Source organism: Crocuta crocuta, unplaced genomic scaffold (assembly GCF_008692635.1).
Source record: "Crocuta crocuta isolate KB4526 unplaced genomic scaffold, BGI_CrCroc_1.0 scaffold20, whole genome shotgun sequence".
In the NCBI taxonomy this organism is placed as follows: domain Eukaryota; kingdom Metazoa; phylum Chordata; class Mammalia; order Carnivora; family Hyaenidae; genus Crocuta; species Crocuta crocuta.
In genome coordinates this window covers 1,340,226-1,412,314 of record NW_027527932.1, presented here as the reverse complement: position 1 = coordinate 1,412,314, position 72,089 = coordinate 1,340,226, and the positions used below count along the sequence as shown (strand labels likewise).

Sequence of the window (72,089 nt, the reverse complement as noted above, 5' to 3'; positions counted from 1 at the left end):
CATTTTTGTGTCCTTTGGATAAATACCCAATAATACAATTGTTGGGTCATAGGGCAGCTCTATTTTTAATTTTTTGAGAGGTTTTTCCTTTTTTCTAATGAAAGAAAGCATTGAGTGCTATAAATTTCCCTTTAAGTACTATTTTGCTGCACCTCACAAATTTTTCTTATGTTCCATCTTCATTTTCATCAATTTAATTTTTTTTTTTACTTCAATAAAATCTTTGACCCATGGATTACTTAGAATTGCACTGCTTAATTTCCAAATGCTTGAAAATTTTGCTGTCATTCCTCTGTTAAGGACTTCTAGATAATTCCACTGTGTGTACAAAGCACATACTTATGACTTCTAATCTCTTAAATTTTTTTGAAGTTTGTTTTATGGCCTAAAATATGCTCTATTTTGGTATATGTTCCATGGACACTTGGAAAGCATCTATATACTGCTGTGATTGGGCAAAGCTTTCTATAAATGTCAGTTCGATTTTATTGAATGATGATGTTGAATTCTATATTCTTGCTCATTTTTGTTTAGTTGTTCTATCAGTGTTGATAGAGGAGTCCTGAAATCTCCAACTATAATTGTGGATTTTACAATTTCTCCTTATAGTTATATCAATTTTTGCATCACATATTTTGTAGCTCTGCTGTCATACAGTGCATTCCCCCCTTAGGATTACTATCTTTTCTTGGTAAAATGACTTTCTATAATTATATAAGTTTCCCTTCTGACCCATATTTTCTCTTCTTTCTACTTTATGTGATATGAATATAGCCACTCCCGATTTATTTTGGTTAATGTTTACATAATACATATTTTTACTTTTAATCTTTCTATATTATTATATTTGAAGTGAATTTCTTACAGACATATGGTTGGGCTGTGTTTTTTAATACACTCTGTCAATCTCTGACTTACAGTTGGTATATTTAAACCACTTACATTTAATGTAATTATTGATATGCTGTGGCTTAAAGCTGCCATTATATCTTTTGTTTCTCTTTGTTTTTTTCCAGTTTTTCATTTGTTTTGTTTTGACTATCTTAACATATTTTACTGTTACTTGAACATGTTTTTGAAAATCCATTTAGATTTATGTATATTATTTTCTAATGTACCTCTTTTAAAGTTTCTTAGCAGTTGCTCGAGGTATTATGTTATATATAGGTAACTTACCTCCACTAACAAGTGGTCTCATTACCACTGAGAGTCCTAACTCTCCAGTAGGTCTCCTCTGACAGCATTCCAGCAGAGGGGTGTCCTTGTTAAAAGGTGAAGAAGGTGGGAGTCTTTTCCAATGTCGGTTAAGGTAGGGCCATAGTTTTCTGTGATGTTTGACTAGAGTAGAGCAATTATTATCTAAAAGTTTTCTTCTTAAATAAGTAAATAATAAAAGGGTTCCGTCTTCCTAAGCTGCCCCTTTCCCAGTCCTCTGGCTACAGAGAGCAGGCTTGTGCTGGAGATTTGTCTGCACTTGGTGTTTCCAGGTTTACTTATGGCTTATCAAGCTCCAAGTCTGAGATTTATGAGACAAAAAGAAGACCCAAGGAATTGACCATTATGTTGTCCTTGAGTCCTAAAGTTCCAAGCTGTTCTTCTTCTTTCCACCTTTCATAATCTTCTTATGTGTATTGTATATATACTGTCCAGGGTTTGGATTATATTTAACCAAAGAAATAGGGAAAAGTATGTCTATTCCATCTTCCCAGAAGTGCTAAGTCCTTCTTCCTTAGCTGTTTAACAAAGAGCAGTTAAAAGAACTGAAGGACTAAAACACAGATGTTTTGAGAAGACAAAGCACCAGCTGGCCATTACACTGTCCTATAAATATATTCATTATCAGATAAATATAGTTGTCAGATAAACATATACTAGTTATCATAAAGTTTAAATTGAACCTATATTTATTCTGATTATTATCAGAAAATGTGGTTTCTCTTTAAGAGTTTTCCTGTAATGTAAAATGATTCATTTTAATAATTCAAGATTGTTTAATTATAATCTTGATATTAGAAATGTTCTTCTATGAAAGTACTTTTGTATCAGCTTGTTAATAAATCCTTTAATTTTGGCAGGCCATGAATAAAGTAGTTTTCAGATTACATTCTGCTAAAAACACAAGCATCCGTTAGCAGATAGCAAGAAAGCAACCTGCGTTTTAGCCGATAAAGTCACAGGCTGTCTTCTTCAATGCTCTAACCATACCTAGTTTGTTTGGTTTTTTTTCAAGAAAAATATGAATTCTAGAGGAAAAACTGAGTTAATCTCTCAATCAGCCTCAAGTGACCAGAATTCTCTAAATTGTAGGAACACAAGAACTTATTGTATTCTGGTATCAGGTACCAACCCCATGTGAGGGAAGGCAGGCTTCCTATATCCTTATACCCTTTCTTGCAAGAGTGGGAGAGTGTCTCTTAAATTTTTTAATCAATCATTTCATGAAAAGACCCATTAGCATCCCCCTACACATCACAGAGAATTCAATCACTGAGAAGTAAAGGACGGGTGTAGAAAGAAGTAGCAGACAAAGCACTTTACAGTTCATCCATAAGCGGAGCAGCTGGTAACCACCATGTGTTATAGAGTCACTTCTTGCAAGTTTCTTCAAGTTTCTAAGCTTCTGAAAGTCACATTAGGGTGGGATAAACACAGCATTGTTTACAAAAGCTGTTTTCAGGCTTTAAAAAAAAACAAAAAACTTGTATCTTGGTAGAAAATAGGGAAGGTTTGTTAAGCCCACTCAACTGCCTACCACTACCTAGTCTTCTCCCCAGAAGGGTGGTTCTCAAAAATGTGGACCCCATACCAGACGTACTGCATCAGAATATCTAGAATTAAGGTCCAGGACTAGCATATTTAACAAACTTGTGGTAACCTGGGAGATCTCTGCCTTCATACTTTGTGGAACACAGTTTGAAAATCTCCGTGCTATGGTTAGATTAGTAGCATAAGACAGAGAGAAAATCAGATCTCTCTGAGGAACACTAAGTGGAAACAACCACAGGAATCTCCAGGCGTGGTAGACATGCAGGGCAGCCCCACAGGCGGTCCTGGGGTCCAGAGCAAGGATGTCTCTGGGTGCCAGAGACTAAGCCCAGGCCAGGTGACTCCAACCATCTCTGCTTCCCTAAGTCATAAGGTGAATGGTAACACAGTACAGGAAAAGGTTGGGGGCGGGGAGAGGGAAGGTCCTTTCAAATTCCCTTCTTTATGAAATAAACTTTTTTGAAAAGAGTAACTTATTGAAACATTTTATATCTTACTAATACATCTTACTATGGAAACATGACATTTAAAGAGAAATCTATTCGTCAACAAATGCCAGTTAATGAAAGGTGCTCTTTCTAAAGTTGACACCAATAATTTAATTGATCAGCACCATCCGCTGGCATCAATCACCAATGGGACATGGGCAGCATTCCAATCACAACAGAAGGAAGGGGTTTGGAGGAAGTGTGCTGCACAAAGGCAAATATATGTACAATAAACAAACACCTATGCTATCAACCAACACAATGTACCTGTAGAGCCCTCATAAGCCAAACCACTGGAAGCAGGCAATGTTAATGTGAGCACTGCTTTTACATGAACTGNGGCTCGAACCCACGAACCGTGAGATCATGACCTGAGCTGAAGTCAGACGCTTAACCAACTAAGCCACCCAGGCGCCCCATGAACTGTTTGTTTTTAATGTTTTCCAGCTTCTCATATCGCTTTTCCTATATATAGGGATTTCACAATTTTGGATGTAAAAGCATAACAATATTTGACTATCTGTTCAGTATCCTAAAAAGAAGCTAGAATGTCCAAGAAAGGAATAAATTAATTTTAAAATATTCATTTCCAAAGAATATATAGTGGCATAGGGGAAAGTTCTTTATACAATGCTATTATTTTTTAAACGGCAGAGACAGAGAACTATACTTCAGTATTTTACAAACATATGTGTACATATTTTTTATTTTTTTAAAACTTATATCCAAGTTAGTTAGCATATAGTGCAGTGGTGATTTTAGGAGTAGAAGCCAGTGATTCATCCCCTACATATAACACCCAGTGCTCATCCCAGCAAGTGCCTTCCTCAATGCCCCTTGTCCGTTTAGCCCATCCCTCTCCAAAACCCCTCCAGCAACCCTCAATTTGTTTTCTGTATTTAAGAGGATCTTATGTTTTGTCCTCTTCCCTGTTTTTATATTATTTTTCCTTCCCTTCCCTTATGTTCATCTATTTTGTATCATAAATTCCACATATGAGTGAAGTTATATGATACTTGTCTTTCTCTGACTAATTGAAAAAGACTGGAGTGAAATAAATGTATTGGCACATTTATTTCACCTTCGGGTATTAAGGCCATTATTATTTTCTTTTTTTAAAATATAGTTTATTGTCAAGTTGGTTTCCATATAACACCCAGTGCTCATCCCCACAAGTGCCCTCCTCCATGCCCATCACCCCTCTCCCTCACCACCCCCATCAACACTCTAGCTATATTATTTTCTATTTTATATATTTTTGTTTCAAAATTGTCTATAATAAATGTGTATTCATTCTATTAGGAAAAAAGGTTGTCTTTTTCTAAATGACTAAGCTTCCATTCTCTTGAAATAATTCTAGGATCTTGTCTACTTATTCATGTTCTTTTTAGCAATAAAACCATCCTTAACTACCACATATCCTTAAAGCACAAAGACATTGATCCCAAATTTGAACATAAATAATTGAACTTTAAAATTCTACTATCCTACATCTCTCCATATGCCATGTATTGGCACATTTATTTCATACATAAAGAAGATATGGGAGGTAGGGGGGTACCTGGGTGGCTCAGTCGATTAAGCTTCCAACTTCAGTTCAGGTCATGATCTCATGGTTGGTGAGTTGAGGCCCCATGTCAAGCTCTGTGCTGACAGCTCAGAGCCTGGAGCCTGCTTTGGATTCTGTGTCTCCCTCTTTCTCTGTCCCTCCCCAGTTCATGTTCTCTCTCTCTCAATAACCAATAAACATTAAAAACAAGAAAAAAGAAGAAGATACAGGATAATAAGAAATTTTACTAGAACCTGGTGTGTCTGCCATTTTACCATTCACATCCTGTTGTACTTACTTTAGGCTTTATAAAGAGTACGTCACATACTAACAACTGAAACTTCACATGTTGGAGAGGCATAGCTTGAGGACATAAATAATAAATACATCCTGTCCCTAATTAAGGAGGAAGATTGTCATATGTCATTGGAGACAACATAATAGCTGCTTCTGTGGTGCCATCTTTTGCATTAGTCAAAATATTGCTTAGGAAATGCTTGTCAGGGGCACCTGGGTGGCTTAGTCGGTTAAGCGTCCGACTTTCGCTTAGGTCATGATCTCGCGGTTCGTGGGTTCGAGCCCTGCGTCGGGCTATGTGCTGACTGCCAGCTCAGAGTCTGGAGCCTGTTTCAGTCTGTGACTCCCTCTCTCTCTGAGCCCACCCTGCTCATGCTGTCTCTCTCTCTCTCTCTCCTAGAAATAAATAAAACATTAAAAAAAATTAAAAAAAGGAAATGCTTGTCAGGGTAAGATAAGGTTATATATACTGTTACTCACGGGACTGAGGACAGTCACCAAACATGTGTGTACAAGACAAAAAAAAAATTACTATGTAAAATCTTCATTCTTGAGTTACTCTCCAGTAGCATATATAGCAAAGAGAGGGTCTGAGATTCAGGAGGAAAACAGAAAGGGAATTCAAGCTCCCGAGTTGCTCTATAGGAGAGATTAGTGGGTAGGAGTCTCATTGGTACAAGGAGAGGTACCTTGTGAAACTACAGATGAACAATCATGGGTTCAAATCCCAATTATCCCACTTATTACCTTTGTAAACACTGATGAATCACACAGTGTCTTTGCTTCTCATTTTCCTCATTTGTGAAAGAAGAATTAAAATATTCAAACGGGTAAGATGATTAAAAGAATTACATGAAGAAATATATGCAAATTATTTGGGTCATAAATGTTCTGGTTCACTAGTAAGTGCCCATTCATCTGTGGTCCATCCGTGAGGAAGAAATTTAGGCATTTGATTGGTGTCAGGGATTGGGTTCCATGAGATGAAGTAGGTCGGAGGTTACTACCTAAGGCAGCACAGTGCCCTCACAGCAAAAAGAGCAAAAGTTAAGCCTGAATCCATTAACACTATTTTTTTTTCCAATTATGGGCCACAACCCATTAGTGAGATGCACATCAATTTACTATGCTATGATTAGCAGGTTTTTAAGTGTAATGGAACAGACTACATCAGAGTTCATCTAATGTGATAAGGGTAAGTTTCATGAAATTCTTGGCTTCGTTTCATATAGGTGTATATGTTAATGTATGTATGCTGGATTGTGATGTGAAAACATATATTACTGTGGGTCAAGGTCAAACAATTTTGAAAACCACTTCTTTAAGTTTTTTTTATGTTTATTTTTGAGAGAGAGAGAGAGCGAGCGAGTATGAGCAGGGGAGGGGCAGAAGGAGAGGGAGACACAGAATCCCAAGCAGGCTCCAGGCTCTGAGCAGTCAGCACAGAGCCTGACGTGGGGCTTGAACTCACAAGCTGTGGGATCGTGACCTGAGCTGAAGTTGGATGCTTAACTGATTGAGCCACTCAGGCATCCCGAAAACCACTTCTTTAGAAAAGCCAGGTTTCAAAATCTCAGCCCAAAGGTTCACATCACAATGACTCAGAGTTTGAAGGAATCAGGATAGGAACTGACTAGTACCAGTATGAGGGCAGAAACCTCAGTGATTGCGGGAACAGGTGTGGGGCATCCATACTCCCTACTCATATGAATAGTATGTAGTGAGCCAGGAGGACTTATCACAGGTACAGTAGATCCTAGATACTGGAAAGATCTGGCTCCCAGTATGTTGGGTGTTAGCAGCTTCCCACATATTCCCCAGGGAAACCACTGATCCCTCTACTAGGACACCGTGGGTTTTGTTCACCTGCCCTGTGGAACTCCTCATCTGGGACTTGGTTTCTTACCTCCCTCCTGCCATACACACCTCTTGGGACTGGGCCCTGTTCTCATTCTTCCTCACCTCACCTCACTCAGAGTTCTGTGGACTCGAAAGCACCTCGTTCCATTCCATGACCAGTCCCCACACCGCCCCTCCCCATTACATCCCGTCATTGGGCCCGAAATGGAATTGATTCCCCACAACTCAACGCAGAATCAGAACAGATGAAATCTCTCTCCAACATGAAGACCTTTCAATATTTACCACAGCTTTAAATTTGATTAGGTTATCTTATGTGTCTTTACCTAATCACCAGAACAGACCATAGAGGTGGAGCATGACCAGAAACCTCTTTCCGGGGCACCAGTAACAGAATACTGCCCCAACAGCAAACGGAGTGTCTTTGTTTATAGTACCTCCCAGCTTATCTCTGCCCACAAGGGTCTCACGCACAATTGGCAGGGGTCCTGCTGAGGTCCTGATAGCCAATATCCACCAGTGTCCTATAGAAAATTATCTTGATGTCATTTCAGGCTACCAAAATTCCAAAAATACTGTGAGGAAGTCGTGGAATGGTTTGTTAAAAATCCATTTATAACACACAGGGAGAGAAAAGAGATCAGGATAATTTAACACATTTAGATAGGGTACAGATAGGGTATAAGAGCCTCACTGCTTGAATTCTGGGTAAGCAATGTTCATTTGTCTTCTCTCAATCTCTCTCTCTCTCTCTCTCTCTCCCTCTCTCTCTCTCTCTCACACACACACACACACACACACACACACACACACACACATCATCCATCTTACTCTATCCAATGAAAAGGAAATAGCATCCCAGCAGGGTCAATAGCTGGGTTAAACTTTTAGAGGAATAAAGAAAAAGCAGGAAGGACTAAAATACTTTAAACTCCATCTAGTTTCATGTTTTTTCTGAAAGGCTACTATAGTAGTCGGTAAGCTCCATACATGAATAATAGAAAGGACTGCCCACATCCACATTCCCGACCCAGCCTAGGAAAGAAGGAAGAGAAGAGATGAAGGGGAAGCTCCCTCACAACTACACTGAAGAGAGGGGAAGAAAGCCAATGACTAATTAAGTAACAACAGCCTGGAATTACTTTTATGTTGCATGCTGTGTACATACCCTTCGTTAATTTTCACGATCTTGAATTTCCTTATTTCTATCTGGTATTATTTCTCTTTTTTGATTCTAGATTCCTTCAGAATTCAGATACACTGAGGTGTTGAGAAGGAACTTTCCTCAAGCTCAGTGGCCAACTTTCAAGCATGGTGTGAAAATTAACACACCAGAATCCCCGTTCCTCCCAGAATCACATCATTTCCATAATCTTCGTGGCCTTGGGCTTTTCCTTCCGGGCTTCCCTGCTAACGGGCCTGCGGGGCTGCCTAGGTCTAGGCCTCTGGGTCTTCTGGCACCTTAGCGCCATTTACACCATTCTATCCCTACCCCTGCTGTCTTAAGACATGCCTTTGCTAATGCCAACAAAACACCAGTAATCAGCAACCACTGACAGCAGCTCAGCAAACTCAGACGGAGAAACCTCTGAGAATTTTGGAGAATGGCTGACCTTTACCCAGCCTCCAGCTGCAGAGAGAAGCCTTACACCTATCTCCTCAGAATTCTAAAGAGACTGCTAATGTACACTAGATCTTGTAAACTCACAGGGAGCCATCCATTTTTTGGGTCTGCAACATATCTCTCTGGAGCTCCCTCCATAAAACATGGTTTGGCATGCTCAGGCCATGCCAGATGGCAAGTGACTTACTTCACGCCATCCTCAGTGATGAAGGTTCAGAAGTCATTCACCTTAAGCTTCTTCCACCAGCAAATGGCCCCAAAGGGGCAATGTTCAGAGACAGCTCATGGAAAAAGAATCTTAATACCCTCATTATTCCATCCAAGACACAGATGGGCTGTGCCCACCATCCGGTGCCCAGAAGTCAAAGTTTGCTGAAAACCAGGACATGGACATCAGTGTGGAACTGTTCACCATCTCCTGCAGAAAGCTAATCAGCAATCTATCTACATACTACAAACAATTATTGAGCTTCTCCCATGTTCCAGGCACAGTGCAGACACTCATATTCGGAGCTAAGGAGTTCACAGGCTAGAAGGAGAGAAATGAGAGGTCTAAGTAGACAGTTACTACACAGCACGATAAACACTGTGACGGCAGGAAGCACTGGCTTCTGGGGAAGCTTATGAGAAGACATCAGGAAGGGCTTCCTGAGAAGTTGATGCTCAAACCAAGCCTTAAAGGACAAAACAGGAGTCAGTGGGGTAGAGACAGCAGAGGGCACATCATGTGAGGATGGTCTGGACAATGAGGAAACCTGGGACATTTGGGCAGCTGTTCAGTCAACAGGTCAGCGAGTGAGGTGGTGCGATGTGGCAAGAGGTGAGAATGAAGAAGGAGAGTCAAGGGAGGCAAAAGTCTAGAGGTTCTTGGTGAATTCGAAGGTGCTTCCAATCAGGATCTCTATTTTCTTAAAAAGAACCATAGAAGAATGGAATTTTAGGCATGTATCAACTAAGGCCACCTATTTTATACACGAGTAAGCTAAGGCCCATCGAGGTCAAATCAGGGTAAGAGGCAGCACACTGAGATGATGGGATGATAGCAGTTCACATATGTGTAACACCTGACAGTCCACCAAGCTCTTCTACTTATCAAAAATGGAGCGAAATGTGCACAAGTTAACAGACCTGAGTTGTCAGCAGGCCTCAATCACTGCCTGGGATGAGTGATCCTCAGTGAGTCCTTTCATGGCTCTGGATCCCCTTTTCACATCTACAGGATGAAAAGGCTGGCTCACTAATGCTTCTCCCAGTTCCAACACTCCATGTTTCTAAAAGCTGGTTCTTCCAAGTCTTTACTGCCATATTGGAAAACAAAAACTTCTCCTACAAAGGCCTCGAGTTATAATTTCCTGAAGGTTTTCAAGATGGATCTAACCCACATTTCTAATCACAATCCATTTCCTGCTCAGATCAACTGTTCACAAGTAATCTGACATCACCCTTATTAAAACTATCTCCAATGAAACCCAAAAACAAGTTGCCTCCATAAAGTCTGGAAATTCCTCCAAAACCAAAGAGTCCTCGCTGCACTTCACACTGAATTTGTTCCCTTTGCAAACAAAGTGCCCCAAATTACAGCTTGCTTTCTTTTTTAGTTTAAATTTAGGCACTGAAAACCCACAGGGACATTCTATAATAAAGAAATGAATATGTTGTACCTTCTGCCTTTCTCGTCATCTGTTATTAGAGACGCTTGCAGCAGAGCAGGCTGGCGTTGCTGAGGGACCCCTCCAGGCCTGCTGCTAATTCTCGTTATGGGGCGAGGCGCACAACCTGAGAGGCCCCCCGTCTCCCGGAGAGGGGGCAGCGCGGCCGTGGACACACAGCACACAGCACACAGCACACCGAGAAGGTGCGGGTACGCGCGACGCAGCAGGGGCGGGGCGCCTCGCAGCAGTGACCGTGTTTCACCAACGACCTGAAAATCAAGAGAAGAAAAAAAATGTAATTTGCGGGGTTTCTCAGCAACGGCCTCTGTTTTAAAACAAGAGTTCTGTGCTTCAAGGCCCCGTGCGCTAGCGCGGGGTCCCCACCTGCAACAGCGCAGCCTGTCCTCAAGGGCCCTGCGGGGACGGCGACGGCGACGAGGAAGGCGGCCNCCCGCCGGGGGCGCCCGGGCTGCACAGCCGGCCCTGCGCCGGAGCAGCGCCCTTCTCGGACCTTCCTTGGCCACATCAACTCCCACTCTCTCCTCTTCAAAACACAACGTAGCAACATCTAACAACATGTTAAATATGCGCTCGTTTTGATCCGATTTGATCCAACTACCCACTTCAGGAAATGCAAGCTTGAGGTTTTCTCCCCCAGGGTGAGCGTCAGCTCTTCTAGGACGTTCTTTCTGCACTGGAGGCCTGGCCACACACACAGCACCCCTCGTATATCATTTATCGCACAACGTGTAACTATTTGTTCACAAGGTGTTCTCCTCACAGCAAACCTGAGCCGCTCGCGAAACGGACATTCCTAGTAAGTCTGGGTAGACAGACAAGAACGTAAGCAAGCAAATAAACACATAAATACACGCTTTCTGGTAAAAGCTGAAAAAAAGGGGGATAATGAGATCTCTAAATAAAGAATATTTAGAGGAAAATATTTAAAGGGAAATCTCCCTTTTTAACTTGCTGTGCACTTACTGTGCATCAACAGCTGACACGTTTAAATCTAAACGCTCTCCTGAAAGTCGGTCCCACGCACTCTGGTACCGACGCTGTGCTGCAGCCGCGCAGGCCCCGTCTGCGCACGCGTGCTCCCCGGGGCCGCAGGCAGAAGCCGCGGCCTCTACTTCTTTCGCCGACCCCCACAGGTCACCTAGCAGAACAGGCTGAACAGCAGGATTTCAATCACTACCTGGTTGATCGGTCATAGAAATAACTTAAGGCACAGGAGCTACTGACCAGATCTACGAATAAAGAGATCAAACCCATGAATCCAAAAATGCTCACTATTAACTTCAACCCGGATCTGTGCCTGGCCCCTGACTAGCTCATTAAAAAACAACAAAAAACACTAAGGCCGTAGATCACTATAACTCTAATATGTAATCTGAATTTACTGTCTATAAAGTGAATTTGTGACTCATAAGAATCCTTATTTTGAAGGAGTACAGAAACCTAGAGGAAGTGAATCATGCATAGCCTCTGATTTCCACACCCTCTATTTTCTGTTTTATGGCAGCCCCATAAGAGAATAACTGTTACCATTAGAAGAAGAAGGAAAAGGAAGAGAATCACACACATAATTAGAAAGACTGAACAGGCATGTCACAGATTGGGAAAAAATTATCACAAAACATATACATGAAGGGGCCCCTGGGTGGCTCAGTTGGTTGAGGGCCTGACTCTCGATATCAGCCCAGGTCATGATCTCACACTTGTGGGATTGAGCCTCGCGTCAGGCTCCACACTGACATTCCTGCTGAGAGAATCCCTACTTGGGACTCCTCTCTCGCGCGCGCTCTCTCTCTCTCTCTCTCTCACTCTCTCGTTCTCGCTCTCCAACTCTCTGTCTCTGCCCCCTCCCCTGCTCATGCTCTCTCTCTCAAAATAAATAAATAAACTTAAAAGAACATATATATGGAATATTATTGCACATGTACAAGATGGGCAAAGTCTTTAAAAATTTGACATTAAGAAATGTTTTCAAGAATGTGGCTCATTGGACAAAAATAAAGGAATGTAGCTCACTGGGAACCCTCATCCATTGCTGACCGAAGTGCAAATATATCCAGCTGCACTTGATTCTCATTATCGGGAGTAGTTATGTTCTATAAAGTTGCCATAAACACTGAATTAGCAAATGTTGAACCCATTGCTCCTGGGGGAAGGAAAGGAATATTTTCCCACAAGTGTCTAGTCACAGTGTTCTTGTCAACCAATCAAAACAGAAATTTGTTTTATGTGTGTTCTGTTCAAAGACATATCTTATTCAATATATATTTTTGATTCACCAACATTGAATTCATGGCTAATAGTACTATAACTAATGCCTAAAGGAAACATCTAAAACACATATTTTCTCTGTAAGGCATATCCTAGCTTTCTTGTGCTTAGGAATACTAGACACTACTTTAGCAGCACAGACACTTGGGGGCCATTTTAAATGGTGAAATCAATGAAAAGAACAAAAATATGGAAAACTTGGCACTAACAGGCACATACATAAAGAACACTTGTTTATAGTAAGAGAGCTGAAACACGAAGGCAATGTCACCATATTCAGCCTCAGCTGGAAGTGTGCACACTAGCAGCTCAAAACAATTTGCCACTCTGCACCTGTCTTTAATTCACCGTGAAAGCAACATAAGTATTGACCTCAGAGTTACAGATAAATTCTATCAAGTAGGAGAAATAATAAATGCAGAATCTGCAAATAATGAAGATGGACTATACTTTGGAAAAGAGCATTTATAATAATTATTATAAATCAATTTAATGATGAGCATGTACTGTAATCTAGCAATTCCCTCCTAGATGTAAACCTTATAAAAATCTTGTAGAGGCACCTGGGTGACTCAGTCAGTTGAGCGTTCCAGGTTGGTTCAGGTCATGATCTCACAGTTCGTGGGTTCAAGCCCCACATAGGCTTTGAGCTGTCAGCACTCCAGCTGAGCTGGAGCCTGCTTTGGATTCTGTGTCTCCCACTCTCTCTGTTCCTCCCCTGCTCACTCTCTGTCTCTGTCTCTCTCTTAAAGATAAATAAATATTTTTTTAAATCCTTAATAAACTAAAAATTAAAAATTAAAAAAATGTTTGTTAATGTTCCTCAGAAAGTATATACAGATTTATTTGTAATACATCATTCATAACAGCCCCAAACTGAAAGCAACCTAAATACCCATCCTTAGTAGAATGGGTACATATACTGTAGAATAGTTACACAGCTGCAATACCATACAGTAACATTTTCAAACTACAATGACATGCAACAATACAAATGACTTTCACTAGTGTAGAATGAAAGATGACATGCAAATGTCGTGTTGAATGAAAGAATACTCACTATATGATCCCATTTTATAAAACATAGAGTTTTTAATACTTCATTTTTTGTTGAATACAAATAGGTGTGATTCTATAAAGAAAAGCCAAATGAGGCTCAGTGGGTTAAGTGTCCCACTTGACTCCGGCTCAGGTCATTATCTCATGGTTTATGGGATTGAGCCGCACACTGGGCTTTTCACTGAGAGATGGAGTCTGCCTGGCATTCTCTCTCTCCCTCTCTGCCCCTCTCCCCACGTGTGTTTGTTTGCATGTGCATGCACATGCACTCTCTCTCAAAAAAAAAAAATTAAAAAATTTTAAAACATATTTTTAAAAAGTCAAACCTACTACAATTACTTAAAATATGCACATAGGTGGGGTGCCTGGGTGGCTCAGTCGGTTAAGGGTCCGACTTCGGCTCAGGTCATGATCTCGCGGTTCATGGGTTTGAGCCCCGCATCAGGCTCTGTGCTGACTGCCAGCTCAGAGCCTGGAGACTGTTTCGGATTCTGTGTCTCCCTCTCTCTCTGACCCTCCCCTGCTCACGCTGTCTCTCTCTCTCTCTCTCTCAGAAATAAATTTAAAAATATTAAAAAATAAAATATGCACATAGGTACCATTCTGTGTATATGGTACACTTTATAATAAAAAGAAATGTTTAATGTTTTTTAAAATGGTCAGAATGCTCCCCAAGTAAGATTTTCATATGAGATGAGGAGGAAAGACAAGCAAGATGTACTTGCAAAGAGGCTTTTTAGCTTTTCCCCATGATTACCACTTTACTAAGAGCATACATCAATTCACTTGCCTTTTCTTAATATTATATTTGAGTTGGAGGGCTTCATTTATCTCACAATTAAATAAGCAAAAAATGTAATGAATACAATGTATTTACTTACACCCATGTAATTTACGCCCATTTCATTTGGCATGAAACAGAAATAGCCAAATGAAATCATGAAGTTAGCCAAAGCCATACCTGAGCCACAAAAGTTAATGCATAAAATTGTATCTGGTGGAAGTCCCTAGAACCTTCTACATAGAAGTGTACTCGTGAGAGCTCTAAGCACCTTGGAGAACAAATACAAAAAGTTGAATTGTCTACACAACAACATCAAAGCCACAAAGTGTAAAACAAAATAATCCTCACAGTAACCAACTTTTCTATAGGATGTATAACTTTTTTGATCATGATATTCAGTGGATTCACCTTTCATCTATTAACCCAGAGTCCATCACTTGCCCTATACAGATGAGTGGCCTTGAATTAGTCAAGTAACTTCTCAGGTGTCTAGTTTTCAGTACATAGGGTATGGGTCAGCAAACTCTAAATTGCTTTCCAGTGCTAACATTCTCTGAAACTTGGAGTGAAATATTTTTAAAGGAGAATCCTTCACCTTAATGCTCAACCTGCATTCATCTGCATTTAAATGATAAATGACCTGACAACCAAAGGATATGACACAATCAAAAGGCAATTGGGAGCAACTGGGTGTCAGTGGGTTAAGCTTATGACTCTTGATTTCTGATCAGGGCTTGATCTCAGGGTCATGAGTTCAAGCCCTGCACTGGACTCTGCACAAGGCATGAAGCCTACTTAAAAAAAAAAAAAAAAAATCAGAATCTCAAAGGAAGTATCATAATTTTAATCTTCCTATGTAAACTGACCTAAAATGGAGGTTGTTATCAATAAATCCTTCAGCATGTAGAGCAAGAACTCAGACCTTAGGGAACAAAAAGGGAGACATAATTAAATATAAAGAAAAGGACATATTTGATAGTACAATCACTTCACAGATTTTCTGAAGGGCCCTTTTCCAAGCTGTTCCTCACTGCCCTTTGTGGCCTTTCATAAAGGAATTCATTAGGCTTTGAGAAGTGCTGGTTGACATTTGTAATACGTGTTTCAGTGAAATTATACAATTTAGCATAATATGTGTGCTAAATGTGAAAACAATAAGAGCAGTGATCTTTAATTCAAATAAATCCATAAGCATATCCAACTTCCTGTTCTGCCTGCTATACAAGATTACAAGATTTTAACCTTGTACTTAAAGCGTTAGTAGGTGAAGGGCCCCTGAGTGGCTCAGTCAGTTAAGCATCTGATTTTGGCTCAGGTCATGATTTCATGGTCTGTGGGTTCAAGCCCTGTGTCGGGCTCTGTGCTGGCAGCTCGGAGCCTGGAGGCTGCTTCGGGTTCTATGTCTCCCTCTCTCTCTGCCTGCCCCCCTTACACTCTGTCTCTCTCTGTCTCTCAAAAATGAATAAACAGGATCATCTGGGTGGCTCAGTCGGTTAAAAATCCAACTTCGAAAAACAAACAACCCAGTGAAGAAATGGGCAAAAGATATGAACACACACTTCTCCAAAGAGGACATCCAGATGGCCAACAGACACATGAAACGATGCTCAGCATCCCTCCTCATCAGGGAAATACAAATCAAAACCACACTGAGATACCACCTCACGCCAGTCAGAGTGGCTAAAATGAGCAAATCAGAGAACTCTAGATGCTGGCGAGGATGTGGAGAAACGGGCACCCTCCTACACTGTTGGTGGGAATGTAAACTGGTGCAGCCCCTCTGGAAAACAGTGTGGAGGTTCCTCAGGAAACTAACACTAGAACTCCCCTAGGACCCAGCAATAGCACTGCTAGGAATTTACCCAAGGGACACAGGAGTGCTGATGCATAGGGGCACATGTACCCCAATGTTCATAGCAGCACTCTCCACAATAGCCAAAACATGGAAGGAGCCTAAGTGTCCATCAACGGACGAATGGATCAAGAAGATGTGGTTTATCTATACCATGGAATACTACATGGCAATGAGAAACAATGAAATCTGGCCATGTGTAGCAACATGGATGGACCTTGAGGGTGTTATGCTGAGCGAAATAAGTCAGGCAGAGAAGGACAAATATCATATGTTTGCACGTATAGGAGGATTAGGAGGAACTTGACGGAGGAACAAGGGGGAGAAGAAGGGCGGAAATGGTGGGGGAAAGGGAGAGAGGCAAACCATGAGAGACTCTTGAATGCTGACAAAAACTGAGGACTGATGGATGTGGGGGGGAGGGGGGATGGGCATGGAGGAGGGCACTTGTGGGGAAGAGCACTGGGTGTTGTATGAAAACCAATTTGACAATAAACGATTTGTAAAAAAAGAAAAAAAAGATAAAAGTCCAACTTTGGCTCAGGTCATGATCTCACAGCCCATGAGTTCAAGCCCCGCATCGGGCTCTGTGCTGACAGCTCAGAGCCTGGAGCCTGCTCCAGATTCTGTGTCTCCTTCTCTCTCTGCTCCTCCCCTGCTCACTCTCTCTCTCTCTCCCTCTCTCTCAAAAATAAACATTTTTAAAAAATGAATAAACATTAGAAAAAAAAAAAGTATTAGTAGGTGTTGAAGAAGCCTCGAACAGCCATCACCTCCTTATGAGCACAGGTCTACGGGTCCTGGCCTTCAGCACTGGGTCTGGGTGAGGAGCTAATGCTCCAAATGGCCGTCTCTGTCCTCCACGGACAGTATAGGCAACAGATAAGAAAACACGGAGGTTTTAAGGGCTTTTGTGGAGACTGATGTTAAATCTAGTTTGCTGTTTTAATAAACTATTAAAATTGAAGAGCAAATGATCTTATGGACATTTGGGGCTTGTTGAAATCCTCTCTCCCCACATTTGAAATTCTTCAGCACACTAAGCCCTACTCTGTCCCAGAAGTCAACATCCTAGAAGAGTCCTGACGGGATTGTTGATTTCAGTAAGAGGAAAAAAGATATTCCTCATCTTCCATTGCAAGAATGACCTCACCAACATCTGCTGAGTTCTTACAGTGCCAGGCACTGTTAACGTTTTACGTGCATCGTCTCTTGTAACACTCGTAACAAGTCCAAGTAGTGAATACTATCATGATCCTCACTTTATGGATAAGGACACTGGAGGCCTGAGACATTAAGTAATTTGCCCAGGATCACGCAGGAAGTACGGGGTCTAGGAATGGACCCCTGCAGCCCAGACACGGTACCGCAACGCACATCTTTTCAAAACATCTCTCCACATCGTTGTCACCTTCTTCCTTCCTGTCCTGTATCACAGTAAACACCATGTAGGTTCCCTGCACAGTCCCCAGTAACCCTCATCCTCAGAACTGCCTACACACACACACACACACACACACATACACACACACACACCTTTACCTTTTTGGTCATAGCTGACTGAACCGTGAGTGGACAGCTGACCCAAGCTGGGCCGCTCGGAATCTCTCTCTCAAGCATTTAAACTGAAGGCACCCGTGTGGCAGCAGTGGGAGCTGCCGTGTTAACGGCCAGAGTCTCGGGTGGTCGAGTTGCCGAGGGTCCCGGAGCTGCCCGGCTGAGCCCCTTTCAGCGTGTTGCTTATCCGGTTTTCCTTCAGTTCCATGAGGCTTCTTCTCATGAATCTAGGGTGCACAGGAGTGGTAACTAAGACACAGTCATTTTCAAGCAGCTACTGTGTGACAGGAACACAGATAGGAACTCAGTGGGTGGAGCCAGACATTAAAACTAACCACACAAATAAATACATAGTTGCCAGTTGTAAAAGGTGCCACAGCAAAGAAGTATGGGTGCTCCTAAAGAGGGAATTACTTTTGTCATAAATGAGATAATATATGTAAAGCACTTAGCACAGGGCCTGGTTCCTAACAGGCTCTCGGTGTATGTATGTATATTCTTTGGCCAAATTCTCTCTAAATAATAAATAATAGTTCTGGCACATCTTCCTGGTTGAGGGCCATTTCCTGCCAGACTGTTCTAACTGACTACTAATTCACTCCCTGCCTTTGGTTTGTGCTGCCAAATTATCATTCCCAAAATATCCCTTTGTTATGCTGCCTATTTGTATCCTGTGCCAAAGAATTCAGACTCTTTCCTGTAAGCCAGCTGTGAGGCCTCCGATGGGAGAAATGTAGGTAAGCAAGAGTCTCTTCTACCCGCCCCCCTTCCTTACTCGGGAGGTGTGGGGGTGCATGGATGAGTGACAGGCAGGCCACGACAGCACTCGTATTTTCTACCTAATTAAGTAGGTAGCCCAGCAATCCCATCTGCCCTGGTAAGTTCTGGCCAATGAGGGACAGCGGAGGAAAGGCGAGAGTAGCCAGCTCTGAGGTGAGCCCTTCACTCTTCAGTCTCGGGAAGAGGGCTCTGATCACTTGGAGCAAACTTCTCTGGAGACGGTCAGGTCAGTAACAAGTTCAGCCACCTGCCCACTTGGCCTGAGCTCCCGTGGATACCCGGGTGTTAGAGACATTCTCTTTGCGGAGCAGGGGAGACTCAGCCCCAGGTGCTCCTCTGCCATGTTTTCTCCTCCTCCGCCTCTTCCCTCTTCCCTTTCATCTCTTATAATAAAGCATGTTGTGACACTTAATGTGGCCACACAAGGGAACAATCAATTGCACAGTATTATGCACAAGGACCTACCTGGTTTACAATGGGAATTACAGCTGTAGGAAATAGGGTTTACTCTAGAAAGAATAATGAAAGCATAAAAACTTTATTTTATGAATCATACCACCCTATGTGGAAGCAAAGTGCACCTTATGAAAAAATCATTGCATCCACAAAACCAAATCCAAGTCTGCCCCTGAAGGGGTAGTGAGTTTGACTGAACACATTACTTTTTCCAGGGAAACACTATGGTATCCATCAAATGGCAACTTTGAAATGACCTAGGACTTAGGGAAATTGCTTACAAACTAGCAATGAAATGTAAACTTCCTTGCCTGCCAGATTTTTTTTCTCACTCCAATTTTAAAATGTAAGTAAAAAGAGACCCTTAGAGAAAGTTCAGCGGGTGGGGCAGAAGTAAAGCAACATTTTCTACCTCCACAGTGCCAGTTGACCAATCAGTTTAATACGTGCTGGGCACCTCTCAGCCTGAGTCCAAAATCCGCCACTTTCCTGCTTATCATCGCGCGAGTTCCGGCTGCGACCGAGGGTCTTGTCCATGGGACTAGCGGGTTTGGGTCTGAGCTCTCTGGCCTGACTGCCTCTCTCCTAGTACTGATCCTTGCAGTTTTCAGGAGGCCAAACGGAGAGGAGCTAATAAAATTCTGAGATGTTTTCTGGTTGGCGATAATTTCGAAAGCCATTGTGCAAATTTTCCCCCCATCTTTGAAGTCCTGGGGGCATGAAAGAATAAAGGGGAAACTAACTTTTAAAAAGGATGAATGGTATTCAGACTAGACTTCAGATTAAACTACATTTTTAAATCTGAAAGCAAGAACCTGACTTGGAGCTAAGTATTCAAAGGTCAATACCATAGGGGCACCGAGGTGGCTCAGCTGGTTAAGTGTTCGACTTTGACTCAGGCTATGATCTCACGGTTCACGAGCTCGAGCCTCATGTCGGGCTCTGTACCGACAGCTCGGACCCTGGAGTCTGCTTTGGATTCTGTGTGTGTGTGTGTCTCTCTCTGCTCCTCCCCTACTTGCACTCTGTCTCTCTCTCAAAAATAAATAAACATAAAAAAAATTACAAAGATCAATACTACATAGTATTTGCATCAGTCCAGTAGAAAGACAACCATTTTAAATACTTTCAGGAACAACACAGGTTTATAGAAGATTGAAAAATATATTCACTATTTTGATGCCCAGTAGCTGCCACGCTTCTTATATTAGCGTCCGATTCTGCCTCCTCCGCGGCAGTCAGTCTGGATGTAGTAACTCAGTCATGGTATTACGTCCAAAACCAAACTAAGTCAACTGGACACCAATCTCATGGGAAATTATGTACAAGGTGCTATGGAACAACAAAAAGGATTCATAACTCAGCCAGCAAAGATCAGAGGTTTCCTGAAGTAAGTGATGCTGGACTGGAGTCATGATGGCCAATCAAGAGTTAGGGAAATAGGGTCAAAAATAACGCACAAAAGAAAAGACATGTGGGGAGAAAAAAGAACAGCACAATGGAGACAAACACATATCATTTATTCCAATAAAATGTTTGAAAATAATACTAATGTTCAGGCCTCACCCCATACATACTAAATAAGAATGTTTGTAACTGAGGCCAGGCACTAGTCTTTCCTGAAAGGCTCCCAGATAATTCTAACGGCAGCTAGAAAACCAGCACAACAAACCACAACAGACACGCACCTGCACCCGCACGGCGGACGCCTCGCACTCTGGGGCCAGGCTTCACTTCCACTTATTTCTCCACCGCGTGGCCCCCTTGCAGATCCTCAGACAGGCCCTGCCTTCGTAACTGCTTACACAGCCTCCTCCTTCCTCCAGCCGCTGGGAGGCTGCCCTTCTGGCTGGATATCTGGAAAGCTGTCGTTCTTCACGGCCAGCTCAAAGCCTCGCTTCCCTGGGAAGCCTTTCCTGATTCCACTGCAGATGGAGGAGCTCCTTCCTGTCTTTCCCCAACACTTATCCCTACCTCCACTGGAGTGACCATCTCACAGTCTTACACTTTTCACATCTCCCTCCACACTAGACTGGAGCAAGGATCTGTCTTATTTTTGTATCTCTGGCATAGTATATATGCTTGCTGCCCAACAAATACATGTGAAAATACAGCAGAGAGGAAGGAATCCACCCATCTCCTTCTTCTGATGGGTACTGGCATACTACACACCATTTCTTCCACTCAAGTAAAAAGCCTAACGTCTTTAGAATTCCTTTTCAGGGTAGTCATGCAAGAGGAACCCTTGTTTAAATATGGAAATAACCAGCTACTACTATTTCAGTTTGATATCTTTGGAGAAACTCAAAGTTGAGGACGTAGAATAGGCTGCTTGGGCCAGGTAATCTTTTCAATGTTTTATATAGCCACTCCTTCGCCTTTGCAGGGTTGGAGAATACATAAGAATACAGAAATCACAGTCTATCTCTTCACCTACATCATAGGCCCCTTGGGGACAAAAGCTGCTGTGAATTTACAGGCCATTAACACAGCATCTGGCTTTGAAGAAAAACTCAATAAATGTGTAGAAATAAAATTGTCAATAGCTTCTGTGCCTGGGGTCCCGGCTGGATCCCTCTGGACCCACAGACGAAGTCTGTGTCTGTGCGAAATCATCCCCTTGCATTATTTCTCCAGCCAAGACTAAGGATCTTGGGTTCTTACTCCAGCTCTGCCACTTACTGGCCACATGACCGTGGCTTCTTCACCTTGCTGAGCCTCAGTTTCCTCAGCTAGATAGTTCTCACTCAAAGTCTTTTATGCAATTGCAGTCAGATAGTAACTGGGCTGGAATCACCTTGGAGGCATCCTCATTCACAAATCTGGGAATTAATGCTGGCATTTTGGTGGGATGTAATCTGGGATATCAGCTGCAATACCCTACACAGGGCCTTTGCATGTGACCTGGGCTTCCTTTCCTCACACTGAAGTGGCTGGGTTTCAAGAACAAGTTGACCCAAGAGAGCAAAGTAAGTACATGGCACTTTTATGACCTAGTTTTGGATGTCACATAGTATCACTTCTGCTGTACTCTGTTGGTCAAAGCAAGTCACAAAGGTCCACCCAATTTCAAGGAGAAGGAATATACACCTCACCACTCTGATACTACCACCCTGTAAGAGCAGCATGTGAGATGGGAAATATTGGGTTGTTACCTTTGAAAAATGCCATAAAAGGACGCCGATGCACATAAAATGAGACAGTGATATAAAGTACTTAGCCCAGTGCCTGGCCCATGGTAAGTGCTCAATAAACAGCAGCTATAGGTATTTCTGTATTAGTACTGGAGTGGTCCTTTCACTTTCCAGCTGTGGCACAGGAAGCACATGGACCATCACCACAGATGAGCTGTGTAATCACATGGCCACAGAAGATCATGTCACCAGTTAGTGGCAGAGCCAGGTTTTGAGCCCAGCTATGTGGCTACAGAGTCTGCCTTATTAATCTCTACATCATGAAATTCCTCTTTGGGAATGTCTGTCTCAGTGATGAACCTGAGAACCTGAGGAAGGAAGAGAGCAGCCATCAGTGAAATGAACGGCCCATTAGGTTGGGAACACCCAGTACTAACTCTATGTCCATGGACACTAGTGGGGTAAAGAACCTTAGACAATTCACATGGACCCTTACCCAGGGCTCAGTTCCTAAAGAAGAAGATCCTCGCAATCCTAGCATTGACTATGAACAGCATTTTGTTTTCCACCAAAACCATGCTGGGTCAGGAGAACCTGTTCATGTCACTCTTTCTGTACGAATGAAGCCGCAGAAAGGCAACTCGGGCAACCAGCGCACCAGGGAGGCAGGGGAATCTGACGTAAGTGCACAAGGCTGACGAGAGGTGAAGATGAGCTCTCCCCACCAGGGAGGTGGTGAGGTGTGAGGGCATGGACCCTGGAAGCAGGCACTGGGCTCCACTCCTAACCAGTTAGGTGACCTCCCTGAGCCCTCGTTTCCTTGTTTATAAAATAGGGGAGTAACAATAAGAGAACTCATGATGAAGGACTGTTGTGGGGGCTAAAGAAGCCAGGGCTTAAAGGGACACCTGGGTGGCTAGGTCGGTTAAGCATCCGACTCTTGAGCTCAGGTCAAGACCCTTGAGCTCAGGTCTTGATCTCAGCGTCATGAGTTCAAGCACCATGTTTTGTTCTATGCCGAGCGTGAAGCCTACTTTTAAAAAGGGAGGGGGAGAGAGAGAGAGACAGAGAGAGAGAGAGAGAAGCCAGGACTTGGAAAACAATGGCTGAGTGCCTGGCACCTAAAAAGTGTGCAAACAGCATTAGTGATGGTGAGGGTTCTAAGATTATGGAGTTCCCAGGGCCCCGTTACATGGGGCTATGCGGATGCGAAAGGCTGGAGACCCTCCCACCCCCAGGAGCCTGATGAGACCTGCCCCACAACTTGAACTTCTCCTTCGTAACCCGCACTGCATGGCCATTTCTCTTTCAGCTCCTACATAGACTGTGGTGCCCATGAGGGCACAGACTTCTTTTCTCACCTTTAAATCCCCAGCACTGTGCTTGGTACCTAATAAATATTTGCTGAACTAATCAACACATGAATAAAATAAAAATTCAACTCCCTATTCAAAAAAACAAAATAAAATAAAAATATTTTTTTAATCTCAGCCTTACTGTCCAGACAGACAATATATTTTAAGAATTCAGTATGCTCCCCTCCTCCTTACAGTTGTCGTTCTCTTCTCTGCCTCTTAGGATTTCTTCTTTCCTTCAATAAATATTTATTAAGAACCTATTTTGTCTGAGTTCTGGGAAACAGCAATAAATTTTTTAAAAATAAAAATAAAAACTCTCCTTTCACTGAGCTATTTCTAGTATGGGAAACAGACACTGAAAAGGCAAAATAATAGCTAAATATAATTTCAGACAGCAAGTGCTATGAAGGAAACAGGGTGTTGTGCTATAGAATATCTGGGCTGAGCAAGCCTACAGAACCAGCAAGAAGAATCTGGAGCTACCCTGGCATTAAATGGCAAGGACTCTCCTTCCTCCCGGGGCCTAAGACAGCCTTCTCTGAAGGATGATACTAAGTAGTCAGGAGACAGGATTCTGACGCAAGTGCTCAACCCAGGAAGTGCTCTTCGTCTTTACCGGGAATGCGTGCAGCCCGGGGAAGCTCCTTCAACCCACTCAGGCAGCACCAGCAGGGATCTGTTAAAACTACAAGGGCACCAATCAGACCAAAATAGTACAACAAAGGCTCCGAAAATTAGATTGTCACTGAAATCGCAGCCTACAAAAGTAGGCCAGGACTTGCACGCTAAACCTAAAAAGGGTGACTACCTGCTAAAACAAAATATTAAATAAGATTCAGAGTCTCCTGATGTAATAACCAAGATATCCAGGATACAAACCATCAGACCAAGAAACAAGAAAATCACAACTTGAATGAGAAAAGACAATCAACTGACAGCAACACCTGGATAAATCAGACGTTGGGAAATACCAACAAAGATTTTAAAGGAGCCGTCCTAAATACGCCTCAGTAAGCAATTAAAAATGCTCTTTAAACAAATGAAAAAATATAAAATCTCAGCAAAGAACTAGAAGTAATGGGAAAGAAATGGAAATTATAGAAGTAATAAATACAATAACCAAAATTTTAAAATCTGACTGGATAGATTCAGTAGCAAAGTGGAGATAACAGGACAGAATCACTGAACTTGAGCCTAGATTAATAGAGATTACCCAATATGAACAATAGAGAGAAAATAGACCAAAAAATAAACAAACAACAAATAGTCTCAGAAACTTGAGGGTCAACAACAAAAGATCCAATATTAGCGTCACTGGAGTCCTAGGAGACAATAAAGAGAGTAGCTAAAAAAGTATTCCAAGGGGCACCTGGTCGGCTCAGTCAGCTAAGCAAGCCTCTGACTTCAGCTTAGGTCATGACCTCGCAGTTTGTGGGTTCAAGTCCCACGTCGGGCTCTGTGCTGACAGCTCAGAGACTGGAGTGTGTTTCTGTTTCTGTGTCATCCTCACCCCACTCATGCTCTGTCTCTTTCTCTCTCAAAAATAATAAACGTTAAAAAAAATTTTTNCCAAGCGAAAGTCGGACGCTTAACCAACTAAGCCACCCAGGCGCCCCAATAAAACATTTTTAAAAAGTGGCTAAAAATCCCCAAATATGGTAATTAATGTAAATAAATAAATAAATCCACATAGTCAAAAAGGTGAGTGGATCCTAAATAAGAGAAGCGCAAAGAAATCTATACTAAGACACATCATAATTGAATTTCTGGAAATTGAAGCCAAAGAAAAATCAAAAGCAGTCAAAAAATTATATTACCTATAGAGCACACCAACTTAAATGGCAAGAGATCTCTCAGATTTCTCATCTAAAACCATGGAGGCAAGAAGGAAGAACATTTTTCAAGAGCTGAAAAAGGAAAAGAACTGTCAATGATGAATTTTATATCTGGCAAAACTATCCTTTAGGAATAAAAGGTAAATAAAGACCTTCTGAAATGAAAGAAAACTAAAAAAAAAAAATTGTTGTTGGAAGACCTACCCTTAAAGAATGGCTAAAGCAGGTTCTTCAAACAGAAAGGAAATGACAGAAGAAAGAAACTTGTGGCATCAGGAAGGAAGAAGAAACAACATAAAGAGCAGAAATATGGGCAAACAGAATAGATTACCATTCTCACAAGTTTTCTAAATTATATTTGGTATTAAAGCAAAAATGACAACACTATCTGATACTCAAGACAATGATATTTAAAAGTGTTAAAGGGAAAGGACATAAACAGAAGGAAGGGCTCAACACTTCACTGGAAATGGTAAGTGCTGGTATCATTAGGTGGTGGTAAATCACATTATACTGAAACACTCAATGCAACTACTATGAAAGTTATACAAAATGAAACACACGAAAACATATCATTTTTACAAACCCCTCAGCCTAGTTATAAAAACACAGTGTTTTATACCTAATACCTGATGGCTAATTTATGAAAAACACACTAATGACAAAATGTGTGCAGGTTTGATTCAAACCAGAAATTGAATATTAGTCTATTAACAATAAATAAATTACTAAATGGCCCACTTGGTATTTTCCCTGAGATGTGTTTTAAAAGATTTTCTTTGGGGCACCTGGGTGGCTCGGTTGAGTGGCCGACTTTGGCTCAGATCATGATCTCACGGTTCGTGGGTTCGAGCCCTACATCGGGCTCTCTGCTGACAGCTCAGAGCCTGGAGCCTGCTTCAGATTCTGTGTCTCCCTCTCTCTCTGACCCTCCCCTGCTCATGCTGTCTCTCTCTCAGAAATAAATAAAACATTAAAAAAAATTTTTTTAAGATTTTCTTTATCTTACACATGACTTTCCGATACCCACTTTTTTAGTAACATGGGTGAAATTACCATGTACACAATAGACAAGAAAGCATTTTTAGGAAAGTACATAAAATAAAATTAAAAAAAATCTTTGTCCCTTGATTGGAATAAAGTTAATCACTGAGGCTAAGAAAATAAATTTATGCCGTAGGGAGCATTATTTTAGAGAGAAGGGTCAGGGAAAGTCTCTCCTTGAAAGCAATGTTTGAGAAGATCCTAAGATAAATACATTCCAGGTAGGTGAGTACCCCATGCAAAGATTCTGAGGCAGAAAAGAGCTCGGTTTGGTTCATGTCTTCTACCAAGTCTAGATTATTTATGTGGGTACCTTCCTTCATAGCTTTTGTTCCCTAAAACACACAGATTCTTTTTGTCATAAGAGTTTTGCTAACACTTGCTATAATGAGAAATACCCAATCAATAGCAAAATCAACCAAAATGGGAAAGTTACTAAGATACTAGTAAACTTACAGAGATCTCAGAGTAAAGGGGGCCTAGATTTGTCTTGTATCTCTTTTCTGCATCTCTTTGCAAATGACTCCGTGGAAGTTCCTACCTTTCTACCTTATCCTTTCCCAAGACACACACACACACACACACACACACACTTCAACCTTCATACTCGCTTCTTTATCTTGGTACTTTTAATATGGAAAGTAAGTGTCAGTTTGCCAACTTTTTAAATAACCTTAGATTACTGGTTCTCAACCAGGCGCAATTTTGCTCCCCAATGGGACATTTGGCAATGCCTAAACACACTTAGATTGTCATGAGTGGGAGGTAAGCCACCTCTACTACTACTATTACCACTAGCATCTAACTGGTAGAGTCTAAGGATACTGTTAAATATTCAATAATGGACAGAATAGCCCCCCACAGCAAAGAATTATCTAGTCTGATGTCATCTGCCTTAGACTAAGGACTATAATGTCCATCCTAAGGAAATTCTAAGAACTCTGCCTCCCACCCCAGTGTGTAATCCTGATTTCTCCTTGAACAGTAGCCTTGATTTTTTCCTAAAACATCAAAAACACTATGGGTTGTAATTCCCAAAGATGCTCCATATGTTATATGACAAAATTGTTCTGTGGTCAAACAACTTTCATAAATGTTTGGCCCAACAGAGATATATATGTTCCTTTTATACAGAACTTACCTAAGAATTTAAATCCAGTATTAATTTCCTAGGGCTACCGTTACAAAGCACCAAACTTTGGTGGCTTACAAAGCAGAAATATACTGTCTCATAGTTCTGGAAGCTACAGTTTCAAGGTCAGGTTTTCCCAAGGTTGCTTCTTTCTGAGGGCTGAGAGGGAAGGATCTGATCTAGGCTCCTCTACTTGACTTATATGCAGCTCTTTTCTCCCTATATCTCCTTACGTGACATTCCCTCTATGTATGTCTATCTCTGTGCCCAAATGTCCCCTTTTTTCCTAAAGAACACCAGTAATTGGAGGAGGGCCCATTCTAATAACCTAATTTTATTATTTATTTTAAACTTATTTTATTTTATGTTTATTTTTGAGAGAAAGAGAGAGAGAGAACAAGCAGGGGAGGGGCGGAGGGAAGCGAGACAGAAGACCTGAAGCAGGCTCTGCGCTGATAGAAAGCGTGATCCAGGGCTCATGAACCGTGAGATCATGACCTGAGCCAAAGTTGGATTCTTAACCAACTGAGCCACCCAGGCACCCCTAATAACCTCATTTTAATTTCATTACCTCTGTAAAGATCCTATCTCCAAATAAGATCACATTCTGAAGTAATGGGGGTTAGGACTCCAACATATATTTTTGGGGAGCATACAAGTCAACCCAAAACACTAGGCTAGTTCAGACTCTTTTCTGGCCAATGGTTCTAGTCTTCTGGCCTAAAATCCTTTCACCAAAGCTATTAGTGAACAATAAGAGGGACATATTTAATTTAACGTCTTCTTATGCATGAGTTACTTCATACATAAAATGTCAAAAGCTAGACGGGAGGGAGAACAGAAAAGAGGCCACATGTTGAATAATTGGGAGCTAATTATGAACATTTGTGCTTTCCAAGGTAAATGCACTGAGCTATCACAAATATGTCAGCATTTACCTTCAGACGCGGTGTGACAAGAGTTTAGGAAAGGGCAGTTGATCTTCCCACTGTCAGAAATAATCCCGAAGCCTGTCAAGCCAGGCACAAAGTTCACATCTGTGGAGGCCTCCCTGCCGTGGCCCCTTCAAACCTGTCCCGTCTCCTACACCTGCTGCCGTTAAGTAGCCTTGCAAATTGTTGCAATTATGTGAATCCTGACCTGCAAGTCATCAGTACCCACGCACCCACTTCACAGACGTTGTACTGCCCTAGAGAACTGGCTGCTTTCCTTTACAAAGTTTGGGTCCTGGAAACTATTCAATGGCAGGTGTGGATAGCCAATAAATGAGCCACTGATGCTGGCTTTGGTGTTTGAGCAGGAGCCATAACCCAGGGAGAAGTCATTCCACATCAGCTGTCACTGATAATCACATGGTGCCAAATGTCTGCATCCTTTCACTCCCCTTTTCTCTATTTTGTACTTCATTTAAAAATTTACAATATCCTTACTATGTGCCAGGGACACAACAACCCTATGAGATAGATACAACTTCTATCCCCATTTTATAGCGAGTAAATCAGAAGGCACTGAAGGCATAACGTACCCAAGGTCACACAGCCAGTAAACAGAAGAACCCACATTTGAACCAGGCAACCTGGCTTCAGAATCCATAGTTTAACCATTGGGCTCTGCTGTTTCTACGTGACTTTGTGAGCCACGGTGGGAGGTTTCCAAAGTTACATGACAGAATTTGTTCAAACGTGAATACTGAGACAGCCTCTGAGTACTATTCCACTTTAAGCTCTAAATAAATAGACATTGCGCAGAGTAACCCTGTAAAATAGGTACTATTTCAATTCCCATTTTACAGTCTGATAAGCTGAAAGACAAAAGGAGGTTTAAAAATTTGCCCAAGGTCACTTATAATGTATCTCAAAAATAATGCCAGATGTTGGAGATACAGCCTGGAATGAAGTAATCATGGTTCCTGCCTTAACTGAACTTACACCACAGACAGGGACACAGGTAAATAGGCAATTGCAACACACTGGTAAGAGCCAAGGTAAAGCTGTGTGTGCTGTGCAAGTACATAGAGGGAATAGTTAGCCTTCCCTTGGGATGCTGAGGACTTCCTGAGGACTGGTATTTCGGATTAATCTGAAGATTAAGTTAGATAGGCACAGAGGTAGAGAAAGGGGGAAACTGTTCCAAAAGAGAGTAAATTCCATTTGTAAAATCAGGAAGCAAGACAAAGGGCACAGTTAGTTCATTTTAGGAGTTAAAAGAAATTTAGTATGGTTGGGTGTGGAGAATGCAAGGAAATGGAGTGGCAAGAAAAGAAGTGGGAAAATCACATTATGTCCTCATTCTTATGCCCTAAGAATGAGGACCCACTGAATATTAGGAGGTAACGGAGCACAATCAGGTCCACATTCAGAAGACAAGGCTACAGAGCATGGATTGGTGAGAGGAAGACCAGAGTCTCAGAGTTACATCTCGCCATTCTGGAAATCACTGCCATAATCCCAGGTTAATATTATGCCAGAATTAAGCTTAGTGATTGATTATCTATATGGGGTGTGCGATATAATAAAAACCATATTTGGTCTTTGTGCTCAGTTTCTGGCAGAACTCTTAGAACCCTTGGGACTTCCTTAGTGACAGGAGTGTCTTTTGTTATTCATAAGGAGCCCCTTCTGAGCACACCAGGCTTATGCTTATGAGTGATTTAGGCTAGGGCCTATTTAGATAGACTGAAGATGGGACTGGTCACCAGAAAGACCAAGTGATAAGGGGATTGAAACTTTGAGCCCTGCCCACCAATGCTGGGAAGGAGGAGCTGTAGATTAAGCTCTATGAAAACTCTTGAACAATAAGATTCGATGAGCTTCTGGGTTAGTGAACATATGGAGGTGCTGTGAGGGTGGCACCCATAAGAACCCTAATTTTCTTAATGCTTATTTATGAGAGAGCACATACATGCATGAGAGAGACAGACAGACAGACAGACAGACAGGGTGGGCAGAAGGGAGGACAGAGAGAATCCCAAGCAGGCTCTGCACTGTCAGCTCTGCACTGGGTTCCACACTTCAGGACACAGCCTGTTCGGAATTCTGTCAGTCTCTGCCCCTTCCCCTTTTCAAAATAAGTAAATAAACTTAATAAATAAATAAATAAATACATATATGCATACATAGAGTCAGACGCTTAACCAACTGAACCACCCGGGCTCCCCTAGGAACTCTAATTTATAGCCAATCAGCCAGAGGTACAGGTAGCAACCTAGACTTGAGATTGGCATCTGAAGCATGGAAAGTCTTATGAAACGGAGTCCATAATCTTACTATCTTCAGATAATAGTGTCAGAATGGAGTTGAATTTGTAGGGTACTCTGTTAGTATCATTGAGAATTAGAGAATTACATGGTGTGAAAAAAAACTCTCACACATCTAGTGTCAGAAGTATTGGGAACAGAGGAGAAAAATAGTTTTTTTTTTATAGGATGAAAGAGAGAGAAGTGTGCAGTGTAACTCTAAGCCACTGATTTATACAATTAGATAAATGGTAGTACCATTTTCTGGGTGGAGAACACCGGAGTAGAAATAAGTTGAGAGACAGCAGTAAAAATAAGTTCCATTTTGGACATGTTTGGTTTTAAGAGCATGTAGATCCCCCTAGAGGCAAATGGATAGATGGATTTGAAGCTAGAAAGAAAATCTGGACATGAGATAAAGCTTTTTATTTAGTTGTTTTATTTTGAGAGAATAAGAGCACAAGCAGGAGAGGGACAGAGAGAGAGGGAGAGAGGAAGAGTTCCAAGCAGGCTCCATGCTGTCAGCGTGGTGCCCAATGCAGGGCTCAAACTCAAAAACGTGAGATCATGACCCAAGCAGAAGCCAAGAGTCAGATCCTTAACTCACTGAGCCAGCCAGGTGTCCCAAGATACAGCATTGTAAATTATCGGTAAATAGTTGGATATAGGGGCGCCTGAGTGGCTCAGTCGGTTAAGCGTCCGACTTAAGCTCAGGTCATGATCTCACATTCGTGGGTTTGAGCCCCACGTCGGGCTCTGTGCTGACAGCTCAGAGCCTGGAGCCTGCTGCGATTTCTGTGTCTCCTTCATTCTCTGCCTCTCCCCTGCTCACGCTGTCTCTCTCTCTTTCTTTCTCTCTCAGAAATAAATAAAACATTTAAAAAAAATAGTTGGATATAGAAGCCAAGAGATGAAATGTATTGAGTAGGAAAAGTGAATCAGGGAAAACAAAGAGGGTCTCATGTGACATCATCACTTAAGTGCCAGCCAAGAGCAGAAGCCTGCAGAACAGACTGAGATGGTTCATCAAAGAGGTAAGAAGGAGCTGAGGTAAGAAGGAGCTAAGGCCCACAGGCACCAGAGAACTCAAGGGAAACTAAAGGAAGTCTTTTCACATGATGTTCTGCCACAGACAAGTCAACGAAGATAATGACTGGGAAGTATTTATCTGATTATTCCAAATTGGAAAAGCAAAATACCTGTTTCTGAGGGTTGATTAGGAAGACAAAAGAGAGCCATAGGAAGAGAGAGAAAAAAACTCAACGAGCAATCATTTCTTGTCCTTCACTATTGTAGGCCTGGCTGGTTGCTGGATGGATAAGTCACTCAAGATCTCTGGGTGCCACTTGCAGCGAAAGAACAGCATCTTCAGCTCTATTTGGGGGCATTCACATAACAGTACCTAATGTTGAGCTAATTTTCTATCTTTGGGTTCTTTTCTTGGTCAGGGATTGCTGAAGAAACCATATTAAAATCAGAGACAGAATTTGCTATAATTGTGAAGGAGAAAAATCTGACTCCGGTATCCTTACCCTCCCCACTGCCGACGATCTAGTGCCCTACAATTTCCCATCCCATCTCCCAAGACACAGTAATCCCTGAAGGCAATAGTTCCCTCAGCTGTGTGTGCGGCCGCCATGGTTAAAATTTTTCCCTATATTCTTCCCTCCAAATTAGACATGTCTTTCCTACTTTCCTCTTCTTTAGAGCCCCCTAAGCATGAGATAAACTACCCAGAGGCATTGTAATGCAATGGAATAAAGCTACTGAATTTGGAAACAGAAAACCTGGTCTGGATTCCCAGTTTTACCACTTATCAGAACTGTGTGACATTTTGGTAATTTTGCCATTAATCTTTCTGGGTCTCAGAACACCTAGTTCTCAAAGGTACACGGATTTGGGAGGGAAAAAAGTATGTAAAAACTTTTTTTATAGTATGGAGTCATGTCAGTTTTCCCAACTGGGAATTCTTGGAATTCTTGGAACTACAGTCTGTCTGGTATGGAGTCAGAGTTACTTGTTTGGTATCTGGTGGACTTTTGTCATGAAAGTTTCTGTAAGAATGTTATTTCTGAAACTCTGTAAAAAGAAACAAACACCTCACCTCTGGGTGGGCTGAGTTCTCCTGTGTTGAACCAAAGAGGTGTGATGAGCCTCAAAGAAGGAATTTCCTGTTACCCCCTCTTTTAGCAGCCTTGTATAGAAACAGCAAACACCTACCATTTTTTATGGTGCTTTACCATCTCCAAAGCGTTTCTGCACATAGGATTTGAAATTATCCCAGGATACCTGGTCCAGACTGTGATATTCTAACAGACTGAAGGCAGAAGCAGATAAAAAAAAAAAAAAAAAACCTCAACTCTTTTCTAGTCAAACATAAGAAACTGGCAAAAATGTAAAACAAAGTGATTCTTCTCCCAAATTTTTTTGTCTTGTACAATATAGCTAGTTTTCATAAAAATGCAATAATTATATTAATATTTAATGTTTTTTAATGAATTAATGTATAATTTTTTAAATTTCTAATGTGGAAACTATCAATAGATCCAACACACATCAACCAAAACTGGGAGACTCAATCATTTTTCTGAGTGTACTGGGGTCCTGAAACAAAAATGTTTGAAGACTGCTACCCTGGCATGATGCCCAGTGAAATGGAANTGAAAGCCGGACGCTTAACCGCCTAAGCCACCCAGGCGCCCCAAGAATTTTAAAGATTTTTTTATTCAAAAAATTGCCATTTGGAAATTGCTTATTGTTCTTTGGTTTCTGATGGTAGCCACATGGAGTTGCCCTGAGCCTTCACATTCCTGGACGTCTCCAAAATGCCCTTGAATTACTAATAGACATTGTGCTGGCATCAAGGTCCAATTCCCTCACCCTCACCCCACTGAGAGACTAAGCTTAAACACTGCCCAAAATGGGGTGGCTGAATTTGCTAAGGAGCCCGGAGGCTTCAGGTGGGGGCCTATAGGAAGGAAGTGACAACCTCACCTCCTTTGCTTCCTGCTTCAAAGTTACCATAACTGTCACCTGTGTTGGGAGGCAGGTAAGGTCAACAATACTCCTCAAGATCATCCTGAGGTCAGGGCTCAGGCAAAGGGATCTCACCAGGTGCTGGAGGCAGCAGCTAAGCCTGCTGATCCGAGTACAGATGGAAAAGACCTTTCCATTTAAGGAAATTATTGAGAACCTGGCGCTGCTTGGGCACGGGGCACCCACGGACGAGGGAAAAACCCCTTCCCCACCCCGCCTCGTCAGTTCTGGCCAGTGCAGGAATGGCTCTGGCAGCAAGCCTTGTATTTGGCAACTTCAATACTAGCACACAGTCTGTGGCACAGCCTTGAATAAGTGGGATGGATGCCCAGGCCAGGCCAGTCACCGCCGGTGGGGAGCAGCAGCCGCCTAGAACAGTACTCTTACAGGACTGACCACTTTCCTCCCTGCAAGGCAATATTGACTGAGGCTGGGGTGCTTGGGTTGTTCAGTTGGTGAAACACCCAACTCTTGGTTCTGGCTCAGGTCATAATCTCAGCGTCATGAGACACAGCCCCACAGCAGGCTCCGCACTGAGCATGGAACCTGCTTAAGATTCTCTCCCTCTCTCTGCCCCTTCCCTGCTTGCATGCACACACACTCTCTCTCTCTCTGAATAGAATACATGTGTATTAACCGAGGCTGACTTCCTGGATCAAATTCCTGGTGTTCATGGCCTTATCACAGGGGGGCCCCTTCCCAGCTTCACCTCACCCAGGATCTCTGGCTGAAAAGGCAGGTGGGGGGGTTCAGGGGTAGCAATGGGGAAACCACTACGGGGTGACATTTTTCGCATCTAAACTGATGACGCCAAACGCCCCAGTTTCAGTTTCGTTCCTGTAGTAGGCAGAATGACCTCCCAAAGACGCCCACGTCCTCTAGTCCCCAGGACCTGGGAATGTGGCACCTTGCATGGCACAGGTCACTTGCAGGTGTGATTAAAGTTAAGGACGTTACACTCGGGAAATGGTCCCGGATTATCCAGGCAGGCCCAATGTAATCCCACAAATCCTCCAAGCAGAGTGTCATTCCTGCCACGGCCAGAGACACGTGGAGCAACAGCTGCAGAGAGAGGCTGTACGAGGAAGGCTCCACAGGCCACTGCTGGCTCTGAAGACACAGGGAGGAGGCCACGGCCAAGGACACTGAAAACACATGCAAACAGGTTTTGCCCCTAGAGGCTTGAGAACTGAATGCATTCTTCCAACACCCTGATTTTAGCCCAGGGGAGGCCCAGGTTGGAAATTCTAACCTCTGGAACTACAGATAATCAATTTATCTGTTTAAGCTATTGAGTCTGTGAAAATTCATCACAGCAGCACTAGAAACTATCACTAATAAGTGCCCTGCTCAAAGAGAATTCCTGAGCTCTCATAAGACACTGACTTGAGAATTGTGTGGCAACAGCTGGAAGGGACCAGCTGAGCACAGAGTGAATGAGCACTGCCGGAGGAGCCCAGAAGGGAATCCCAAGCCGCAGCAGACCCAGACAGTCCTGTGGCAGGCCACCCCCAGGCCCGGAAGCAAGTGATCTTGAGGACTCCTTGAAGGAATGGGATTACTGAAATACGTTGCATACCATTTCAGGATTTAATTTTTTTCCTGTTTATTTATTTTTGAGAGAGAGAGAGAGCAAGAGAGAGGCAGAGAGAGAGGGAGACAGAGGATCTGAAGCAAGCTCTGTGCTGACAGCAGAGAGCCCAATGTGGGGCTCGAACTCATGAACCATGAGATCATGACCTGAACCGAAGTTGGCTACACTGGACGCTAAGCCAACTGAGCCACCCAGGTGCCCCAAGGACTTAATTTTTGAAGTTACCTGAGGAATTATCTCTAGTCCCTGCATGTGCTCACTTTATGATTCTCCTCCATCAAATGGCACAAGTTCTTTTTATGACATTGTATGCATTTTGTTTGCAAGTGGAGGCCTTGCTATTGGCTTCCTAGAGTCCCAGAGAAGGTATTCTCTCATATTTCAGGATGAGGGCTTGCTCAGAAGAGGTCAAGGCAGCTCAGCATCACTGTTAAGAACAGTCTTTGGAATCAGACAGGCTTGGCTTAAAAACTCATTTACCACTTCTTACTAGCTGTTTGCCCTTGTGCACTTTCTTCATTAACCTCCCTATGCCTCAGTTCCCTCAGCTTTTTGTAAAGCGGGGAACTTTTATAGTACTTTCTCTTGAAGCCCTCTGTGAAGATTTAATGAAATGATGCAAATAAAGTACCTGACACATAAGTGTTTTTATGATGATGTAGCCTAGGTGGGTCCTTCAAGAGACCCCAAAGTTACATTTACTCTATTACAAGCCAGACAAATGGTCCTTAGGGAAAGATTCATCCACGCGTCCACACCTCTCCCATCAGTGCAACTGACAGAAGTCACAGCTACCAGCCATATTAAAGGTGGGTCATGTCTGTTCCAAAGAGCAGAAAAGTTATTCTAAACAATTCAAATGATAATATTTAATTAACCCTTTGGGGGACTGACCATGTGCCAAGTGCTGGTTTTTTTTTTTTAATGTTTTTTATTTATTTCTGAGAGAGAGACAGAGAGAGAGAGAGAGAGAGATATCGCACAGGGGAGGGGCAGAGAGAGAGGGGGACACAGAATCTGAAACACGCTCCAGGCTCTGAGCTGTCAGCACGTAGCCCGACGTGGGGTTCAAACTCGGGAGCCATGAGATCATGACCTGAGCACGCATGTGCACCTCTGCACAAGCACACACACCCCCCCCACACACACACACTTTCATTCAGTCTTCAAAATAACCCTATACCATAGTACTATAACTATTCCCATCGTACAAATGAGGGAATTAAAAAACAGAGGTTAACCAATTTTTCCAAGATCACACAGCTGAGAAATAGTGAGCCCAATCAGTCTTCTCTGAGGACCATGCCCTTAACCACTACATCATAATATAATGTCTTTGAGTCAAATCATAATATGAAATACAAACTGACAAATCCCATGTCAAAAGTACTGATCCTCAAGGCGCCCGGGTGGCTCAGTCGGTTAAGCATCCGACTCTGGCCCAGGTCATGATCTCACAGTTTGTGGGTTCGAGTCCCACATTGGGTTCTATACTGGCAGCTCAGAGCCTGTTTCAGATTCTGGGTCTCCCTCTCTCTCTGTCCCTTTTCTGCTCATACTGTCTCTCTCTGTCTCAAAAATAAATAAATAAAAAACTAAAAAAAAAAAAAGTACTGATCCTCCTCACAAAGAAATAGGCAAGTATCGACTGATTATTAATGATTTAAAGGAGCCAATGTTATCAAAGGGTCAAAGGTTTCTTGGTAACTTTTTCAATACCAGGGTTTGGGACAGGCTTAACTTATCTTAAAACTTCTGGTTAAGCATTGTGCAATGATTAGGATTTGAGCAAAATTAGTATTATTTTAGGATGAACACGAGAAGTCCTTTTTGGATGAGTTGTTCTGTTTGGCCCTTGCTAAAGAACAAAAATTCAAGTGAGTAAATTTTAAGATCTAATTGGCTCTATTCAAGGATTCATGAATCCAACAGCACCCTATCTAGCAAACGAAGAGATATGCCAAGGAGTTGTACAAAATCGAAGATTTTATGGGAAGGAGGACGGTGCAAGGAAGTTACTAGTAAAAGAAAATAAAGGATTGGTCCAGGCAAGGTCACTTTCCCTTGGGGGGAAGGACTGGGGGGTCTTATTAGGTAGATGACCTTATCTTCCTTTGAGGAATGGAAAGGCTCATGCAACAGATTACTCATTGATGCTGACCAGAAAATTCCTGAGCGACCGATTAAGAATATATTTCTGCAGATTGAATCTGCAATTAGGTTAGGTATTAAGCCCCAGTTTGGTCACTTAGCCTAGCATAAGTGACTCCATTTTGAGCCTGTGGTTTTCTTTTTAACACTCTATACAACCAGGGTCTTGTGCAAAGAAAGAGGTGGTATAGGGCACTATGTAAAGGAAGTATTAATCCAGATGTAGACCTAGGACTTAACAATGTCCATTTATCCCTTTGTCTTCTGAGCTTCTCCCTAGGCACTCTGCACTCTGCCCAACTTTGTTGGGTAACTGGTTATTTTGCTTTTCAAAGGCGGCCCAAGCTAAACTGTAGGTTGATCTCAATTCTAAACTATTATATTCGACCTGTAGGTCCCCAGGTACATCTGGGGGGGAGGCTACTCAAACACTCATTGCTTCTCAAAGTCCCCTGTGGTCCCCTCTGAGACCAGAGGAGAGTCCTTTAGGTATAATGAAAGAAAAAGCCCTACTAATGGGGACATTTGAGCCTCCTCTTCTCCTGGGCTGTAGTTGCTTGTCCAATGAACATTTGTTTGGCTCTGCCTGGTGTTTCCTCGAGTCCATCTGCTTTTAGGGTATTTGGGTTGAGGCTCTAAAATTAAATATCTTCATACTTAGTCTTCTTCCTTCTTCCCCACTCTCCATTACACCATCTCAATGGAAACAATTCCCAAAAATATTCTTTATAAAAAAAAACCTTAACCAGCATTCTCACTTGGCAGAGCGCGTCCTGCTAAGGCTTCCCCCCCGCCCCCAGGGTGAGGCGAGCATAGCAGAGCCACTCATATAACTGGGAAGTGACTGGTCTTTTGCATCTAAGCCAACCACCTGTTTGTTGCCTGTATCACAGACAATATACTCAGAAGCCCAGGTAAGACAATGTGAGATTATTTTTTAGATGTACATACTCACGGTTTTAAAGCTAAAATAATGTGATATCTATAATTTATGTTTAACTAAGTCTAATCATTTAGTATTTATCTTCCCTGTTGGATTATACGCTTTACCAGGAAAGAGAATATGTCTGCTTTATTCTCTACTGTATCCCTGGCCCATAACAGTTGCTCAATAAACATTTGTTGACTGATTAAACGAGAAAATTAAGATGAAAGAACCACACACCATGCTGCACAAAGAGCAGTCGGAACCCCCGTAGGCCGTCATCAGCAGGACCCTCTGTGAGTGTTGCTTTTGGGTGAAGGGTTGTCACCAAGGGAAACACTGCCACTTCCAAAATGTTGACCGGTACTAACCCTGTAAGATGAACAAAATTTCCATAGATATTTTACATGCATTTACAAAAGGAATTCCATAAAATGCTTTTCTCATTTTCCATGGATTTTTAGTGAAGAAGAAATTCTAGTACACATGCTACAATAAAAGGCAGAGACCTTTCTCTTCTGTAAAAGCAGATGCATCATCCACTTCACTTTTGCTGCAACATCCCAAAGGAGACCCAAAGCTTGCCAAACTCAAATATTGTTAGAGCTCAAACCATTCCAAAACTTAAAGGAATGCAAGTTTTTAATCACCTCTGAGATGTTCACTTTCAAAGAGATTTTTTAGGGCCAAGAAAGAACAAGCCCAAATATAGCTCTAAAATGTTGAGCTACCTCCTTTTAGAACTCGCTGCTGATAGAATTGTTGCTTTGTCAAATCCTGCTGCAGTTTGACCCCTCTCAGTGAGAACTCGGTGATTAATAACGCCCTTAATTGCTCTTGTCCTGCCCTCACAGCTGGTAGGAGAAGTGATGCATATCACGACGAAACACAGAACCAAGTTTTAAGGACAGAAAGGAAGTGGGTATGTAGTGCTGCTGGGCTCGGCCTCCTTCCTGCACTGTGGGAGACGAGGAGGCTCACCCTCATTAAGGAGAAAGCCTCAGCCCAGGCACACTGAGCAGTCTCATTCCCCATCACAATTGCTGCTCCAGCTCATGACTGACAGGGAAGCCTTCCTAAATCCCTAGGCTTTAGCTGGAGCTTTCCCCATCTGCCTCACAGATCTACAGGGTGCGAGTTAATGAACCAATGAACCGTGCTTCCTTCCTCAGCTCCTTTGCTGATAATTAGTTGACGTAAGAGCTCAGGGACTCAAAGTGTCAAAGAGAACCATGGCTTTTCCCCGTGCAGTGAATCCAAGTGCGAGTGTTCAACAGGAACGAAGATTACAGGGACAGCGTCCCGACTCATGCCTATGATGCAATCTAATCATAGAAGACAGCATTGGAGAGGGGAGAAAGTGATGATAATAGGCAGTGAAAGTGACTTTGATTTAGACTTATTTTTATGTCGTTTAAGATAACTGAGTAACTTTCCCAAAAGACAGGCTGGATCTATATAATTAGGTTCCCCAGACTATTAAAATCCCTTTCTGATAACTTAATTCTTTTGCTTTTAATATGGACTCTTTAGGAGAGCTGTAGGGGTGGGGAGGGCAGAGAGGGACTAAATAGCCTCAAGCAACAGACTGCCTTGAGTTTTCAAAGGGCCAGGATCTCACACCTGAAAGAGGTCTTACCAAGAGAACACCTGTAAGGTGCACAGGGACTTACTGATTATAAAATGTGCTGAAGGGGATCAGAATATGCCACCGCAAAATATGCCACTTTGGCATAAGGATTATCTTGAGCTGAAGGTAACTGAGAAGCGGTAGACACAGGAGGAGCTCTCTGCACTAAAAGCAGGGCACAAATGTCCCTGTCATAAAAGATGTCCATTTGTAAAGGTGTCCCCCTACCTATACCAAGAAGAGGAAAACAAGATACAATTATGATGTGACCATTCTTTTCTTATCGGCCCGTGTTACTGTCACTCCCCCGCTTAAAATACTCCAGGGCTCCTCATTCCATGTAGGATGAATCCAAACCCTTCACTTCAGCTGATAAAGCTCTAAACAATCCAGCCGCTACCAAAATCTCCAAACATCACCCACCACTTTCCCCTCATTTGCTCTTTTCCAGCAAAGCTGGACTTCTTTCTGTTGCTTAAATACCTCAGGCTACAGTTTTCAGATTTAGCAAATAAAATACAGGATACCTAATTAAATTTGAATTTCAGGTAAAAATGAATTATTTTTTGTATAAGTATGACCCATACAATATTTGGGACATACTTATACTAAAATAGTATGTATTCATCATTTATCTGAAATGCAAATTTGGGGCACCCGGGTGGCTCAGTCGGTTGAGTGTCTGACTTCAGCTCGGGTCATGATCTCACGGTTCGTGGGTTCGAGCCCCGCGTCGGGCTCTGTGCTGACAGCTCGGAGCCTGGAGCCTGTTTCAGATTCTGTGTCTCCCTCTCTCTCTGACCCTCCCCTGCTCATGCTGTCTGTCTCTCAGAAATAAATAAACAAACAAACACACAAACATTTTAAAAAATGAAATTCAAATTTAACCAGACATCCTGTATTTTATCCGACAAGGCTTATCCTTATCTTCGTGCCTTTGAACTTGCTGTTGTCCCTTTTCCTGGCATCTCTCACCACCAGGTCATCGTCATCAGACTGACCTTTCTTTGTCTTTCAAATCACAGAGCAAATATCACCTCCTCAGGAAATCATTCTCTGATCACCTAATCTGTTTCCTATACACACATCTCTCCCTAACCCAGTCACTCTCTATCTCATTGCCATTTTTTCCTTCTTGACACATAACCTTTATTAAAATAGGCACCTTGTCTACCTTGTTCACTCTTACATGCCATTACACAGTGTCTGGCATATAGTAGATGTTCAATAAAACACCTGCTGACTGAATCAATAAATGAATGAATGAATGTCCTCTCACTCACTAGCCTGGATAACACCAGTGCATCTGAAAAGACTGCAAGTAGGAAGGAGTGAAAGTCCTTCTACTTCAGGAAATGGGGGGAAGCATTTTAAGTAGCCATATAAACTGAGCATATGCTACTTAACCTAGAGTCCTAACCAAATTATTTTAAGTTATCAACTTTACCATCATAAATTAAGAAAAAAAGGAAACAAGAATTCTAATTTTTAGAAATGACCTAGGGGCGCCTAGAGGACTCAGCCGGTTAAGTTGTGATCTCTCTCTCTCTCTCTCAAAAATAAATAAACATTAAAATTGAAAGATGTATTTAAAAAAATGAAATGACCTAAATCATTCAAATTACCCCCCTTTTTAAAATTTTCTTTAATGTTTATTATTTTTGAGAGAGAGAGAGAGACAGTATGCAAGCTGGGGGAAAGCAGAGAGAGAGGGAGAGGCTCCAGGCTCTGAACGGTCAGCACAGAGCCCAGTGCAGGGCTCCAACCCTGATTTCCACTTCTTGCATTCATTGTGCTAAGGGAACTAGTTATTAGTTCTTCACAAAACTGTCAGTGGAAGACAATACCAGAATGAGTGTCTCACAACACATTTATGGATTCCTGAAAGCATGGCTACCATGTTCTCATACTGTAAGTCCACGCTACTTGGCCCCATGCTTTAAAGCTGAGTAGTCTTTCATTCTTCAAAACAGTTACAGCAGAGGCTAAATTTGAGATGCTCTCCTGGGCTTCTCCCCTTGACAACTGAGAGAGTGATTAACACCTGTTTGGCACAGGATTTGATCCAAGGATGCGGCAGTAGTTTCATTTGTTTCCCCATCCTTGATCTCCGGTCCTCCCGCACTGATTTGCTAAACTTCTTCAGTACCGTCTGTTAGAGGTGAGCCACGGAGCCACGGCATTAACTGACTTTGCCCCAAGCATGCCGGGCAGTCTAGCAGCAGACAGAAACATGTGACTCCAGAATGGATAATTCAGACCTCAGCCCAAAGTGGAAATGACGGAAAAGGCTACAATCTTGATTTATTCTCGGTCTTTTTTCATCTCCCTATAACACACTTAATACATTTTTTATTCTCTTTGTGCCAAGCAGCACATCTGCACAGCCCAGAGTGCCAACTCTTCCAACTTACATGAACTGAGGGACTGGAAGTTTCTTCCTGAAACCTTCAGACAATCGTACAGATTACATCTCAGTTCTAAACGTATCCATTCACTACTTCTGCAGCTTCCTACTTTTACCTGTAAAACAAACCTTGCCCTCTTTTTTTCCTCTGGCTGTCCCCCACCATAACACACGGGAGACAGCTGTCCCCCTCGGGAACACGCGGGAGACAGCTGTCCCGGCCCAACTTAAGAGACAAAGGCACTTCTGGCAGTTATCCAGCTGATTCACACTCGCTTCAGGAGACCTGAAGATTCATTCACGCACTCCTCCACTCATTCATGTATATTTACTAAATGCCTATGAGGCATTGTGCTAAGTACTATTAGAAAATGAAGATGATTCAGATCCAGGGCTGATCCTGAAGGGGTTTACAGTCTACCAGCAGAGATAAATCATGCATACAAATAAACATGATAATGCCTAGAAAGAATGTGAGGCAATCCGTAGAGAAGGAAAGACTCCACAGGGGAGGTAAAGACAAAGAGCTGTTGGAACGATGACAGGGTCTGACAAAGCTTCATAGAGAAGGTGACATGTGCGGATAAGTAGGGTTTGAACCTCAGAGAGGGAGGGAGGGAAGGACACTGAAGCTCAACCACGGGCCTGAGCAAATACAGCAGTGGGACAGGGCACCGGAGCGTAGAGCATCTCCCAAGTTCAGGGCAGTGCAAAGAATCGTAGACTTGGACTCAAAAGCCAGTGGGTCAAGTCCCAGCTTTGCTGGCTTTTAGTCCCGTACCCTTAGTCACTTAACTTTAACCCTTCCACAAAGTGGAAAAGATAATCCTATTTCAAACGTGCATGCTGTGGTGAAAATAAAATAGGATAATAAAGAAGTTAAAGTGCATGATTATAAATAACTTGTATCCCCTTTGATCAAGACTTTTCTCCCTGTTTACCCTGCATTTCTGCCTGATTTCTCCCTACAGCTTCACTCACCTTGCTTTCAATACCCCATCGTCTCCCAACAGAAAAATAGCAAGAAGAATCTCACTAAATAGTCATCCCTGCTTCTTCTGAGGTTGAATGTAGGTAGTATTGTTTCTCCTTTGAAGATGGCTTCCGACGGACACTCTTCCTAAAACAACCCACAGAATCTACCCCTTTGAGAAACAAAAGTCTTCCAAATTCTAGCATATTGGAGTTGGTATTTTTAGCTCTCTCCCAGTGCCAGTTCACTGTGTGAGATGTGCAGATGAAACGACCTAATCATTGGTCAAAATCAAAGACACCTATACATCCTTAAACTGTGTTTCCTCTAATAATCATGTCAGCATTTCCTTGAACCTAGATTATAAATTATAAGCAACTGTGTTTGCATGATGAAACCCCTTCTAATACAAGCCTATAATCATAAAAGAGGTTAAACATATAAACAATTACTCATATTACAGTAGTTACATTGTTGATCTTGATCCCTTAAAGCTATCAATAGAGGAGTGTCTTCCTTCCTCTTGTTAAAAAGCTGGGTATGGGAAAAAGGAAATCGCAGAGTCAGGGTTTACGCTTTTCATCTTTGTATTCCCAAAGACTGATACAGTGTCTGGCATATGCTAGGTGCTCAATAAATATTCCCTGAACAAATGAATGAATAAGTGAAAACAACATCTCTAATCCTGCCTTTAGTCCAAAATTCCATCATAAACTGCATGCTCCTGTTCCATTGGTACCTTAAATTCAACAGGTTACAAACCAAACTCATTATCTTCCCCCTCACAAAATATTTTCTTTTCATGGTTTTTCATTTCTATTATGGGTACCACCATTCTCTGAATCACTCAAGTTCAAATCTGCATTGGTTTCCTCATCTCATCATCAGTTATCAGTTATCAATTCATATCAACAGCTTATTTAGGACAGTGCTCACATCTGTTCCCTCTTTTTTCATTCGTCTCTGCTGCTGACCACTTAAGACCATGGACCAATTTACCTTCCCAAGACTCTGATCATTTTGCTCCTGGAGCTCCTGGAATAATACAGGGGTAGGTCTCCCCTGTCACATAAGACTGGTTATCTGACAAACACTTTAACCTGGCATTCAAGACCCCCCCCACCCCCATGATCAGATCCAGAACTACCTTTCCATCCCTACCTTGTGCAGGTCCATTGCATATACTTTATGTCCCAATCCAACAGAATTAGTGCTCATCATGCTCTTCAGACCTTCTTCCTTTTCTTAAACCTAGAGAATCTTTATGTCCAGCCCTGATATCTGTCTTGAACATTTCCTCATCCTCAGTGACCTCCCTGACTACAGTAAGTATCCTCTCCATGAACTCCAGACCACTTAGTTCAAGCCTCTCTTACCACAGTTGGCCTTCACTTACAGTGCATTTATCTTTTTTTTTTTTAATTTTTTAATGTTTAACTTATTTTTTTTAATAGTTTATTNCCCTGACTACAGTAAGTATCCTCTCCATGAACTCCAGACCACTTAGTTCAAGCCTCTCTTACCACAGTTGGCCTTCACTTACAGTGCATTTATCTTTATCACCCTCATTAGCTCATAAATTCATCTACTTGCACAAAATAAGTATACAATACCTACTCCTATGCTCAAGGAACCAAACTGAAAAGTCAGCAATAAACAAGACAGTAACAGTCCCTGCCTTGGTGAAGAGTCCTCAAGAAACAGGAAAAAGCCAGAGCTGCGAAAGCAGATGAGGCAAGGAGGCAGCAGACTTGTAGGCCAGGGGCCTTGTCGGCCGTCATAAGAAAGGGCGTATTGTTTTAAATGTGAAGAAGCCATCAATGGCCTTTATGCAGCAGAAAGAGATCACTGGATTTTGATTTGTCTCCAAAGGTTTCACTGGCTACTGTGTAAAGAATGCATTACAGGGAGGCCAGTTAAGGAGGCTGTACCCATATCTAGGGAAACAATGAGAGTGAAGACAGAGAAAAGTAGATGAATCTGAGGTATATTCTGGAGATAAAGTCCATGGGACTTGTCAAGGGATTAAATGTAAGGAAAAAGAAAAGGGGGCATTAAGGACGACTCCCAGCGTTCTGACCTAAGCAACTGGGCATCTAGCATTGATTTCGAAAATGTTGGAGGCAGAGCAGGTTTAGGAGGCTGACTGATAGATGAAGAGAGGCTCGAACAAATTTTAATGTTGATGGAAATGATCCAGTGGGGAGGCAGTGATAGAAAAAGACACAACAAAGAAAGAATCAATCTTCAGGGGCCCAAAGATCACAAAGTCTGGTGTTGGAGGGCTCAGTTTTATTAGGCAAATGAGACCTGAAACCATGGACGCTGGCTAATCATGATGGAGGAAGACTAGGTTACACATGTGTGAATGAATGAATGAATCTGTTCAAAGACTAGTATTCTCTATCCTAATATTTATATGTTTCAGAAGCAACATTAAATTTATCATTGTTCCCTATCCAGCCCCTCAAAAAAGAAGTCTTCACTGGAAAAAGGTAGGTTACAAAGCAGTATTCGTTGTGTAATCTCTTATATGCACACATGTCTAAACACACATATTTTATACATACTGATTATCAAGGGCTGTCATTAAAATGTAATAGTATCTTTATAACTAGATTACAAGTATTTTTTCATTGTCTTTATTTTATAAAATTTCTACAATGAGCATGTACTATTTTTGTATTAAGAAAAAAACTAATGAACTTATTAGATAAATATCTTGGGCTCTCAAACACACCCAAGTTCTGGATGACTCTTCAACGGGAAGAAGGGACTGGCAGAGTCAGCAGCATGGTTTTATTCAAGGCACTTGTTCTTCCTGTTTGCCTGGTCTCTCTTGCCACACGGAGCATGTACTGTCTTGAGCAAGCCAGCCTCTGTGGTCCCGGCCACCATTTCCTCCTGTGGGAACTGCCACTTGCCAAGAGAGTGCCTTTACCCATACGGGAAGTGCAGCCAAGGGACCCACCACAATTTCCCAGTCCACCATTTATAATTGATTTTTTATTTCCTCAATAAGTATTGAATTAATTATTTTAAAATTCAAAAGTACTGACAGTACATAACGAAAACCCCTCAAGCCCCTGTTCCCCACACCCAGCCCCCAGCCCTTGGGGAAACAAATGTTAACGATTTCTTACGTAACCACCTAGGGATAAATTATGGATGGAGCAATAATTTTTAAAACTTATTATATAACGAAGAAAAATACAGTTTAGGAAATACAACTGACCAAGAGCAACAAATAAGAGGGCAATAGAATCATCTCTCTGACACTACTGACTTGTGGATGTATGTCAGATCTGCACGTATATAGAGACAGAAATCTATATACCAGATTTTTTTTTAATTTTTTTTAATGTTTTATTTATTTCTGAGAGAGAGAGAGAGAGGGAGAGAGAGAGACAGCGTGAGCAGGGGAGGGTCAGAGAGAGAGGGAGTCACAGACTCTGAAACAGGCTCCAGGCTCTGAGCTGGCAGTCAGCACAGAGCCCGACGCGGGGCTCGAACCCACGAACCGCGAGATCATGACCTAAGCGAAAGTCGGACGCTTAACCGACTAAGCCACCCAGGTGCCCCTATATACCAGATTTCTATGTGCTTAAATTAATACCTATGTGTACCTTAAAAATTAGAATAAAGTAAAATGATAAAAATTTTAGTATTTATAAAAATCAATTATTTCTGCATGTACTCTTTCAAAATTTAGATCATACTATAACCTTTTTTTAATAAATACATTGTGAATATATTTCCATAGCAATAGATATTTCCACATATTATCCCCCTTTTTTTTTTTAGAGAGGACACACAAGCAGAGGAGAGGAGCAGAGTGGGAGAGGGAGGGAGGGAGGGGGAGAGAGAGAATGAGAATCTTAAGCAGACTCTGCACTCAGCACAGAGCTCAACGTGGGGCTTGATCCCACATCCCTAGGATCATGCCCTGAGCTGAAATCAAAAGTCGGACACTCAACAAACTGAGCCATCCAGGTGCCCTCCCGCATATTATCTTAATGGCCAAATAATATTCCATCATTTGAACACATTATTTACACAACCCCCTCTTGCAGGATATTTAGACTGATTTAAATTTTTTTAATCTTGTGATGAATATTCATGAGCAGGTAGGTGAGTATGTATCTTAGTATGTACCACTGACGGTATCTAGAGTATAAATTCCTATGTTAGAACTGCAAGGCTACTTCAAGCTTTCCAGAAACAATACGTCCAACAGCTGCCCTTGAGAACGGGCCCTGCAGCTTTGAAAGCTGCTGATTCCTAATTAGCTGTGAAATAAAGCCATTGTCATCTGTCTTTGTCACAACCTCCACACCCAGTACAGTGTTAACAATATAATTAAAAACTCACTAAATACTTTTTGGGTGGATGAGTTCACTTTTAAATAGCCTAACATAAAGATGTGGAGAAAGGGGAAGCCTCTTACACAGTTGGTGGGAATGCAAACTGGCGTGGCCACTCACTATGGAGGTTCCTCAAAAAGTTAAAAATAGAACTACCTTATGATCCAGCATTTGCACTACTAGGTATTCACCCAAATAATACAAAAATACTGATTCAAAGGGATACAAACACCACAATGTTTATGCAGCATTATCAACAATAGCCAAATTACAGAAAGAGCCCAAATGTCCATTGACTGGTGAATGGATAAAGATGTATGTATGTATATATACACACACACACACACACACAATGGAATAATACTCATCCATAAAAAAGAATGAAATCTTGCCATTTGCAATAACGTGGATGGAGTTAGAGGGCATTATGCCAAGGAAAATAAGTTGATCAGAGAAAGACAGATACCATTTGCTTTCACTCGTATGTGGAATTCAAGAAACAAAACAAATGAACATGGGGGAAAAAAGAGAGGCAAACCAAGAAACAGACTCTTAACTATAGAGAACAAATCGATGGTTACTGGAGGGGAAGTAGGTGGGGGTCATGGGTTAAATTGGTGATGAGGATTAAGGATTGTTGTGATGAGCACCAGGTGTTGTAAGTAAGTGAAGAATCACTAAGTTCTACACCTGAAACTAATATTACACTGTATGTTAACTAACTGGAAATTAGATAAAAACTTAAAAAAAAATAAAATTGCCTAATTAAGGAATCTACTCCTGAAATATAGCATTGTTGCACTCTATGCTAACTTGGATGTAAATTTAAAAAATAAGTAAATGAAATAAAAATAAATAAGTAAATTGCCTAACGCCCGCTGCCTGTTCAAGCCTCTTCCTGTACCCTTTTTCATCCCTTACAAGGATGAAGTCAAATTTTAAAAAGCCAGAAGCTCAGACAGAGTAGCAGGAGCGCTTTCTTCACAAAATACTTTAGCTGCAAATGACCCAAAATTATTCATGTATAAGCCAACCACCACTTATTGAAGGTCTACTGTGTGCTGTGCCAGGTATACTATTTATGTGATCTTTTCTTTTATTCTATGAAGCAGGGATTTTATTACCCTCAATTTATAGACTGTAGCTCATGATTTTTTTAAAGGAGTTCACGTTAATGAAGTGCCTACCCTGTCTCGGGCACTATTCCACGCATCACGTATCCCGTCACTCAGCAAGGTACTTTAGCATCCGTTGTGTGCCGGGCACTGTGCACGGCAGCTGGGGCAGAAGCAGAACAGTTAGAACCTCTGCTTTATGCAACTTACGCTGGGAAAGGTAGAGAGCTGGGAAGAGAAACAAGGAAACTGCAGACTAAGTGACATCATGAAAGGTACATAAATGGAAAAATAAAGCAGGCAATTGGGATATGAAGTTCTCATTAAACCTCACGGCAAGTATATACAATAGAGACTTTTACTGTATTTTTTTTTCCCAAGCAAAAGTAAAGACAAAACCTGAGAGGACTTCAACATGGTGGCTGTGGAACTGGCAAGTGCTATGGTGACGGCCTAGCCCAGGGTGGGCAGAGCTGGAGGTGGTGGTGTTCACTCCCCCTGGGGACCATCAGGAGCTCAAGGGGCAGTGCGCCTGGGCGCCAGCGAGCGCCAGCACCTGTCAGCTTCCGGGATGGCAGCGGGTCTGTTACCTTGATGATGTCCCATTTAAGACAGGAGACAAATTCAAAGCACCAGCTAACGTTGGTCTACCCACTGGCTCCTCCGGGCCTCACTCTTTACACGCTGTCAGAGAAGTACAGTATGATTTCTCCTCATAAAGGAAAACGACTCAATGGGCTAAGACATTAAGAAAATCCAAGAAGCCCAGCGGGAAGCAGAGTGCAAGACTGAGGAAGGAAATGCTAAAGTGAATTCTAAGAGTGGCCCAGTGGGCGACGGCAGAACGAGCTTCTCCAAGACGCACAGCACAGCCGCATGCCATGTGTCAACCCCCTTCCCGGCCAGCTTAGACACGGCGCCGCCCCGCCCCGGGCCAGCCGCGATAGCACAAAACAAAAGGTGTCCGCCCAGCTCGCACAGAGACAGATTTCAATCCTGCGGACTTGGAGTGTGAAGAAGACCCATTTGACAATCTGGAGTTTAAAATTACCAATGGGAAAGAACTGACATTCTAGTGGGAACCACTGACCCATACGGCTCAGTTACTGGACGATACGTTGCCCAGAGGAGGCTCTGGGTCTCCTCCGGTGTTACAGGTGTTACAGGATGAGGAGGCCCTGCCAACGCCCCCCGCCCCCCAGCAGGCAACCCTAGGTATCAGCCCCTCCACACACGCGATGGCTTTATAACCTCACCAAAGCTGCACACCTAGGACAAGAGGTCAGCCTTCCACGGCGTCCCTCCCCCCAGCTCCTGCAGTGAGCAATACTAAACCCCTGTCCTTCCCCAAACTTGACTCTCATGGCAGCAAACAGAAGACAGCCAAGCTGATAAGCACTTTCCATAACACATCCAGTCTCTGTGGTGGCACCTTCTGGAATCCCCTAAAGCCTTCCACCCAGAGCAGTGCCAGTGAGCCCAGCTGGCATTACACTCTTGGGCTTTTGGCTCTGAACACAGACAGGGGCACGGAAGTGCCAGCCCTGACTCCCTCAGATGTGATCTCCAGGAGCTCCCCTCTGTCTTGTCTATGTGCACACAAGGGATGGGGAGGAAGGGGCACACTTACCATTTTCTTCTGAGGGTGGACGGTCAGGTATGGAGACTGTGCTCGCCTGTCTCTGAGCTGGAGAGAAAGCAGGAAAGATTTGGGCCTGTGAAAGCCTCCAGAACTGCCCTGACTCCTTCCATGTTAAATGTATTTGTATTTTGATTAAGTGTCTTCCCCACCTCAGCCCCCCAGAGAGATTTCCTGGTCCTTCTGGGGTCTGTACATCCCGATCAGAAACCTAGGCCAGCTGTCAAAAGGAGTGAGGGAGAAGGGATCGGAGGGCTTGACTCGGTGCTGCTTTAGGGCTCGAGGTTTCCCTCCCCTGCACTGCTGGACTGAACTCTAACCCAAGTTTAGTGCAACTGAAAGGTTCTTGCAGGGTTTTTGTTTTTTCTCCTTTTAACAAAGTCTCTCAGTGTTACGCGGGCTCTGCAACGTCTCAGGCACGCAGAGAACGTCCTTCTCCCCGTGGGGTCCTGAGTTTGCCTCTCTGCCAGTCAGTTCCTAGGCTTCCATGCCCCAGCCTTTCTTTTGGATTGCTTTGGACCACAATCCTCTGCTACTGAGGATTTTAGAGCCCTCTGATCTAGGAAATAGTCGTCAGTTTAAGAAATCATTGGCCCTTTCCCAGCACATTGAGTGGGGATAGAAACAGGCGGTGATTTCAGCGGCCCAGCACTAACTCTACCTAAGTTCTACTTGGAGAACAGCCTCTCCCTCCAGCCTCCTGCTCGAGGATGAGGCAAGGAGTAACCTCAAGTCATAGAAATCAGTCTGTTTCACTTTTTTTTGGTATTATGTTGCACATCATTAAAGATCTAAATACAAAGGAAAAAATCTAAATACAAAGGAAAAAGGTTGAGAGAGATTAAGTACTAGCACAAGTGTTATGGAGATAACATTGACAAACAGTGGATAACCACTGTTACCCACTGATACCTCGACCAGCACCCCAATCCAAGATTTGAAATGAGTAAATGGTGTTTTCTCAGGATCTTGTGTATAGAGCTCTGGAGAGTAGCCTCAAATCCCCAGCACTTACCAAACTAGCACAACTACTCTGGAAATTCTATAGCTACACGATAGATGAAGGACAGAGCTGGTACATGATCTTCCAGTGACAAATGAAAGAGAGACAACTTATAACTCATCCTAAAAATAACCCTGGGAGACAGATACTATTATCCCAATAGGGACACACCAAGGCTTTACAGATGAGCAAACACAAGTCAAGTTGCTTGTCCAGTGTCGTACGAGTAACAATGGTTGAGGCAGGATTCCATCACACGCCACTCTGGTTCCTAAACCTAAGGGAGACAATGGCCCAGAGCAGACTACGGCCTCGGGCCCCATGATGCCTTCTAGGAGTCATGCCTTCTGAGGACAGACGCATTAGACAGGCCCAGGGCCCAGCTGCCAGACTCCAGCAAAGGTCTTTGAGAGAAATTAATAGGTGTATGTTGCAAAAAGGTAATTATGAAATCATTTCTGAAGAAAAAAAGAAAAGACCTTTCACAAGAAACCAGCCTCAAAGAAGCAAGTGTGAAGAGGCTGGCTGAAGGGAGAGGTGGTCTTAAGTCTTAAGTACTTTTCCACTCCCCGAGCAATTTACTGGGCTCCGCACCTCACCCCTGTGATTAATAGAACCTCAAGAGCTGTTCAGTCTCCGGGCCATTTTGCTCATCTAGGAAGCTTTGATTTGAAAAATGAGATAAGTAGTTTCAGTGCTGTCATCAATAGGAAATTAGGAGATAAAAAGAAATCTATTTAAATGGCTTTTAAATATTCACAAGGAGAGCCACTGGGTCTTGGCATGTCCCTCTCCTCTGTGCCCCTCGGCCAGAGACCCCACTGCATCAGAATAATGAACACAAACTATGCCCCTGTCAGCAGATGCTGTAGACAGTTGCAGTGAATGTAGCCAGCACTGCTGAGCTCTCTAGTCCCTCAGGAACTTAGGTCTTTGGGGATGAGGTTAGATAGAGAATCTTTGAGCTTTTCTAGAGCAGGGTGCAAGACAAGATGGCTGGAAAGGTACAGGCACAGGGAAATGACAATCTGACTCAAAAGAAGCCATTAACATTAGTTTTACGTAACTGTTCCCCTTTCTTTTTGGCATCCAAGAATATCAACCAAATTTGAGGCTCAAGCACAGTATTCTAGAGGGCCCTGTAGTCTGCAAATTTGTGGTCTTTCTTTCCTTTGGAGAATCAGAACAGGAAGTAGTTAAGGACATGAGTTTCCATATCAAACTGATTTCAAATACAAGCTACATGACTTTGGGCATCATATTTAATTTCTCTGAGCCTCAGTTCCCTATGCCTCAAAGTGAAGATTATAATAGTACCTACCTCAAAGGACTCTTTTAAGGATTAAATAAAATAGTGTGCACAAATTCCTTTACACACAATGAAAATCATCTGTAATTACTGAAAGAAAAAAAGAAACTTTTAAGGGACGATAAATTGGTGTAACCTCTTTAGATTCAATTTACTGACTGTATCAAAATTTAAAATGTAGATTTCTGGGGCACCTGGCTGACTTTCGTGATAGAGCTTGCAACCCATAATCTTGGGATTATAAATTTGAACCCCACCTTGGGCATAGACCTACTTTAAAAAATTCCTTTTGAACTAGTGATTCCATTTCTAAGACACTTACTAGAACAAGTGTACAGATGTATACACAAAGATGTTTGCAGATACACTATGTAACTGGAAAAACAGCAAAGTAAATGCACATCCATAGAATGTCAAATGAATTAGACAAATGAATGTCAAATGAATTAGAATTCATCTGTACAAAAGTACATATTATGCAGTAAGGAGAATAAGATATATGTGTTTCAACAAGGTAACAGATCCATGATACACTATCCTGTGCAAAAAAAACAAGTAGGAAAGGGGCACCTGGGTCAGTTAAGCTCCAACTTCAGCTCAGGTCATGCTCTCACCGCTCGTGGATTCAAGTCCCGCATCAGGCCCTGTGCTGTCAGCCTGCTTCACATTCTGTGTCTTCCTCCCTCTCTGCCCCTCCCTCTCTCTCTCTCCCTCTCTCTCTCTCTCATTGAAATCTTTAAAAAAAAATTTTTTAAGTAGAATGCAAGGAAGCATATACTGTATGAACTCAACTACATAAAATACTCAGACACTTATTTATATTTGCATTTAAAAGACCATAATGATATAAACCAAATGCTGGCAGTTAGTAGCTCTGGGGAGCAGGATGGGCTGGGGCTTGAAGAAAGCAGCCTTTCCCTCTGTATAAAATGGTTCTCCATTAGCTGAATTTGACAAGCAAGTGATATTTTATATTTTTTAAAAGATTAGTCGGCCTCATACTTTTGAGCTTAGCCACTTATAGAATAATGAAGCAAATCAGATACAGACACACTAGCAAATGAAGCATTAAGCATATAATCATGTGGTTCATTTCAGGCATTTTAATTGAATAAAATTCAATGTAATAAATAATAGAATTATAAAAATTTTACTTTGGATGCACAATACACATTTGATCCCAAACTGTTCAACTTGAATATATGCTTTGTTTTTGACTCATCAATGTAATCTTTCTTTTCTGATCCATAAATTCCCTCACAAGCCTATATACCTGCCTGATAGGTATTTCCACCTGGTTGTCCCAATGTGCTTAAAGCTCACATGCCGAAAACCAAATCTATCATCTTCTCCAAATATCTTATTTTTTTCCAAGGATATGCCCATTCTCCACACCACCCGGGCTTGCAAGTCTAACTCCTATTAAGTCTTTGTCTTAGTCCATCAGCAGATGGATGGTAAAGTCCCTCTTGTTTTTCAGCCATGGTATCTCTGAGGTCACTTCCTTCTTTGCCACTCCCCAGGCAAGACCCTAAATGCAGGTCTCCCACCTCAATGTCACCTTGTATCTTTATCACAACATTTATAACACCGTGTACATCTCCCCGCTGCACCCCCACCAGCTGTAATCCCTAACAGCCCACAAACTCCTCAATAGAAGGATCTGGTTTCTATTCATCCTAGCACTCAGCATCCTGCCTAGGGCACACTGGGTGCTAGATTAATACCTTTTCAGTGAACAAAGAGATGGAAAGAAGTAATTGGTCTTTCTAGCAGATTCTCCTTCCCATCCCCCATCCCCCACCCATTTTCTTCAACAGTTCTCCCTAGCTGATAATTCAATAGCATCATCATCATTGGTAATTTGCCACTTCTAAGATGAAAGCATAATCCTTTCAAATTCAGTCACGAATGGAATTTAAAGGCCTTTATTTGATATATTCAGTGCTTTTCTTTTTTTATATTCAGTGCTTTTCAAAGAAAACTTCAAAAATTCAAAACTACAGGACTTACAAAACTCCAAGAGGCCTTAAATTTCCATCGAGACTTTTACAAAACAGTAAAAATGAGCACTTATGAATCACTAGAGGGTTAAAGACCAAATCCTTTCATTACCAATCCTAAAATATTATTTTATGAGGGGAATGCACAAGTATTAAGAACAGAATCATGTAATTTACAAATCATTTTTAAATAGCTCTCTGTGATGTTCAGCTTATTAGGAGTTGTTAATATTCTATTACTTGGAGGTCATTAGCACATTCTGCTAGCAGTATAGATCACATAATATCAAGTGACAAGGAGAGAACACGAAGTATCCCAATTATGATTTCTTTTAAAAAGGGCTGCCGTGACCTCCCCAGAGTGTGAACTGTGTCTTACAAAGCCTGAAAAATGCTTCAACCTTTCTCCAATAGATAGGGTATCATCAGGGGAGGGGAAGATTACTTAAATAGAATAATAGCTAACATTTATTATGTGCCAAGCACAGTTTTAAGGCCTTTTCAATAATTCACTAAATCCTCCCAAAAACTTTATGAGATAGGTAGGTATTATCCATATTTAACAGAGAAGGAAACTGAGTCCCCACTGAGGATTTAAGTAACATGTCCAAGATTGTATACCTTTTAAAAAGGGAGACATGTGAGGGGCGCCTGGGTGGCTTACGCTTAGTCGGTTAAGCGTATTTAGAAATAAATAAAACACATTAAAAAATTTTTTTTTAAAAATTTAAAAAAAATAAATAAATAAAATAAAAAGGGAGACATGTGTGGCAGACATGGAGATGTGCCACCCGGACCCCACCCCCTTCAAGGAAGGACTCGTCCCAGCTCCTGGGAGCACTATCAATGACAGCCTCAAGCTGTCCGCTCCTGCAGGAAACTCCTCAGCTGTAGGCAGCACCTCACCCAGAGCCACACCCTTCCCAGGGCAGCCCAGCCCCAATGGCTGAGTACCATTGTGACCTTCTGGGACCTCTGAGGGACAGCTATAATGGGTCATACACACTCAAGGGCTCCCCAGGGGGCAGGGGGTGCTGGGCCTATACTGCACTTCCACTCCTCCCTCTACCCCATCCTGCTTCCTCTCTTGTCCACAAGGGTTGGTAGCTATAAATACTCTGCACACCAAACGCTATCCACAGACCCCTCCACACACAACACCAAGATTGAACCAAGTTGTCTAACTCCAGAGCCCTTACTCTTGACTCTCTACTATCTTCTCAGGAAGAACAACAGACAGAAAGAAAGCTGCAAATCATTCTATAGTCTCATCTTAGCTACTTATTTCTGCTTCCACTATACCAAACATTTGTTAGAACTGTTAAGCACATGATACAGAGGGGCACATGGACCCCAACAATNGGGATGGGCATGGGGGAGGGCACGTGTGGGGATGAGCACCGGGTGTTGTATGGAAACCAACTTGACAATAACCTATTAAAAAATAAATAAGAACTCTTAAGCACAGGAGTGCCTGGATGGCTCAGTTGGTTAAGCTTCCAGCTCTTGATTTCAGCTCAGGTCATGATCTCACAGTTCATGGGATCAGACCCTGTGTTAGGCTCCACGCTGAAGCACGGAGTCTGCATGGGACTCTCTCTCTGCTCCCCCTCCAGCTCGTACTCTCTCTCAAAATAAATAAATAAACTTAAAAAAAAAAAACTGTTAAGCATAAGCAACGCACCATCCTTTTGCCCAAATTCTGGAAGGAGAAAAAAAAAAATTAAAACCTTGGCTAATATCTACATTAACATTAAGGCCCAAAATACAGCTTTCTGTGCTTTAAGTGCACTGAGATATACTTACTCAGCATTCATAATTCTGTAACTAACTCACCAATCCATATGCTTTTCTCTCCTGTTCATCTTCCACCACTCACTGCTTAAAGTGTGGGCTAAATGCAGGCATGCTGACAAATTTTCAGGTTTCCATTCACTCAATGGCTGACTGTACACTTGATGTCCTTAATAAGTAATCAGAACTTTTATCTTTTCTATGGGAAAATTGTAGTACACAAAGGAAAACAATAGTGAATCAATATCTCTCTTTCCCTTCGTTTCTCCCTCTCTCCTTCTCCTCCTCCTTCTCTCTGCTTTCTTGCAATAGATCAGTGAGGCAACTTAGAAACGAAAGCAAAAAGGACAGTGGAGACCCAGAAGTCCCGAGAGAGGTTTCCCAATACACGAGCTCCTAGGAGGGACCAGCATGCCTTCCCCCAAGCTCTGACGGAACTGTCAGTTCAGCACTGATTCATGTTTAAAGCGTAGTATATTTGTAATAGAAAAACAAAAACATAAAATAAAAAAAATACCAGCATTTCTAAATGCTGGTATCTATTCTTGATGGCTCACCAGGAGAGTGCAAGTAAGGTACTTCTGGTTTCTGTTTCCTCACTGACAAGGAGCCCACATCTGGCTTTGCTGTCAGGGAAGAATAAGTGTGGATCCAGAGAGGTTCTCTGATGATCATGCCGTGACCTCAATGGTCAAGAAACAAATACTAGCAGTACAGATAATATACCACGATACAGAATATGAACAACACCCAGGTTCTAATTTTGTTAGAATATTATCACTGGTTTTTAGGAAATGTGCTGGCAAAGGAAAGTGAATAGAGAGTAAACTGAGAGTATGGAATCATTCCTACATTGAGATGTTCCAGCCCAAACCATGAGGTTAAACCCGACAAAAGCAGTGAAAGCAATACTCTCTCCAAGTAGTAGGTGACACGGACCATCTCCTTGCTCTTCCAAACTCATCCTGCATCTTAATTAAGCTTTTCCTTCCTTCCTTTCGTTGTTCCGATGTGTCCTTCCCCGGGGGAGTGGGATGAAGCCCAGGCTGCGGGAGCAAACGTGAGAAGAACTAGAAGCAAGAACTTCTACTCTCACTTCTACTCTCACTTCTACTCTCACTTCTACTCCACTTTTTTTCTACTCCATTTTTTCCCTGGGGGATTCTCTAATTTTTCCTAATCCTCTCTCGCCTCTTCTGCCTTTCCCAGGCACTTCCATTTCCTAGCAGGCTAAGGGTTTCAGTATTTCATTGAACACCTCAGCAATTCACCACTAAGGACGAACGCTGCTGGCCAGCACCGGATTAACTCTCCCAGTCAGGCATCCAGATCCCCTCTGGCCTCAGCTGGACTCCCCAGAGTCCAAGCCAGAGCGTGCTCCCCAGCAGCTGCCTTCCAAGAAGTACACCACCACCCTCAGGCCGTTCGGCAAAAATAAAGTCTCTTTGCCTCTACAGACAGCTCGTACAGAAAACACCTTCTTTCCCTCGGCACCTTGTGAGGAGGGCAGGCCAGGTCAGCAGATCAAGCGGACCAAGACCAGCCCAGTTCGCTCAGAGTCACCTATTAGCCAGAGCCCGTTTAAGCCCAAATCCTTACATGCCTTGTATGTTCTTTTTTTTTAATTTTTTTAATGTTTATTTATTTTTAAAAGAGAGGGAGACAGAGCGCAAAAAGGGGAGGGGCAGAGAGAGAGGGAGGCACAGAATCTGAAGCAGCTCCAGGCTCTGAGCTGTCAGCACAGAGCCCAGTGCAGGGCTCAAACCCATGAACTGTGAGATCGTGACCTGAGCCATAAAAGTCGGACACTCAACCGACTGAGCGCCCAGGCGCCCCGCCTTGCGTGCTCTTCTATCATACTTGATTTTAGATGCACTGTGAAGGTAATTTCATTCATTTGTACCCATATACATTCACAAGACAGAAGTCCAAAACTAATTATGACCGGCTCAACAAAAGGGAACGACTCTGGCTCTGTTATACATATAATGAGTTTTTTTAAAAATGCGCTAAAATTAAAAAGATGGTCCACACATAAATTGCTAATTCTAGCAGTAGAAAAAGAACTAAAGATGTCCGATGAATCCCATATTCCTAACAATAGTTTTTGAGCTCAGGAAGGTAGGGGTCGATAATAATTACAAACATATATTTATAATAACAATAACATATATTTGCCACATACTATTCAGTCAGGCACTGTTTTGAACTCTTTATATGACATAGTTCATTTAATTCTCACAACAACCCTAGAAGGCAGGCACTATTATTATCCTGATCTTATAGATGACAAACTAAAATTTTGAGTAGTCAAATAATGCACAGACCCAGGACTCAAAATCAGGCTGTCTTACTCAAGCCTGTGCTCTCCTCTCTGCTACAGTGAGTGCATAACCTTGCACAAGTCCCTCAACCTCCCAAGGCTTCCTTTTCCTCCTCTGAAAAGTGAGCGAGTCGCAGACTTCCCATTAAGCCTGGAGGACTGTCATGTTTATCTCTGCTCCCTCCCAAAACCCATAAGCAATTTAAAAAAAAAAAAAAGAAGAATTAGAATGATATCTAACCAGGAGACAGAGAGAGAGAAGAGAGAGAATGAGAGAGAAGATAACAGCAGATGAGCGATTTCAACATATTTTTGGAAGACGGAAATCAGGAGGAAAGCAACTATCTAAAACTGTGTTAAAGAGCAGATGCTGTTCCAACCTCAGAACCTACAGAAAGGGAATATGGCCAGAAATGAGCGACGTGCCTTGCGTAGCCCCTGCAAAGCTCAGCACTTAAAAGTAAGAGTTGGGGGAGGGGAGTGCCCGGGTGGCTCAGTCAGTTAAGTGTCTGACTGGCTCAGGTCTCATCTCACAGTTCATGTGAGTTCGAGCCCCGCCTTGGGCTCTGTGCCATCAGCTCAGAGCCTGGAGCCCGCTTCGGATTCTGTGTTTCCTTCCTTCTCTGACTCTTTCCCACTCCCACTCGGTGTGTGTCTCTCTCTAAAAAATAAATAAACATTAAAAAAAACTTTTAATAAGAAATATTTTTAAGGAAGTAAGAATTGGGGGTGTGGCTAAAAACAGGTATATACCTTAAAAACCTATGCTGCTTAGCTGCTCTCTAGCTTCCTTCGCTGACAGCCCTATCAGTGACAATCCTTCCCCCAAAGAAAACAGGGGGATCACTCTCCAGAGAAACTGAACCTGAGAACTTCTAACCTTGGGTATACCTGTGGGTATACCTGCCACACTGGTGTGACAGAAGAAAGACGGTAAGGGGGAAGGCAGGTAATGAAAGCCCCCTTCCCCCACCCCGTTCCCTGAATATCTACAGACAGGCATACATACACACACACACACACACACACACACACGCATGCACATGCGCGTACACACACACGCACAATCAAGAGAGGAAGACACTGTAGTATTCTGTGAGGGAAATGACAAAACACAACTGAAGAACACTCCTTAGCTCAACACTTCTTAGCTCATATTCTTATAATGTAAAACTGATTCTTTAATCAAAATCTATACTATTGGGAGCTTAGGGGCAAAAAAAACCCCATGAGGTGATCATGATTTAAGAGAGCTAGGTATTCACAACTGATACAAAAGATTAACATCTACACAAGGTAAATCAAGAAATGACGTGATAAACATTATTCAGAAATGAAAGCAAAAACATAGATGTAATAAGGTGAAAGATTAAAATGGCTGCTTCTCAGAAGCAGACTAGGAAATTGAGAATGGAAGAAGAAAGGATTTTGGGTTTTTTCTTAATGTTTATTTATTTTTGAGAGAGAGAGAAAGAGAGAGCGGGGGAGGGACAGAGAGAGAGGAGACAGAGGACCTGAAGCAAGCTCTGCACTGACAGCAATGAGCCTGATGCGTGGGTTCAAACTCGGGAACTGTGAGTTCATGACCTGAGCTGAAGTCAGACGCTGAGCCAACAGCTACCCGGGCAGGCAGAAGAAAGGATTTAAAGAAATACATTTTTTTTTGTACCATTTGATGTTTTAATTATGTATGAACTGCTTTAATAAAATATTCAAATAAGTATTATGATCTGTATCAGAATGGATTTATTTTATGCTTTGGGGCTAAACACTGCAAAGATGAATTTCTTGCCCACGCTACATGTTTTCTGCCAGTGTCAGGGTGGCTTTTTTCACTGTGGTCTCTCAGGGACCCAGACTGATGAGACAGTCATCAACTTGAATGCTTCTGACTCTCAATCCAAAAGCAAAGAGAGGGGAGCCTGGGTGGCTCAGTAGGCTGAGCGTCCGACTTCGGTTCAGGTCATAATCTCACGGTTCGTGGGTTCAAGCCCCGCATCGGGCTCTGTGCTGACAGCTCAGAGCCTGGAGCCTGTTTCAGATTCTGTGTCTTCCTCTCTCTCTGCCCTTCCCTGCTCACGCTGTCTCTTTCAGAAATAAATAAAACAGTAAAAAAAAAAAAAAAAAAAGGCAAAGAGAGATCCTTGGAGGTCTCGTACCACATATTCAATGTCCCCATTTTAAAGTGGCACAGATCATTTCTACTCATAGTTTACTAGCCAGAATCACAAAAAGCCAGAAATGGCAATCCCACCATGTGATCAGAAAGGAGGAAGAACTGAAAATATTCGACGAATTGTATGAATCTCAGTCACAGCTAGTGAGGGAGAGAGACAAGGTCAAGGGTTCCCAACACTGGCTATACATCTTGATTACCTGAGGAGTTCTGGTTTTTGGTACAAACTCCCAGATTCCACCCCATATCGACAAAATAGTAATGTCCACAGTGGAGGCTGGGAATACACAACCCCCTTGCAGGCAGCCCGAACCCAATCCAAAACTGTGTATCTGAGAATTACACCACTAGAATATCTCCACGGTTCCCTCCAAAGGAAGAAGGTTATAAACCAGGACACAAATTTTGGTGAACCAAGTTGTTTTATGTATGTGAATTTTATTTTATTAATAAAATGTTTAATCCTTTAGTCCCTATTAAATCCCTCTAAAATATATTTTATGTCTTCGCAAATTATATAAAGTAAACCTCTCCTTGCTGACTCTGACTGGTCACTCAATCAGCAAAGAACGCCCACCTTGATTCCAGTACTTTGTTGTCATTATGGTCCTGACCGCAGGAGGCTCAGCACCTAGTATGGCCTGATGAACCATCTCCTTGGAAAGCACAGTCTGTGGCCAAGGCCAGTCCCTTGTCTCTCTAAGGCCCTGACTTCCAATCCCCACCCAAGTCTCATACTCTGATCTCTGCTTGTCACAGAGAGAATTCTGGTGAAATATGCCCTTGACAGAGTTTATCAAATATATATAATGACTTCTTCGGGGGGGAGGAAAAAGTGCTTGTAAATTAAACTGAATTAAACTATTTTGATTATACATTACTTAAATATATACAAACACAAAACTAGTTAGAGGTATATTATATTCTAGCTTCTGTTTCTATAAAAACAAAATAAATTCATGAAAGAAATAAAACATAATAGCTAAGAGACTGGGCACTTAAAATCAGAATGTCTAAATTCAAACTCTAATTCCACCTCTTATAAATTGTATCTTTTTGAGTGTTATTTAAACTCTTCAGGCTTTGGTCTCCTCAACTGTAAAATAAGAATAATAACTCCTATTTTATAGGTTACTTCAGGATTAAATTAAATAATCCATGTAAAGTATTAATGAACGATTAATGTTATTACAAAATCAATAACTTTTATTTTTTTATTTATTTTTTTTAATGTTTTATTTATTTCTAGGAGAGGGAGAGAGAGAGACAGCATGAGCAGGGGAGGGTCAGAGAGAGAGGGAGTCACAGACTGAAACAGGCTCTGAGCTGGCAGTCAGCACAGAGCCCGACGTGGGGCTCGAACCCACGAACCGCGAGATCATGACCTAAGCGAAAGTCAGACGCTTAACCAACTAAGCCACCCAGGCGCCCCATAAAATCAATAACTTTTATTATGAAATCAAATAAAATGCAAATTGAATGAATATAAATGTGATACATGATACTTTGCTGAAACCAAATAACCAGCATGAATATGGTGCTGAGCCATGATAGGTTGAGTCCCACATACCTATATACTACTATCTGTATGATGACTCAGTTTACCCATATTATGACTGCTAGGAAAACTGCATTTGCCCAGTCGACCAGGATGGCTACGACCTTTTCCTGAAGTGAAACTCCTCATTTGTCCATTGTCTTCCTCTATTCTATACAGTGTATAACAAAGAATTAGCACAAAGGTAGGCTCTGAGATTACATATCTATATTTGGTAAAAAGATATGGTCAATGACCTTAGTCAGAAAATTTTATTTCTATTTTTTAAATTATCATCAAAATGAAAACACAATAAAGAACATACCATCAAAACTTACGGGGAAGCCTGGCCTACTGTGGGACGCCAAGAAAAAAGTCAATGGTACTGGATGTCAGAATTTAAACAAAATGGAAGTTAATACAAATGCAAATTCCTGCACTTAAGTCCAAAAGATAGACGACACAAGTGTAACTAGGAAGACATACCCTGATAAGAGCACATATTTTAAGAACCAAGGAATTGTTTGACTGTCAATAGCATGATGTGTTTACCAAAGAACTCATAAGATCTTGTCTACAATATCAGAAGCAAAGTCTCCAAAAGAAATGAGATCACACTGAAAGTCAAGTATTTGTCACCAGATATGGCCCTTTAATAGGTTCATTGGTAAATCAGAACCAGTCTATTGTGGTGACTAATAACATGGAATCCAGAGTTCAAACAGGGGAATTGGAGTGTCAGTTTCAGCAACTAAGGCATGTTGGCTCACCACTCCGGGCTTTAGTTTCCTTACTGGCCAAGTGCTGATACTAATAATGTGTATCTCATGGGAGTGTTGTGAGAATGTTAAGATGTTAAACACAATGTTTAGCCAAGGTGAGATTCCCAAAAAATAGTTTAAACATTTTCAAATGCAACGAAGGATATAAAACAGTGAATTTTCCTTTATTTCATTTCATGTAAAAATTATTACTAGAACTAGGAAGATTTAGCTGGGGAAAAAAGTAATCCTGAAAAGAACATAGGGTGGCTATGTTCGAGTGGCTGAAGGCTGTCACAAAGAGAAAGAGCTAGGACCAGTAATTCTAACTTACAGGAAGATAAATGGTTTTAACTCAACATAGGTAGAACTGCTCAATGGGTGATTCAAAAGTTATGCTGTTGCCACAAACAGTGGTGAATTTTTTTTTTTTTAAGGTTTTTATTTATTTCTAGGAGAGAGAGAGAGAGACACAGCGCGAGCAGGGGAGGGCCAGAGAGAGAGGGAGTCACAGACTGAAACAGGCTCCAGGCTCTGAGCTGACAGCACAGAGCCCGACACGGGGCTCGAACCCACGAACCGTGAGATCATGACCCAAGCGAAAGTCGGACGCTTAACCGACTAAGCCACCCAGGCGCCCCAGTGGTGAATTTTTTAATGGTGGGAAGTTCTGTAACTACTCTGACCTCTGTGAATCAGTGAAAATCCCCTAATGACCCTCCACTCTGGGGAGTCTCTCTCCGCATGTCTCACCAACTTACCAGTCACTTCAAGGCTACAAAACTCTAAAGACCAAAATCCTGTATCTCCAAGGTCCAAGATCATCCAGCTTTCGACCTTTGCCCTACGCTCCCCACCCACTTGCCCTTCTCTCCTCTCACAGAACTGAAATAGTCAAAGATGCTTCTCATTTGGGGAAAGATTAAGAGAAAGCTATGATCACAAAACAAAATTATCACCTCCTACAACATCTAGCCCAAAGAGAGCCCAATTTCCTTCTAGAGGAATCTGACTTCTTTGCATATAAGCCTTTAAAAAGTTCTGTCCCACTGGCAGCTAAATAATCCAAAGGGAGTCTTACCATTTTTGCTGTTTTGGACATATTGTATTTTCATTTATCCAGAGAATGAAGCAAGGTTCAGCAAAGTGAAGTTTTATGGTATTCATTTTTAGTTTAATAAAAGAAAGAATTTTTTAACCACTATTGCTGTCTAGTAATGGGGTGGGGGGTCTCTGGGGAGAGCAATGGCCCTGTCAGCGGAAGTATTAGAACTGAAGCGAGGTGGGTGTGGGCAGTTAAACTAGATTACTTTTAAAGTCCTTTCCAACCACAAGAATCTATATTTCTATCTATATGATGGTATGGTAATTTCATATGGAGTTAAAGAAGAAAAATCACCTGAATACATAAATAAATGAACCCAGGTTGAAATGATACACATGTGCACTTACTATAAACACTTTAATTTAGAAAATAAAATTAAAACTTCCATTTCAAATAGTTTTGAATTCAATTCAAAAACTATTGAATTCAAATACTTTTGTTGCTATTTTCTTCACCACAGGTATTGTATTTTAAAGATTATTTTTTAAAAAAATCTTAGGGGTGCCTGGGTGGCTCAGTCGGCTAAGCGTCCGACTTCGGCTCAGGTCATGATCTCACGGTTCATGGGTTCGAGGCCCACGTCAGGCTCTGTGCTGACAGCTCAGTGCCTGGAGCCTGCTTCGGATTCTGTGTCTCCCTCTCTCTCTGACCCTCCCCTGCTCACGCTGTCTCTCTCTCTCTCAGAAATGAATAAAACATTAAACATTTTTTTTCTAATTTTGTTTAATGTTTATTTTTGAGAGAGAGAAAGACAGCGTGAGCAGGGGAGGGGCAAAGAGAGACGGAGACACAGAATCTGAAGCGGACTCAGGCTCTGAGCTGTCAACCCAGAGCCCAATATGGCACTGGAACTCACAAACTATAAGACCATGACCTGACTAGAAGTCAGACCTTTAACCAATCAAGCCAACCAGGTACCCGTAAAGATTTTTTTTTAAGTAATCTCTACAACCAACATGGGGCCTGAACTCATGACCCTGACATCAAGAGTTGCATGCTCTTTTATGAAGGTTTTATGAAATCTTTTGAAGATTTCATATTTTTAAGTACTAGGGAAGGGTATTTAATGATAAATGCTTGCAGTATATTACAAAGAAACAAGTTTTCTAAGAATATATACATAAATAACAAACAAAAAACTGGGTCTATAAAAGTTTAAGTGAAATCCCAGAACAGTAATTATATAATGTCCTCTGAAAATGTGTAACAAGGCTGGACTTTGTGTGAATCACTGCATTGTACACCTGAAAGTAATATAACAGTGTTATATTAACTGTACTGGAAGTTTACATTTAAAAAAAAAAAAAAGGTTGATTTTGGTTCCTCCTTCCACTTTCAGATCATGAAAAGAAATCACCCGGTAGGGTATGAAATTCAGTGCATTGAGCATAGGTGAACATAAAAATGCATCCAAGAAAGAAGCTACCACCAGATCATCTCAAAGTTATTCCTATAGTTAAAACTGTCTTTCAGTGGCTCTGCCTTATAGTGGCTCAGTTGGTTGAGCATCTGACTCTTGACTTTGCCTCAGGTCACAATCCCAGGGTCGTAAAACTGAACCTGTGTTGAGCTCTGTACTGAGTATGGAGCCTGCCTCAGATGATCTCAGTTCTTCTCTACGCCTCTCAAAAAAAATTTTTTTTTTAATTAAAAAGTAAAAACTCTGCCTTTCTGACTCTCGTGTAAGAAGCAATGGTGTCCCCCTGAGCAATTTCTTTGTTTTAATGTCATCAGGTACTTTTGTAAAAATGAATACAGAGGCTTTTGACACACTTGCTGCGTATTGTTAAGGAATATAGCTCCCCCAGAGAATGTTTATTCTCTGCCTTTACAAACAGCATGGTAGTGTCAATCCCTGGCATTTCCTCTTTAATAACAGGGAACTCATGCATGGGCTGAAAAACATCATTAAACACATTTCCTTTAGTCATTCAGCAATTTAGTTGCCATGGTAATCTTTAGGAAACTTGAAAAGTACTTTGGAGGGGTCATTTCCAAAGCTTGTTTTTAAAATTCTAGAACTTTTACAAGTTGAAGAGGATAAAGAAGCTGAAAATGCTTTTCTCTTCAACGCCTCACCATGGATTCAATCAAATGAAGCACAGCTATCCACAGTATGACATGCATTACACCTCTGACAATGATCACGTCATCATTTCCTATCTGAAGATCATTCTAACAGACTGTCCATATCTTCCCAACTGAGTGAAAGTATTAACTCGGTTCTCCATTGCAGCAAAGGGAATTAATTCATGAAATAAGTACATCTCATAATAGTCCCCAAAGCTTTGCACAATTGAGCAGTGTCATTTTTGGTCTTCCATCAATAATAGGGTGACAAAGTACACTCTGAAGCAGTTTAACAAAGGAATATCAGATAACTCAGGACTTGAACAGATCCAGGCTGCTACCCAAGGAAACACTGTCGAACAGGAGGCTCTGATGATTCACGGCTCTAACCCACTCTGTTCATCAACCATGTCAGGGCTCAAAAGGTTTCAGGAAACACTGTCTGGAAGACTTTTTTCTGGCTAATAGCTACATTTGACAACTGACCTTTAATCTTTACTTCACATTATCGTCCTATCATTAGCCAAGGATAATACACCGAGCATTTTTCAAATATGACTTGATGGACTGAAGGTGTTCTAGAGACTTTTCATCCAAAAAAGACACTATTATTAGTTTTACCAGCCTCTGACTCTATCCTGAATTTTTAAAAAGAACTTAATTAAGTAAAATTAATGGTTTCACTAGAGTTGAATAAGCAGTCACACACTATTTGCTTCCTTCTTTTCTGTGGGGCTCTGTTGGTCACAGTAGGAAAGGAGAACATGAACTAAAGCAGCGTAGCCTGTGTGGCAGAAGGAGCACTGACCTGGAAAACAAGAGTCGGCTTGGGCCTTAGGCAAACCATTTAACATCCCTTATTCTGTTGCCTCATCTCTAATATCTGGAGACTGGACTGAGTAGGAGAGCACGTGGCTCCTATCAGTCGGTATAGCTGGAACACAGAGGGAAAAGTAAAATGTAAGATGAGGTTTGGCCCTGCAGGGAGGGGCCAGACCATGCCTGTGGGTCTCCTCACAGATTCTGATATTACCCTAAGAGCAGTAGGGTATAACGCACTGGAGATTTAAGCAAGAGGGGGATGTGATCAGAAATGTATTTTGGAAAGCTCACTGTGGAGACTGGATTAGAGACCAAACCAGAGACCTGGAACCCAGTCAGTAAACTCCTTCAGTAGACTTGGGATGGTCTGCTTATGTCCCTGCCCCTGTGACAGAGGCCACTTCACCACTAGCCAAGTAAATCCAATCCTGTCCCAATTCTGAACTACTCCTTTAAAGGGAGAGCATAATCCCACCTTCACAAGGTTGTTAAAAAGCCCAGCACGGTGGTTACCAAGCTGACCGCTGTCCTGTTCTCCATTCTCCCCACCCTGGTCCCAGGATCTGGTTATTGGATCTTGGGATGCTTGCTTGCCACCTGGGGCCCTTCTAGAGACTCAAAGCCCACTACCACATCCTACTCTATAGCTCAGCCTCTATTTCCTGCTGCGAGAGCTCCTCCCTCCTCCCAGAGTCAGGCAATGCTCTGCCCACCATTAGACTGTCCACCAGTTTGGTCTTGAAGCCAGAAGTCCTAAGTTCCAGTCCCCATTTTGATAATTCCTAGCTATATGAGCTCGGGCAGTTTGCTTACTGTTTGCAGCCTTAGAGTCCTCATCTGAAGAAATGAGGGTGATAACTGTCTCCCAGTGTGGTCGGGATGATCAAAGGAGATGGCCTGCTGAAGCACGATGCACGTCATTCTGCATGTCCCCGTTCTCCTTGCCTTTCCCATTTCCAGTAGTCAGAGGGCAGGCCCTCGACCTGCCAGCGCCTTCCACCGTGGGTAAGCCCTGGCATGACAGGCGCGCTTCTGCCCTGGGGGCCACACTTAATAAATCACCCCCTTCCTCAAATACATGAAACCATCATATCGCCCCATCCGAAGACTCCCCTATCTGAAGACTCTCCTTCGGCCTCACTCCTACTTAGTGGCCGCTCTGAATTATCCCTTTTTTCCAATGTCGCTTCCTCCCACGACTAGCTTCAGTTTCCATCAGATTACTCCCCTCCATTCTCTGCTACAATTTTCCAGTTAAGGATACTAGTTCAGACCCTTCTAAGAGAAGTGAGGGTAGGAAGGGAGGAGAGACGAGGAAGGCGCATGAAAGTTCCTAGAACACGTGTGCGTGAGAAGGGCGGCTGCTGCTTAAACAAACCTCATTAGTTTTCCAGCTGCCTCTGTGTGTGTATCTTTCCATCAACAGTGATTATGCAAATGTGATATTTGTTTTAATGAGCATGTCAGGTGTGTTTTGCTGCAACATTATGTATGATTGACTGTGGTATTAAAATAACAACTTGATGACAACTGCGTAAGAATACGTGGGGCTGTAAAAACAGAGGTTTGGCAAACTTCTCTCTTCTAACAGTGGCACACTCTCTGCTGGACAGTAGGAGCCCAAATCTAAAAATAAATTCTCACAATGTGAAGAAAATTCCTATACTCAGAATCCATCCCCAGTCATCCATACCTGCCAGACTCCTCTGGAGGCACAAGACTGGCCTAGGGCTCTGGCTGGCCAGTTGACTAACCTTAGGGAGGCAGTCTTCAGACCTTAAGTGGACGTTTTTTGTGAAGCTGTACAGGTTGAGTTAAGGACAGATTTTATTCTGGAAGACGCAAAACGGCAGAGTGATTTTAGAGTCAGACCACAACTGAGTATGAATTCTGGGCCTCTACTCTTTCTTGCTGCACAATCTTAGCAGAGTTACTCTCTGGGGAATCTTAATTTTCTTATCTGTAAAGCGAAGATACAGCATAACCCCACTTGATGGGGTACTGTAAGAATGTCACGAGGTGCTAGCTGCAAGGCACTCAGCATAGTATACAAGCCCCAATAAGCGGTTCATGTTGCTAGAGCCTAGGGCTGCCAAAGAACTGGTTTTCTGTTCACTAGTCTCTGACTCTGTTCACTGTCCTCAATGCTGGTGAAAATACTCCACCCTAGATTTGCCATCTCATATTTTCCTGCCGCCTCCAGCTGTAAGTCTTCCTAGCCTGATAACTGCTCTCCACCTGTATTAAAAAATGTCAAACCTTCCTCTGAAGGATACATGTAAGTGACCAAAACAACGGGGACAACTGAAAAAAAGAAGAGGGGAGAGCTACTGGTATCTTCTCGCAAGGGTGCTGGCAGCCGTCTGGCAGGATCAGCAGAGAAACTCGCTGGCAAGAAGGCTCCCAGCTTCAGCTCCTGCTCTCATTACACGCGGGTGGGCAGGGGGCGGTGGCCCACGGGGGGAAGATCCCCCATCCTTCTCTGGAACACAAACAGGGACAGTGCCACGATAACCAATACACCAACAGTGAGCAAGTTACCAAGACAACTTTTGATCAAAATCCATTTTCAGGCCTTTGGTTTCACCATATGACCGCTCGTTCCTGCTGTGGAACTCCCTATCACAATACGTGTTCGTGCGTATCCCTTCCCAGCCACACACGGTTGGCAGTAATGGACCAAACATCATGGGCCACCATTCAGCCATTTTATCTTTCTACTCCTGACTCTAAAAAAAGCATATGATGGGAAATTCTCAAACAACAATAATAAGAACAACAACAAAATTGACGGAATATCTGCACTCTTATGACAATGATAGTAAGTCTGAAGGTTTTGATCATTTCCTGTTGTTATAAAGGCGAAAACAACTTTCATTATCTGAAAAGTATAAACATCAACAAGGACAACCCCTTATCCAATATACAGCTACAAATATTTTGTCCCATTTCATAGGCAACCTTTTCATTTTTTTTATTGTTTCCTTTGCAATGCAGAAGCCTTTTAGCTTGATGTAGTCCTATTTGCTTGTTTATTTTTTCTTTTGCTACTTGTGCTTTTGGTATGATGGTCAAAAAATCTTTGTGAAAACCAATNCCACCCAGGCGCCCCTCTTCCCTATGTTTTCTTCTAGGAGTTATGAAAATATGAAATTAAGGAGATAGCTGCACTCCAATGTTTATTATAGCATTATTCACAAAGCCAAGATACGGAAACAACCTAAGTGTCCATCAACAGATGAGTGGATACAGATGTGATATGTATATAAAACGGAACATTATTCAATCATGAGAAAGAAGGGGATCCTGGCCCTTGGAACAACATGGATGGACCTTTAGGTCATTATCCTAAGTGAGATAAGACACACAGAGAAAAACAACTACTCCATGATATCACTTATATCTGTAATCTAAAAAAGCTAAACTCATAAAAACAGAGACCACACAGGTGATTATTAGTGGTTTGGCATGGCGGAGGGAGGGGGCAGGGTTGGGAAGATACTGTTTAAGGATATGAACTTGCAAACAGTAAATAAGTTGTGGAGATCTAATGCACAGCATAGTGATTCTAGTCAATGATATTGCTGATTTTTTATAAACTTAAAGTTGCTAAAGGACTAGATCTTAATTGTTCTCACCGCAAAAAGAAAATGATAATTATGTGACATGATGAAGGTGTTCATTAACATTACAGTGGTAATCATATTACAATATATAAATGTATCAAATCAACATACTGTAATCTTAAATTTACACAATGTTGTATGTGTTATATGCGTAAATTATATCTCATTTTTTTAAAGCAAAAAAATTTTAAACCTAGGACAATAAGTCTTACATTTTAGTCTTATTCTCTTTCCAACAGTATCCAAGTCCTTTTTAACTTTGGAGTCAGAATTGGTAGGACTCTAACCTCCTCATGTTCTTCTGGAGAATTTCTGCTCAATTCACTCTTCTTAAATTATCAAACTCTTTATATATTTACACAAAATTGTTTACCTTATGAATTAAAGTCTTCTATTTCCTGTACCATCAGCAGGTTCTGAGAGTCTCAGAACTTGATCAGCTCAAGCTGGGTGTGAATTTAGTCTATGCTCTTCTTAGATTTTATTATAAAATGAATTTGCACATTTCAAATACTGGAGGCTTATATGAAACAGAAATATCTGAAATTTAAAAATAGCTTGGCTTGAGGGCCACAAATAATCCAAAAACTTATAAATAATTAAAGGACTCAACCTTCTCATTCATGAAAAATTTAGCCAGAATTCCTAACAAAATAAACTTTAACTCATATAACATAGGATTAGATGTTTCCAAATCAGATTGCTCAAAAAGATCTAAAAGGCCTAAATAATTAATTGACAGCCAGGAATTGGATACCATTTCCAAATCCCAAAAATGGGGTTGGCCTGGATGAGCAAAGAAATGACATATCAAGTTAGACATGGCTTGGTGAGGCCTTCACAAGCAGGTGGCACAGTAACACCTCACACTTCACAGCAGAAATAGCAATTCATCATCATATGCTACTATCTTTTTTATTTAAGAATAGCATTTAACAAGCCTATTTTGGAATCTGATTCATTATCATTTTTAGG

At 42.1% G+C, this 72,089-nt stretch overlaps 1 pseudogene; it reads left to right on the top strand.

Annotated features, from left to right (window-relative positions):
* The first annotated feature begins 19,548 nt into the window (after nucleotides 1-19,548).
* Nucleotides 19,549-50,589, top strand: LOC144221349 (ubiquitin-associated protein 1-like; annotated as a pseudogene).
* The last annotated feature ends 21,500 nt before the right edge of the window (nucleotides 50,590-72,089 follow it).